General features: G+C 39.0%; 1 protein-coding gene and 2 pseudogenes across 1 annotated transcript; 2 read left to right on the forward strand and 1 right to left on the reverse strand.

Annotated features, from left to right (window-relative positions):
- Window positions 1–32510: 32510 nt before the first annotated feature.
- LOC118570230 lies at window positions 32511–32977 on the forward strand (annotated as a pseudogene).
- Window positions 32978–39393: 6416 nt separating this feature from the next.
- On the reverse strand, window positions 39394–40290 carry LOC118570328 (vomeronasal type-1 receptor 2-like). Its single transcript, XM_036168714.1, has one exon. It carries the CDS (start codon window positions 40288–40290, stop codon window positions 39394–39396), a length of 897 nt encoding a protein of 298 aa, XP_036024607.1.
- Window positions 40291–71571: 31281 nt separating this feature from the next.
- The window catches only part of LOC118570329, a 905-nt pseudogene continuing 387 nt past the window's right edge, over window positions 71572–72089 (forward strand).

A 72089-nucleotide genomic window follows, 5' to 3' on the forward strand; every position in this document is an offset into this window, starting at 1 on the left:
CCTTTTATATTCATAATAGTATTCCCCTATCACAAGTTTGATTTTGTTTCTAACTTAATAAGTAATAACCCTATGTGACCATCATCCAAGCCAGTATATCCTATGAACAAATACAAGAGGATGAGGAAAAAACTTCTTAGAAATGCATGAATCAAATAGCTAAATTGTAAACATATTTAATAATAAAACATTAGAAGAAACAGGACATGATAGGACACTCTTACACAAGCAGAGATATTTTGACAGCAAAGAGGTGAGTCCAATTTCTTTTTTTTATTATTATGTGTTTTAATTTTATACATCAGTTCCCCTGTCCTCCCCCCTCCCGCCCCTACCCCCACCTTCCCCCCAGCCCTTCCCCTCCATTCCCATGTCCTCCAGGACCAAGACACCCCTGGGGATTCATTTAAACCTGGTGGATTCAGTACAGGCAGGACCTGTCTCCTCCTTCCAGGCTGAGCATGTGTCCCTGTGTAAGCCCAGGGTTCCTAACAGCCAGCTCATATACTAAGGACAGGTCTAAATCTAATATATCTGATTCTGAATCAGTGCATCTAACACAGGCAGATCTTGACACTCTAGCATCACCTCCAGCACTCAAGAGACACAGTTTTCAGAGGCATCAACTTTTCTCATGGGAGTACATCTAGCCTTCTAGAATTCCCTTAAGTACTAGGTCAAACTTTGAGAAAACCATCCTTGCTGTGAAGACATAACATGGATAACATGCAAATCTTTGTGGCAGTAAACATATGGCAAAGTTACATTACAAGACCAAAAATATCAATTTTGAAAACAACAATAAAAATTTTCTTACACCTCATTTTTATCTTATGAAGAGAAAAAGAAGTAAACAAACACACAATAAAAAAGATTTGAGAATAGAAGACAGGTTGTCATGATGAAAAATATATGGAAAATGGCAGTTCGAATCTATATATCACCTTGCTCATAAGAAATATGAATTAAAAATGGATCTATGAATAATGGCACTTACTGTAGGTAGAAGTCTTTGAAATAGTTTGGTAGAGATTCATGTGGAATTTTGTTGATTGTGTACACAGTATGAATAGGGAAAAATACACCAATCACAACATCTCCTTTGATTTTGAAATAGCATTCAGAGCTGCTATAGGCACATACAAGATTGGGAATCAGGAGAAGCTTAAGGATAAAAGTCCATGAGGTCATTCTACTAACAAGTGTGTCTGCTGGTTTGTACATATGCTAGATGCAGATACTAAGGTGTCCAGAAGATATATAATCAACTCATATATTTTTGAGTATATGTACTTCTAACCTTGTTGATGAGTGAAGTTGTCATAGTAACCAATACAATATCTTTTTCCTTCTCCCCCACTGCCACTGAGATTCTGGAATCTTTTCTTCTTCCCTTAGGATCTGCTTCTGGGGCCCTGAATTCATGTGAAAAACAAGCTGGAAAATGTTTTCGTGGACCTTCTTCTCTATCCACAGGCATCAAGACTTCCTCCAAATTGATGGTCAGATCTCAGGGATGACCTCCACTTAGGGTGATTTGGTCACAAGAATGAAACAAGAAACTTTTCCTATGTGAATAACTGAGGCTGTGGCAAACATGCTATCAGAAGTTGCTGTGCTGGTGATAAATGGGAGAAAGGAGAAAGGGCCAAAATGAAGCCCATGCAGTGTGCAGCATGCAAAATAAAGATACCACCAAATCAAAGTTTACCAGCAGAAGTATTTCCTCTATAATGACTCTAGGAGTTTCAGGATTTCATTTCATAGTATGCTGACATTTGTAGAGCAATATGATTTCCAACACATGATGTTTAGTTTATTTCTCACATTTGAAAATCAATGGCCCTACTGAATTTCCCCAGTTCCAAATGTGCCACTTAATTTTAGTGCAGAAATCAAGATTTCTGTTTACATTATGAGCTTCTTCCCTGTGGAGGGCATAGAGTTTCTTGTGCTGACAGATAAACACTAGGGGAGCAAGGAATATTAAGCACACCAAGTTTTCCTTTCAAAAGGAGAGATGTATAATGTATTTTCTACCTAGAAGGCTGGTAATGGACTGTCTAGTAGCCTGGCGAACTTTTACAATTTATGTGGCAGGAACGACACCAAATTCTCCCCCGGACACTTGCCTTGAGCCTTTCATTCTATAAAATGAATCTTTATGGAAAAAGTTACATGTAGTCAGTCTCCACAACCCATCATTATAGAAGATGTGACCTGCAATTTACAAAGAATTTTGATATAGTCATGCCTTAAGATTCACTGTGCATATCAGATTGAGTTATTTATCACCAGGAAACTCTTTGCCAAATTACGCTATTTGGAAATATGTCTAAAACTTAGTAAATAAAGAGATGAGATTAATCTGGCACAGAGACTCAAATCCTGAGTATAATCTGAAACCTTCCAGTACTGACTTAACTCTTCAGCATGGAAACAGGGCAACTTATTTTTATAATAACTATCATATCTCTCAGTTCTTGACTTATTAGAGTAAACAAAAAGTTTTGCATGTAGGGTAAACACTCAGACACTACTGGGATGCAGACCTGACAACAATGTAGTATTTCTCACCAAAAGATTCTTAAAATTACACAAAAAAGTTTTTTTAATCTAACATTTATTCTCTTCTTCACAGAAATATTATATCAGAGGCCTGCTCCTTAAAGATGCTGGTCATTCTAAGAAACCACATTACCAGCCTAAAGTATTAGAATGCATTTACTGTAGATCTTTCTATGAAGCAGAGAAGACACCAGTGCTGTGGTTTTGCAACTCATAATTTATAGCCCTACATAGTATGTGCTCTTCCATTGCCCATGTCAAAACATAAACTGTAGAGAAAAGATTGTAGTGAGGAATTGATCCCATTAATGCTTAAAAGGATATCCAAGCCACTGTCTTCATTGTCCTTTCTAAGAGAGGACACTGATGAAATATTGTACTGCAATTTTTAACTTAGAAAACTATGACAATGGGTATACATAAATGAGTTAGATCAGCATGAAACATACAATACATTAATAGAAAATACAATATTTTAAAAGAAAATGTGCAGTGAAGTAATTTATTTTTCCCCATATGCAAACACCTATATAAACCTAAAAAATACCCATGTCATTTTGTCCATGAAAGGCTTTTCTCTAGTGCTTAATTTAATGTTTCTACTAAGGAAATTGATCTACAAGTATAGCTAGAAGGTTTTCTCCCATCCCACCCTGCCCTGTGGTCCTGCAGCCCCTTATAAAATAGTCACTCAGAGGCTTAACATTATTTACAAACTGTATGGCCTATGGCAGAACTCTTGCTAGCTGGCTCTTATATCTTAAATTAATGCATTTCTATTAATCTATGTTTTGCCACATGTTCTGTGGCTTTACCGGTCATCTGACATGTTCCTCTTTGGTAGGCAGGCTGGCATCTCCCCAGACTCTGCCTTTCTTTCCTGTCTCTCTCCATGGATTTCCACCTTGCTTCCAAGCTGCATTGCCATTGGCCAAAGCAGCTTATATATTAACCAATGAGAACAAAATATTTTCACAGTGTACAGAAAGACACCCACAGCATCCCAGTTTAATTTTTAATATTTATATTATATTGCCTTCATATTTGTCTTGCAGCACCCACATTCCAAAGCCATAGAGGATTTGGAGACCTGAAGGATGCCCTGAACCTCAAATTACACTGTGTTGTGAACTGCTATGTTGGTGCTGTTAATTAAACCATTGTCCTCTAAAATAGTAACATGTGCTCTTAATTATGGGATGATCTCTTCCACTAGTCTCCAAGTTATAATAGGAAGTCCTCCTGTCTCTGTAAGTATGTATGTAATGCACTATTGCTTTATAATGATTCTTCTCAAGGACTGATGATTATTCTTATGTTCCTGAACTTTTTCTTCCTGTAAAACTCAACCATGTTATACCACACAGAATATGAAAATTTCAGATTCTCTAAAAGCAGTCTTTAAAATGGAATTGTAGGTGAGAGGTATATGGAATGGAGGCTAACAAAAACTTTTTAAGTGGTACTATAATATCAGGGTTATGGGCTATCCAAGTACAACTTAGATTAATCTAATACAGGAACTATATGTTTTTGATAGGACAGGTGTGTTTATTTTTGCTATGATAGTTGTTGTATGGCCTAACTCAAGACCTCACAGTTCCCAATTTAAGGGAATGTCTTTAAAGATTTAGAACATTGAGAGTGGAATGTTGAAGGCTAAAGTTCCTGCATGAGAAGCCATATGGAGAAGACTTCCATGGAGACCATGGCATTCAACATGATACTGTGATAGTGTGGGTAGTCTCATACAGGTAGAAAGGTGATCCTGATATAGAAAAAAGCACCATTCTTAATGACAGGACTTATTTTCATTAAAATTATCAGACAGATTTCCAGACAAGGCCAAAAAAAGCTCCCAGGAGCCAATGAACAGAGGTATCCCAGGCCACAGTTGAAAACAACAGTAGAGCCCTTGTTGTACACAATGATGATGCCATCATGTTCACTGTGAGCATCTTTGTCAACAAAGGGAGGATATATTCCAAGGCAGACTGAACAGGGAACAATTTCAGTCAGAGTACAGATGTGAGTGATATGGTTTGGAATCCTAGATATCATTAACCATCTCAAAATCCTCACTGGAAAAGTGACCTTGAAGGCAATCACCCCCGTTATACCTTTGACAAACACAGTGTCAAGAGTCACAAAAAACAAATTTTCAAATTCAGTTTGCTGCTGAATGCAGGTTACTGTTTTTGGCTGGGAAAAAGAATAGCAAGAAAGAGAGGAAGCAGATAGTGATTGTATTGAGCAAGATGTAACTGAGAGTGTGATTATTATCATTGACAAAGAGTGTCTGTGATTCACAAAGATTCACAAAAATTCACAAAAGCCATAGATGTGGGTGCAGGAAAACATAGGGCTATGAAGGTGAGTAACATTCATAAGGTACTTTTATAGGCATGAAAACTCACAAATTTCTTGAGACAGTGATTCTTCTCTGTGTTCCCATAGTGTCTTTCTGGACACTTGACACAATGACCAATGTCTGGTAAAAAAAAAATGTGATCCCTTTTTTCCTAATCCATTTATTGTTGTTGACTGTTACCTAATCATTTTCCTGTGTTGTTTCAGGTACAAAAAATAAACACTGTATTACCTATTTTCTGATTAATCTTTTAAATTTAGATTTTATTTAATATTTATATGTACATAAAATGTGTGGATTCAAGCCACATCCTAATCCCTCTCTCTAATTTGTCCCCTGCTCTCACTTTTCCCTTGTGTTCTCAACCACATATTCTTAAAATTTGAAACCCATTGAGTAGATTTATTGCTGCTAGTACTCTTGTGGCAATGCACCCAGTTCTGAAGGATGGGCAGCCTCTTTAGCAACACACCCCTAAAGGATAGTGATTGCATTTCACAGTTGCCACCTACTGACAGTCTCCTCATACAGCCCATATTCTTCATAGTGATAGAACTAAAACAAGCCTAATACTTTTTTCTTTTTACTTCTACACTTTCTCCTCCATTCCTGATATTGTTTTCTATTTTGGAAGCCATTAGGTTACTAAATTACAGTGCATGAACGTCCTTGAGTTGAGATATGAATAACTTATAAAATATATCTACATATTCTATTGCTTACATGGATGTTACAAAACAGGCAGAGTTTTCTAAGAAATTCACTTCTTAAAATGTTGTTCTCAGATATTGGTTGTAATTTAGTTGTTTTTAACAAAAGAACCTGTGTTCTCCATTTTTGTTCATTCTTTAAAAGAGCTTAGATGAGTAAGAATTATTACATTTTGAAGATTTAGAAGAGTTTAATAGGTAAAAATATTAATAAAATGATCCATAATGACATTCTACTGTTGTCATAGATAGGTGTGTATCCCAATTGTCATCAGAGTCTTCTACCATCAGCTAGTGGATGTAGATGCATAGATACCAACCATTTATTAGACAAAGAAAGAACCCAAAGAAATTGAAGTTCTCAATCAGGTCCCTCCCCTTGGCACTCAGGGAACAACATTGAAGAAAGGGAGGAAGAATTGTGGGAGCCAGAGGGGTCATGGACACCAGTAGTACACAGCCCACATATACCAAATAAGCAGGATTCATAGGAGCTCATAGAGACTACATCAGCAATCTCAGAACGTGCATATCTCTGCAGTGGGTCTTCTGCATATATGCTATAGTTGTTATCTCTGTGTTCTCATGGAACTCTTAATGGTGCTGTTGCGGTGTCTGACCTTTCAACTTCCCTCCTCATCTAGCTTTATGTAACAATCCTAGATCCCTTGTATGCTGTATATACCAAATTTACAGCATGATTTCCATCTTCATGTGGATTATTTTTATATTACATGTAATGTCTCTTTAAAGACTATATTTTAAAAATTTTTTTCTTTATTATTATTTGTTTTAAATTTTATACATCAGCCATGGGTTCCCCTGTCCTCCCCCTCCCGCTCCCAGCCCCACCTTCCCCCCAGCCCCTCCCCTCCATTCCCATGTCCTCCAGGGTAAAGGCACCACTGGGGATTCATTTAAACCTGGTGGATTCAGTACAGGCAGGTCCTGTCACCTCCTTCCAGACTGAGCAAAGTGTCCCTGTGTAAGACCAAGGTTTCAAACAGCCAGCTCATGCACTAAGGACAGATCCTGGTCCCACAGCCTGGATGGCTCCCAAACAGATCAAGCTATTCAATTGTCTCACTTATCCAGAGGGCCTGATCCAGCTGGGGGCTACACAGCTTTTGGTTCATAATTCATGTGCTTCCATTTATTTGGCTATTTGTCCCTGTGCTTTTTGCACTCTTGGATTCAAAAATTCACGCTCTTGCAGACCTTCCTCTTTCTCAAAGTTTGGATACATGGAGCTCCATCTGGGGCCTGGCTGAGGATCTCTGCATCCACTTCCATCACTTATTGGATGAGAGTTCCAAGATGACTGTTAGGGTGTTTAGTCATCTGATAACCAGACTAGGTCAGATCAGGCTTTCTCTCGACCATTGCCAGCAGACTACAGAGGATATATCATTCTGGATTTCTGGGGACCTGTCGAGCACTCTGCCTATTCCTGTTCTCATGTGGTCTTCATTTATCATGGTCTGTTATTCCTCATTCTCCCTTTCTGTTCTTGATCCAGCTGGGATCGCCTGCTCCCCTAACCTTTCTTTCAGTCAAATCTTGCCCTTCATTATTCCCACTGTCGTCCAGGTTGTTCATGTAGATCTCATCCATTTCTCTGTCATTGGGTGATCCTTGGGTCTTTCCTAGGGTCCCGTTTTCTAGGTAGCCTCCCTGGAGATGTGTAGCAGTCTAGTCATCTTTGTTTTACATCTTGTATCCTCCTATGAGTGAGTACATACCATGTTTGTCCTTCTGAGTCTGGGTTACCTCACTCAGGATGATTTTTTTTCTAGATCCATCCGTATGCTTGCAAACCTCATGGTGTCATTGTTTTTCTCTGTAGAGTAGTACTCCATTGTGTATATGTACCACATTTTCTTTATCCATTCTTCAGTTGAAGGGCATCTTGGTTGTTTCCAGGTTCTGGCTATAACAAACAAAGCTGATACGAACATAGCTGAGCAAATGCCCTTGTGGTAAGATTGAGCATTCCTTGGATATATGCCCAAGAGAGCTATAGCTGGGTCTTGGGGGAGATGAATTCCCAATTTTCTAAGGAAGCAACCTATTGATTTCTAAAGTGGCTGAACAAGCTTGCATTCCCACCAGCAGTGGAAGAGAGTTCCCCTTGCTCCACATCCTCTCCAACAAAAACTGTCTTCTGTGCTTTTGATCTTAGCCATTCTGACAGGTGTAAGATGGTATCTCAGAGTCGTTTTGATTTCCATTTCCCGGATAATTAGGGATGTTGAGCAATTCCTTAAATGTCTTTCAGCCATTTGAACTTCCTCTGTGGAGAATTCTCTGTTGAGTTCTATAGCCCATTTCTTAATTGGACTGTTGGGCATTTTTATGTCTAATTTCTTGAGTTCTTTATATATTCTGGATATCAGCCCTCTGTCAGATGTGAGGTTGGTGAAGACCTTTTCCCATTCTGTAGGCGGTCGCTTTGTCTTGTTGACAGTGTCCTTTGCTCTACAAAATCTCAATTTCAACAAGTCCCATTGATTGATTGTTTCTCTGAGTGTCTGTGCTACTGGTGTTATATTTAGAAAGTGATGTCCAGTACCAATGCATTCAAGAGTACTTCCTACTTTCTCTTCAATCAGGTTCAGAGTAACTGGATTTAGGTTGAGGTCTTTGATCCACTTGGACTTAAGTTTTGTGCATGGTGACAGATATGGATCTATTTGTAGCCTTCTACACATTGACATCCAGTTATGCCAGCACCAATTGTTGAAGATGCTTTCTTTTTTCCATTGTACATTTTTGGCTTCTTTGTCAAAAATTATATGTTCATAGGTGTGCGGGTTAATGTAAGGGTCTTCAATTCGATTCCATTGGTCCACATGTCGGTTTTTATGCCTGTACCAAGATGTTTTTTATGACAGTAGCTCTATAGTAGAGCTTGAGGTCCAGGATTGTGATGCCTCCAGAGGTTGTTTTATTGTAAAGGATTCTTTTGGCTATCCTGGGTTTTTTGTTTTTCCATATGAAGGTGAGTATTATTCTTTCCATATCTGTGAAGAATTGTGTTGGTAATTTGATGGGAATTGCATTGAATCTGCAGATTGCTTTTGGTAAGATCGTCATTTTTATTATGTTAATCCTGCCTATCCATGAGCATGGGAGGCCTTTGCATTTTATGACATCTTCTTCAATTTCTTTTTTCAGGGACTTAAAGTTCTTGTCATATAGGTCTTCACATGCTTAGGTAGCATAACCCCAAGGTATTTTTATCATTTGTGGCTATTGTAAAGGGTGATGTATCTCTGATTTCCTTCTCAGCCTGTTTGTCTACTGTATATAGAAGGGGTACTGATTTTTTGAGGTGATCTTGTATCCTGCAATGTTGCTGAAGCTTTTTATTAGCTGTATCAGTTCCTTGGTTGAATTTTTGGGGTCACTCATTTATACTAACATGTCATCTGCAAATAGGGAGAGCTTGACTTCTTCCTTTCCAATTTGTATCCCCTTAATCTCTTTATGTTGTCTTAGAGCTCTGGCTAGAACTTCAAGTACTATATTGAAAAAGTAGGGGGAGAGGAGACAGCCTTGCCTTGTTCCTGATTTTAGTGGTATCGCTTTGAGTTTCTCTCCATTTAATTTGATGTTGGCTGTTGGCTTGCTGTAGATTGCCTTTACTATGTTTAGGTATGTTCCGTATATTCCTGATTGCTCCAAGACCATTATCATGAAGGGGTGTTGAATTTTTTCAAATGCCTTTTCTGCATCTAGTGAGATGATCATGTGGTTTTTTTCTTTGAGTTTGTTTATATAATTATATTACATTGACTGACTTCCATACGTTGAACCACCCTTGCATCCCTGGGATGAAGCCTACTTGATCATGGTGGATAATTGTTTTGATGTGTTCTTGGGTCTGTTTGCCAGTATTTTATTGAGTATTTTTGCATCAATGTTCATGAGAAAGATCGGTCTGTAGTTCTCTTTCTTTGTTGCATCTTTGTTTGGTTTAGGAATCAGGGTAATTGTAGCCTCCTAGAAGGAGTTTGGTAATATACCTTCTGCTTCTATTGTGTGGAACAATTTAAAGAGTATTGGTATTAAGTCTTCTTTGAAGATCTGGTAGAATTCTGCAGTGAAACCATCAGGTCCAGGGCTTTTTTTGGTTGGGAGACTTTTAATGACTGATTCTATTTCCTTAGGGGTTATTGGACTATTTAAATGGTTTATCCGGTCTTGATTTAACTTAGGTATATGGTACCTATCCAGAAAATTATCCATTTCTTTTAGATTTTCCAGTTTTGTGGAGTAGAGGTTTTTGAAGTATGACCTAATGATTCTCTGGATTTCCTCATCATCTGTTGTTATGTCCCCTGTTTCATTTCTGATTTTGTTAATTTGGATGCTCTCTCTCTGTCTTTTGGTTAGTTTGGATAAGGGCTTGTCTATCTTGTTGATCTTCTCAAAGAACCAACTCTTTGTCTCATTAATCCTTTGTATTGTTCTGTTTATTTCTATTTTATTGATTTCAGCTCTGAATTTGATAATTTCCTGGCCTCTGTTCCTCCTGGGAGACTTTGCTTCTTCCTGTTCAAGGGCTTTCAGGTGTGCTGTCAAGTCACTAGCATGAAATTTCTCCAGCTTCTTTATGTGGACATTCAGTGCTATGAATTTCCCTCTTAGCACTGCTTTCATAGTATCCCATATGTTTGGGTATGTGGTGTATGCATTTTCATTTATCTCTAGGAAGTCTTTAATTTCTTTCTTTCTTTCTTTCTTTCTTTCTTTCTTTCTTTCTTTCTTTCTTTCTTTCTTCCTTCCTTCCTTCCTTCCTTCCTTCCTTTCTTTCTTTCTTTCTTTCTTTCTTTCTTTCTTTCTTTCTTCCTTAACCCATTGGTTATTCAATTGAGCATTATTCAGTTTCCATGAGATTGTAGGATTTCTGTAGTTTTTTTCTGTTGTTGAAATCTAACTTTAAACCATGGTGGTCTGATAGAACACAGTGGGTTATTCCAATTGTTTTGTATCTTTTGAGATTTGCTTTGTGGCCAAGTATGTGGTCGATTTTAGAGAAGGTTCCATGGGGTGCTGAGAAGAAGGTATATTCTTTTTTTGGGGGGGGATGGAATGTTCTGTAGATATCGATTAAGTCCACTTGAGCCATAACATCAGTTAAGACCATTATGTCTCTGTTAAGTTTCAATTTGGCCGATCTGTCCAGAGGTGAAAGTGGGGTGTTGAAGTCTCCCACTATTAATGTGTATGGTTTTATATGTGATTTAAGCTTTAGTAATGTTTCTTTTACATATGTGGGTGCCCTTGTGTTTGAGGCATAAATGTTCAGAATTGAGACTTCATCTTGGTGGATCTTTCCTGGGATGATGTAATTTCCTTCATCATCTCTTTTGATTGATTTCAGTTTGAAGTCTATTTTGCTGGATATTAGGATGGCTACACCAGCTTGCTTCTTAAGACCATTTGATTGGAAAGTCTTTTCCCAGCATTTTATTGTTAGGAGGTGTCTGTCTTTGAAGTTGAGGTGTGTTTCTTGTATGCAGCAGAAATATGGGTCCTGTTTTCACATCCATTCTTGTTAGTCTCTGTCTTTTTATAGGTGAATTAAGCCCACTGATATTAAGGGATATTAATGACCAGTGATTATTCATTCCTGTTGTTATTTTTATTTTTTTGGTGGTAGGGTGTGTGTACTTCTCTTCTTTGGGGTTTACTGCTGTGGTGTTATCTATTGCCTGTGTTTTCATGGGTGTATTTGCCTTCCTTACATTGGAATTTTCCTTCTACTGCTTTCTGTAGGGCTGGGTTTGTGGATAAGTATTGTTTAAATCTGGTTTTGTCTTGGAAGGTCTTGTTCACTCCATCTATGATGACTGAAAGTTTTGCTGGGTATATTAGTCTAGGCTGGCATCCATGGTCTCTTAGTGTCTGCATTATATCTGTCCGGGTTCTTCTGGCTTTCAAAGTCTCAATTGAGGAATGTGGTGTTATTCTGATGGGTTTGCCTTTGTAAGTCACTTGGCCTTTTTCCTTTGCTGCCCTTAATATTCTTTCTTTATTCTGTAAGTTTAGTTGTTTAATTATTCTGTGGTGAGGGGACTTTTCTGGGGGGTCTAGTCTGTTTGGTGTTCTATAGGCTTCTTGTAGCTTCATAGGCATTTCCTTCTTTAAGTTGGGAAAGTTTTCTTCTATGATCTTGTTAAATATATTTTCTGTGCCTTTGAGTTGGTATTCTTCTCCTTCCTCTATCCCTATTATTCGTAGTTTTGGTCTTTTCATGGTGTCCTAAGTTTCTCAGACATTTTGGGTCATGAGTTTGTTGGTTTTAGTGTTTTCTTTGACTGATGAATCTATTTCTTCTACCATATCCTCAACACCAGAGATCCTCTCTTCCATCTCTTGCATTCTGTTGGTTATACTTACCTTGAAGTTCCTGTTTGTTTACTCAGATTTTCTATTTCCATCATTCCTTCTGCTAGTATCTTCTTCATTTTTTCTATTTCCCTCTTCAGGTCTTGGATTGTCTCCTTTGCTTTTTCATGATTTTCATTCATTGTTTTCTTCTGCATTAATTGTCCTTTCCTCTAGTTTTTTATAGTGTTCTCCCCATTCTTTGTCTGTCCGTTCCTCTACTTTATTTTTGATTTCTCTATATAAGGCTCTAGCCTCTTCATGATGTTACTTCTAAGGTTGTTTTCTTCTTACTCTTCCATTCTATGATGTTAAGGTCTAGCTGATGGAGAAGGGCTAGGTTCTGTTGATGCTGTATTGCTCTTTATTTTGTTGTATGTACTTCTGCCTTGATATCTGCCCTTTCTCCTCTTGTGTTCATTCTTGGTCTTAACAGTGTACTTGGTCCAGAGAAAGTTGACAGATTTAGGGAGCCTCTTTCTGGTCCAGATGGAAGTTCTGTGCCAGATGGGAGCACTGGTCCAGATGAGAGTGCTGGCCACATAGGAGCTGGGGGGCTGGACTCTGAGTATCGGTAAGTCTCTGGTTTCTCCTTATTTTGTCCAGATTGGAGCTCCTCTTGTCCAGATGGGAGTTCCTCTGGTCTCTAGTCCAGATGGGAGTTCAAGGGCAGAATGGAATCTTGGGGCTGGTCTCTGATTCTCAGGAAGTGGCTGTGTTCTCTCTTGTCCAGATGGGAGTTCCAGCTAAAGACTTTATTTTTAAAATTATAATTCCTTATATGACAGTCCACCCTCCTTTTCTGCTCTCTTCCAAGCCTATGCACATTTTTACATATAATGTAAACCATTTACAGGTTCATTCCTTCTAAATCTGTCTTTTGTGTATCCATAATCCTTTTTTGATCATTGTAAAGTGCAGCATGGCTAAGATTGAAACGGCAACATTGGCTGCTAACTCCACCCATTTTGGATGCCCAATGTGAAGTGAGAGTTTCCACCTAAAATCTCATCTGTCACAGGGGAGACCAGAGTTTATTTCCCTCAAGAGGAGCCAAGAGAGTACCACATACATGCATCCCAGGTCTTAAGGGTCCCCAGTTGCCATGCCTCAGGAGCAGGTACTTCAAGATCATAGGGAGGTGTAATAGCTATAGCTGCCTTACTATGGCCAATGCTTCAGGGCATTGCTCGAATGTCCTCCCACTACAGCAAATTAGTTTTGAGGTGGAGGAATATCTGAGATGATTTGGAGGGGTAGAAGTGACCAATATTCATAATATGAAATTCTGTGAGTATTAATAAAAATATTATTTTAAATATTTAAGAAATCATACAACTATAAAATAAATTTTAGTATTATTTATGAAAATAGTTCCTAAGAATTTTCTTCAAATTGGAAGATGTTCTGGATATATTCAGATGTTGTCTAGATGAAAATTATTTCAGCCATTATCCCACAATTTATGTCTTTGAATATCTCTACATTGCAGACTGCTCACATTATCTTTAGTTTATTGTTCAATAAGCCATCTATCTTATTCATATGAAGCAGGATAATAGCAAAAATAACCACCCATTCAGAAACCATTGAAATCCAATTATGTTTAAAAACAATACACAGACAAGGAGTAGAGATATGGAGACAGAGGCAGAGACAAACAGTCAGACATTTATTGAGGAAATTAAAAACAACTTCTCTGTCATATGTTATGTATAAAACAATATGATGGGAAGAAATATTAGAAGAATGCAAGAGATCCAAGCTTTAACTGATTCTAAATGTCACCACAATTTTTGAAGTGTGTAAATATTTGTTACTGGGTTAAATTACCTGGTTAAATAAATCCAGTTAGTGATAGGGATAGGTAGTTTACTGTAACATCAGTATTATTGATGGATAAACAATATCAGTCACTTACCAACATCAATGTCTACCATGAGTCATTTTGAAAGGAGTTATTAGTATGTCTATTATTAAAATGTCTCAATGAATGAAGGAAAAGTTTTACTTCTGTGCTCCTATAAATTTTTTCCAGTAGCTTAGATATTGCAGAATCCTGTGAAGAGGAGGGAGAATTTTCTGTAAGACCTGCATTTTATTTACCTGTTTCATTAGAAAATGCATTTTTAAGATAAGGAGTATCATAGAAGGAGACATTCTTACCATCCTGAATAAATTTCTTGATCCAGGCACATAGGTCTTCTCATACATAGATTAAGGGATTTGAAAGAAAGAAACAGAAAAAAAGAAGAAAGAAAGATGTGCTAGCAAATATACAGGACTTTGTGGAAAGTCAGAGCAGACTGATTTTTTTTATAGCCATTAATTTACAATCTTTATAACTATGGATTTTACAGGGTATGTCCTTAACCAGCCCATGGGTTTAAAGATTGGTCAGAAGAATATCACACAGTTGAAGAGTTTGTTAATTTTATGAGAAGGGTCAAGTTTTAGGAATAGAGTTAGTGTGTGTGAATGTTCTAGATGGTCATTAGAATCTTAGGTTGACCATGTCTCTGTATTCATTGAATAATGTTATAAAAATTTGCGCTTCTGTTATGACTGTGAATCTGGATTGTAAATGGATTAAGATTCACCATGGAAAGTAATCTTGGGGCATATGTTTGGGAGACTCTATAGACAGAAAAGATGGTATAAGTAGGACTGAGCCCTTTGATATATGACTCCTGATTTTTAATTATAAGTTTAATTGGATTAATGGTTCATCTGGCATCCAACTTTTGGGCTGTGAATTCACAAAACAGTCACTTGCCCATGGCTTTGCAGCCACTGGCACTGCCAGAGTTTAATGCATGTCCTGCACTGCTGGAGTCATCATACCACTGGCTTTTCCTTTTTCTGCCCAAGCCCTCTGAGCAAGTCTGGGATTTTCCTGTTGCAGCCTTTGTATAGAAATATCCACAAACTCCAAACTATACAGGTGCCTGAGCTCCAAACACTGTTGGAGTTGGACCATCACTACTGGAAAGCTGTACCTTCAGGCAGCTCTGTGATTTCACTTCCTGCTGGTAATACCTGATGCTTTGTCATGTTCCCCTGTGTCTGACTCTCAGATGTATGGCTCTTTGGCTCCTTTTCCCTGTGACTTGTGGACTGACCCTGGATTCCATCCTCTGATTGCTGACACACAATCAATGGCAGTTGCCCTCAGCTAAGCTGTGCACTGCTTGTGCTCTCTGCCTTCTCCAACAAGGGGATCCTGGAAGATTGGTATACCTCTATCCCTACATTGTTTTGCTGTTTTTAGCTTCCTCTTTGAACCACATTTGCCACTGGAGCTGCTGTCCGGGTTCCAGAACAGCCTGTGCCAGCTCCTGCCAGTCCTGTGGTATAATCCTATTATAAGTTGACCAGGAGTTTAACATTTGCTTTACATATGGAGAATGCATGCCATAAGATACTATTGCTTCCTTAAACCTTTGTAAGTCTAACATTTCAACTGGGGTCCAAATATTTTGTGTATTCACTTGACCAGGTTGCTGTTGTATGGTTACCGGATAAATTAAGGGTGATTGTGTGAAAACAGGCTTTCTTTCTGTAACCTTATAATCCAATCCTGAAACAACTTCACTGTTAATTTCTTCTGTCTGAATCTGAACTTCTCTATAATTCATTTTAACAGGTTTAACAGGTTTTTCTAAAATTTTTATCCTGCCACTCAAATTGACTATCTTTTCAAATAGTAAAATAAGGATAAGAAGATTAATAATGCACATAATTTGATCAACATTAATCTCATATAATTGTTCCATTATCAGACTGCCTAAAATTTCAAACAAAGCCCAATTTTTTTCCAATGTACACATAAAACCCATTTTTTTTTAATGTGGAAAAAAACTCTTTTAAATAGTTTCCTTTAAAATATCTGATATAAATGACTTACCAATTCTGCATAGAACAGTAGAAATCTGAGGGAATATCAAAACAGCTACCTAGCGTCCGAGGTGAGAATCCAGAGAGAGAGAGAGAGAGAGAGAGAGAGAGAGAGAGAGAGAGAGAGCAAGAAAGCAAGAAAGTGTAGCCACATTCTGGCTAAAAGCTTGAATCCAACTGCTTCAATGTTCGCGTTTTAGCGGAGTTGAGCCTAGGCTCTGGCTTCCTTAAGCTCCAACTGACCAAGTGAGCTGGCATTTCATCCAAAAGCAGCCTATCTGCAGTTGCGTGTAGCTACTGCAATTAGCGGAAGCTCCCGCAGGCCTGAGTTGTTCGTAGCACCGGCTTTTTTAAACAAGTAACTCCAGCTGCAGTGGTAACTGCTTGTAGCTAAGGTAGGTTGGGCCTGAGTCCTAAACTGAGCTAGACCCGGGTTAGGCCCAAGCTAGGGAGCCGGGCCCACCCAGGCAGGAAGCCAGACCCATTGCCAAGGCAAGCGGTTTTTTAATGAATTCTTGCCACATTGGGCACCAAATGTAGATGTAACTGTCTTGTTAAATAAGAAACACAGAGCCAATTGCAGAGTTAAAAACCACGAGGTCAGAGCAAGAGCAGAAAACCTTACCTTTCACTGCTTCTGCTGTCCTTCCTCTCTGCAAGAGAGCTACTTCTTTGTGTCATGTCTTTTTCATAGACTTTCTGTTCTGTTTTCTCATTGGTTATAAACCCAACCACATGACCTCCTCATCACTTCCTATTTGTACAGACTTCCAGGTCTTCTATGGTTGATATTGAGATTAAGGTGTGTGTCTGCCATGCTGGTTGTGTCCTTGAACACACAGAGATCTACCTAGCTCTGCCTCCCAATTGCTGGGATTAAAGGCATGCACCACTACCACCCAGCTTTTGCTCTGGCTTGCTCTGACCTCAAGGCAACTTTATTAACATACAAATAAAATCACATTTCAATACAAATAAAATATCACTATACTATCCAGTATCATCCATAGGACAGCTTCAGAAGATAAAACACAGATTTCAGGATAATCCATTATGCAAATATTTTGGCAAATTTGTATAAATGATCAAAGACCAATGTTAAAAATATAAATAAATGACATCATAATTGAGGACCTTATAGACACAGGGGCAGAAGTAACAATAACTATATGAGAATCTTGGCATCCAAATTGGCCTTTCCAGGAAGTAAATATCATCTTTTAGTGACTGGAAATTTTTCACAGGCAAAACAAAGCAGAAGATGAGTCAAATGTTTAGAACCATAAGGACAGAGAATAGAAGCCTTATGTGGCTAGAACATCAGTGAATTTATGAGGAGATTATTTGTTACAACAATAGAATATCCAGATCAACATTCTTCCAATCTCAGAAAAAAACAAACAAACCATAAACTAATGTATGGTTGCTGGCCACAATGTCTTATCATAGGTTCAGCAGATGACAATTGAAATTCAGGTGTCAGTCCACCAGAGAAATATCTCTTTGATCGACATGTGTCATTTAAGCAAGGCTTATGAGAATAATGGCTCCAGAATGTGTTTTGCATCTGTTGTCTCCCTGCATGCTGCTACTGCTATGTATATGGTATGGAAACTCATCCACTCTGTGTGTGTTTATCTCATGTATACACTCCATCTACTGGGCACATGTATATCTGTGAATGATCTGGAAGATTATTTCTTCTTCTTTTTTTCATGACAGGGTTTCTCTGTGTAGTTTTGGTTCCTGTCCTGGATCTTGCTCTGTAGACCAGGCTGGCCTGGAACTCACAAGAAATCTGCCTGGCTCTGCCTCATGAGTGCTGTGATTAGAGGCATTTGTCACTACCATCCATCAAGTATTTCTTCTTAAGCTATATAATTTAGATGAATAGAAATAATACTAGGATTTTTTTTCATAGATAGGTCTGTTGTTACGCACAAAGCCTACAAATTACACCTAAAAGCTGTTTTATATCATAGCTCAGGCTGACCTACAAAAATAGTTGTATCTATCCAGTTCTAAGACAACTTATTTCAGGCTTCAAAGCAACTTTAGAATAAAATTGTATGCCTTGGGTGTGAAGATATACATTCCCAGAAATAGCAGTCTAGTTCATAAAGACATTCTGAGCTGTCTGGCTAGGGTGTAAATACAAAGACAGCCCAATTATTGTTATCTGGCAAGTGATGAAGTCCTTGCACCCATTCCTAACCACAAATTGTGAAAATATATTCTGACTAGCCAAGGCTATGAAAAAACTTGAATTTGTAGCCCATAATGAAGACAGCAGGTGTGTAGATGTAACCATCTTGTTAAATAAGAAACACAGAGCCAATTGCAGAGTTAAAAGCCAAGAGGTCAGAGCAATAGCTGAGAGCTGAAAACCTTATCCTTCACTGCTTCTGCTGTCGTTCCTATCCACAATAGAGCTACTTCCTGTGTCCTATCTTTTATATAGACTTTCTGTTCTGCCTTCTCATTGGTTGTAAACCCAGCCACATGACCTCCTAATCACTGCCTGTCTGTACAGAACTCCAGTTCTTCTATAGCTGGTATTGAGATTAAAGGTGTGTGTTGCCATGCTGGATGTATCTTTGAACACACAGAGATCCTGCCTAGCTCTGCTTCCAAAGTGCTGGGATTAAAGGTATGCACTACCACCACCCAGCTTCTGCTATGGCTTGCCCTGACCCCAAGGCAACTTTATTAATATACAAATAAAATCACATTTCAGTACAAATAAAATATCACTATACAGATGTTCCTGGATAATTAGAAGCTATACACAAGACAAAATGTACATTTTAAGATTTAGGTCTTATTATGCCATAGTATCTTGCAAAGTACAGATTTGAGTTTAAGCTAAAAGAATAAGGCTTATCTCAGAGGATTTATGGTTTGCATGGAGTATCAGCACTTTACAGCTACCCTCTAATTGCAGGGAGTTAACTCAAAATGTTTACATAAGTCATGGTTTCTCTAATTTTACATTTAATTTGAATGTGGTGTTTATGTGATTTTGGGATTTGCTGAATGTTTTTGTTGAAATATATATATATATTTCAAAGTAACTTTAAAATAAAATTGTATGCCTTGCTAATGAGGGTGAAGATATGCACTCCCAGAAATAGCAGTCAAGTTCATAAAAACATACTGAGCTATCTAGCTAGGTTGAAAATATAAAGACAGACCAATTGTTGTTAGATGGCAAGTGATGAAGTCCTTGCACCCATTCCTGACCTCAAATTGTGAAAATATATTCTGACTAGCCAAGGCTATAGAAAAAACTTGAATTTGTAGCCCCTAATGAAGACTCATGAATAATAGCTGTGGAAGTTCCATCTGTAATCTATCCATAAATATGCTCTGTGCAGCAAATTTGCTCTATCAGTGAGGCTAAAGACAGAGAACAAAAGACTGAAGTGTCTACAGTTCACATGGAACAACAGATCTAGGTTTGAAGCATATTTTATATATGCAAAAAAGGACTTGAGAGGGGGTCAATGAGAGAAGCCAAGACGAGAAAATAGAGAGGAAATTCAGTAGCATGAGAAAATAAATAGATATAATTCTCAGCCCATTAAATGGTATCAGTTGAAAATTTTCCCATAAGGGAAGTTAAACAGCCTCACGCTTTGCCAAATTTTGTTCAGCAGCTTTTGGAAATAATTTGTAATAAATTTCCACAATCTATAATTTACCAATATATGGATGATGTCTTATGAGCTGATTGAAATGTAGGTAACTTAGTGAGAATGATTAAAGAAGGAAAGTTTTGCCATCTTTGCAATTACAAATTACCCCTGAAAAAATACAAAGAGTTGAGTCTATTAATTACCTAGGATATAAAATAGGTTTACAAAAAATTCAACTCCCAAAGATACAAATCAGGAGAGATCAATTGCTGACTCTTAATGACTTTCAAAAATTACTGGGAGACATCAACTAGATATAGCCCCCAATTGGATTAACAACACGAGAACATGAGCTATTGTAGGCCACAACAAAGTTGCAACAGCTAGCCAAACCTCCAGATGAGTGGTTCTCTGATGGAGGAACCCTGTCAAGCAGGGCTCACAGGGCCAAAGACTCTGAAAACAAAGCAAAACAAAACAACAACAACAACTGTTGCTCCTGTCTGTAATTTCACTTGTGCAAAAGCAGGTATGATATCTATCCATCACAATACATTTTTATGTAATGTGTATAAGTAGTCCCATGATTACAACTCAATCTTATGGCAGCACATATTTGTGGATGATCAGGACTATGACGTCTCATTTAATTTTGATGAAAAGAAACATATTAAAATATGCTTCATAACTAGATCTGTTGTTCCATGTGAACTGTAGACACTTCAGACTTTTGTTCTCTGTCCTTAGCCTCACTGATAGAGCAAATTTGTTGTACAGAGCATATTTATGGATAGATTACAGATGGAACTTCCACAGCTATTATTCATGAGTGGAACTGAAGATATCTGACCTTTTTTTGATCAAATCCCTTCAAAAGATTTATAGCAAACTAAGGCGATATTACAGGTATCTGGCCTTATTTAACCAAAGTCTCTCAGAGATTAATAGTGGCTTATGTTGCCCTAAGCTTCCTCTTCCAGCCCTGCCATTATAGAGACTGCAGCAACTCCTCTGCTCTGACTCAGATAGCAATTAACACTTTGTTTACAACTTAAATACCAGCTTTTGATGCAAGATCTAAGCACAGTTTACTGGCAGTTTACCTTCAGTCCTAGATTTTCTGTAACTAACAGGTAATTAACTATCTAATTGATCTAACCCAATCCAGAAGGGATGCAGCATTACACTGAGAAGATGTTCCCCAGCTGCCAGAGTTACAAGATAATTTCCTTGAACAGAAAAAAAGTTACTGGGTCTCCTCCTGAGCTTCTGAGACTACTCTTGTAAGGCAGAAAATGTATTCTTTGATCTGAAATGTTCGCTTTTTCATTCAGCCTGCTTTAAGTGAAACTGCTGCTATGAATCAGTGCTGTTTGCTTTCTTTTCCTTTATGCAGGTTGCCATGGATACTCACTATTTTTCCAGGAAGCTGTATTCCCTAGCCTGAGAGAAAGTGTCTCTGAGTCTTTGTCTTTTTGCATCTTACTAATTAAAAAATACTAGTCTACCTTATAAGTTACACTCAGAAATATAAATAGCACACATATTTCTTGCCTTTTCTTTAGATTTCTCAATGGTTTGGTTTCCTCCCTTTATAATCCCTGAAGCAGCCCCTTTAAGAGATAAACTGGAACTTTTACAACCCCCAGCTTATATCAGCCACCAATTAAACTGACCAAAAATTTGCTATGTGAGACTTTTATTGTATCTACCATGAATGCTTGTGACACTGAGAATTTTGCCTTTTAACATTTTGTATTAGTGACAAGTTGCTAATGAATATCTATCTATCTATCTATCTATCTATCTATCTATCTGTCTGTCTGTCTATCTATCTATCTATTTATCTATCTATCTATCTATCTATCTCTCTCTATATATACATATATGCTGGGCAATTTTTAACAGTAGAAGAAGAAAGAGTATGGAAGAATGAAGAACATGGATCAATAAAGAGCATAATACAGTAAAGAGCAGTTGGCTGGTGTGTGAAATTAGTATAGAAATCTATCATTTCTTTGCTCCTAGGAAACATTTTTCTGAGGAACCCTCAGCACTACAGGTGGTACCAACACCAGGGAAGGAGAATAATTTAGGAGTTACCCATGAGGAAGAGGTAGCACAATAAGGGGGAAACAAAAGACAGTCCTTCCTGGAAGTGTTCAAGAGAGACTCATTAGAATAGTGGCTTCTCAGGACACCTCAGAGGTAGGAAAACTTAGAGAAACATAAGTTGCTATTATTCTCTAAAGGATTTTGATAAAACAAGGCCAGACAACTGCAATATCACCGTAGTTTGCCATAAATATTCTGAAAGGCTTTGATCCAAACAATGTCAGAAATCTCCAATTCCGTTCATAAATAATATGTATGGAAGTTCCATCTGGAATTGATTCATAAGTATGCTTTTCCAGCCAAAGTGCTCTGTCAGGGAGGGTAAAAATAGAAAAAAAAAGGCTCTACATGTCTACAGTCCAAATGGAACAATAGATCTATTTATGAAGCATATTTTAATATGTTTCTATACATCAAAATTATACAGCTAGATGAGAATCATCTTCCGACCATTCACAAATATATGTGTCCATAAAACTGAGATGTAATCATGGGATTACAAATACTATTACACAAAAAATGTATTGTAAAGTGGAGATATCATACCTGTTTTTGCACAAGTGAAATTATAGAATGGACCAACAGTCTTTTTTTCAGAGTCCATGGCCCTGTGAGTCCTGTGTGACAGGGTTTTTTCATCAGATAACCACTCATTTGCTGGTTTGACATATGATTTATCTATTGATAACTACTGTAATTGCATCATGGCCCACAATGACCTGTGACACAGCTCCTGAGAATATATCGTGATCTGACTGTGTCAGGAACAAAACCTTTTTAGTGTATCACTAGTGTCACTGATCTCATATCTCAAGCACCATGTAGAAGAAAAACTATGATAAAGTTTGCTGCAAACCACAGGAAAATGCAATGGAACCCAGCTACTACCACAACAGCTACTACTTGGAGACTTTTCTGAAGGTCAAGCCATGGATTAAGAAGTCTTGGTGATATCTTAGCTTTTGTATGTATACTCGCTGGTTTATACAGTGATTTTCTTATAATGCTATGCATGCTTCACAGAACTCCTAACAGTGTATTTATCTAAAATATGTATCAAGCATCCAAGGCCAAATGAAACAACTGTTTCCTAGGTCAGAAGAATAGCTTTATTTCTTATGCAATTTAGGGTGAGACCCTCCTTCCTTACAACCTTGATAATTGACTCCTAATTTCTTGCCTAACCACTTCTACGAATGTAGATTGAGCACATAAATTTTCTTCCTGACTAACTGATCCTTAGCACTCATTTTGGTTGTAAAATAAAGGCTTGTGGCCACTGTCTGAGGAGAATTCTTACCTGCCTTTATGACCCCATAGGAATTCAAACCTGGTGACCTTGCTCTGCCAAAGGATAGCTATGGCTTGGGTTTATAATAGAACACCTCAGAGACTGAGAGGAACTGAGGTATAAGGAGAACAAAGAGAGGCTATTGAGAATTTTGGCTAGAGGGGATTTTTGACTTGATAACTGGAGGTCAGGATGGAAGATGAGGAAGAGCCAGACATGAAAGTACTAGATGAGTAAAAAGGAGATAAGGACATAGATGAGGCAGAATTAAGATGAGAGACTTAAGATAGAACTTAGAAGGGACAATCAATAAAGGTAGAGACAAATTAGGCACAAAAGTAACTAGGCTTGAGTATAGAACTAAAAGCTATGTAGATAGGATTTTATCCCAGAGGAATAAAGCAGACAAAGAGCTAGGTGTATTTAGATTCATTTCCTGAAAATAAATCTTGCTGTTCACAGTTTCTCTTCTGAGACCCTGGGAAGTATATTATTAAGGTGTGTCCTTTAGTAATATACAAGAAAAGTTTGAAGATCCTGAGGCAGAGTGAACAAACAAAGTTGCAGGCAGGGTCCTGTTAGGGTATGGCTGAAGGGCCCTTTCTCACTTGTCCCAGGCTGGGGATTTGGAGCAATGTCTCATGAAGGGAAATTATGTGGATTCACCAGCAGCCAAACTGTCCTTGTCATTGGCATCAGGAGTGAAGTTTCTCAAGGTTTTGTGAAATTGCTGAAGCATGGAGGATCCACAAGGACAGTACATGCTGTAGACAAGGAATCTGTTGGACAGCAGCTCCTCAGGACTGTGTGGAACAAGGCAATTGTCTGACAGCTGTCAATCCATGGGTCATATTACCAAGCCGCTTAGGTTAGTGAAAGATAAGATAGACAAATATTTGCTTACCATAAAGATATCTTTATAACATTAACCTCAGATACCTGTTAATGAAAGTCCTTGAGGTCTAGCTTCAAAAGCTTTCTCCCAGTGTTCAAAAGAGACTCTACTGCCACAGAGAAAACTAATCTGGGGATAAGGAATGAGTCTACTCACACAGTGCTCTGTCAGTCCAAGAGTCTTTATTGTTCTAAATAAGCTCTAAATCTTCAGCTTCTTTTTAGCTCTTATTCTTTGCTCCAATCTTAATTGACTATCCATATGTTTCTTACAGGAGACTCTTTGCAATCCTAACACATAAAATTTGCCTGGGAAACAGAGGACAAAACCAGCCACTATATTAAACAAAGAGGTAATAATCCTACTATTTTAGAAGCAAATATTCATCTAGGTCTTTGTGAGTTCAAGGGCACACTGCAAAGAGAGCCAGGCATAGTGGCACATGCCTTTAATCCCAGCACTAGTTAACCCTTGATGTCTGGAGGTCTGTATGGACAGACAGACAGGAAACAACAGAGCTGAGTGGAAAGAAGAATTGATGTAACTGGGCACAGAGAGGAAGTAAGATGGCAGGGAAAAGAAAGGTATATAAGGTATAGAATGCAAGAAGTAGCCGTCTTGGGATGAGGATTTGCTAATGGTAAGAACTTGTAGCAGGCTTTTCTATTCCTCTGATTTTTCAGCTTTCATCCTAATATCTGGTTCCAGGTTTTTTTTATTAATAAGACCATTTAGCAATTTCTGTTACATCTGGAGACCCTACGTTTGTTGCAGGAATTCACTAAAAAGCCATTTGCCTGGGCTCAGGCCTTAGCTACATGCAGCTGGAGTCTGCACCCCATATGAGCCAGAGTCTCTTTGGCTTCTTCTCTACAGGTGGGTTGTGGGGTCTCTCTGTATTCCCATCTTAGACTAATACAATACTAGGTAGCTACCTTGAAACCCCCTCAGGCTTCTACTGTTCTATATAGTGAGCAGACTTAGTGAGTCAAGTATTTTTTAAATATATTTAATTTTTCTTCATACAGATATTTGTGTTTTAACTTTACATATCAGCCATGGGTTCCCCTATCCTCGCCCCTCCCGCCCCTGCCCCTTCCTTCTCCCCAGCCCCTCCTCCCCATTCTCATCTCCTCCAAGGCAAAGAATCCCCAGGGGATTCAGCTCAACCTGGTAGATTCAGTCCAGGGAGGTCCAGTCCCCTCCTTCCAAGCTGAGCAAAGTGTCCCCACATAAGCCCCAGGTTCCAAACAGCCAGCTCATGCACTAAGGACAGGTCTGGGTCCCACTGCCTGGGTGCCTCCCAAACAGTTCAAGCTATTCAACTGTCTCACTTATCTAGATGGCCTGATCCAGTTGGGGGCTCTAAGGCTTTTGGTTCATAATTCCTGTGTTTCCATTAGTTTGGTTATTTGTCCCTGTGATTTTTCCAATCTTGGTCTCAGCAACTCACGCTCTTACAATCCTTCCTCTATCTTGACAATTGGAGTCCTGGAGCTCCACCTGGGGACTGGCTGAGGATCTCTGCATCCACTTCTTTCAGTCATTGGATGAGAGTTCTAGCACAACAGTTAGGGTGTTCGGCCATCCTATCACCAGACTAGGTCAGTTTGGGCTTTCTTTTGACCATTTCCAGTAGTCTACAGTGGAGGTATATCATTGTTGATTTCTGGGGACCTCTCTAGCACTTTGCTTCTTCCTGTTCTCATATGGTCTTCATTTATCATGGTCCGTTATTCCTTGTTCTTCCTTTCTGTTCTTGATACAGCTGGGATCTCCTGCTCCTCTAAGCTCTCTTTCCCTCAAACCTTGCCCTTCATTACCCCCACTCATGTCCAGGCTGTTCATATAGATCTCATTCATTTCTCTGTCATTGGGCAATCCTTGTGTCTTTCTTAGGGTCCTGTTTTCTAGATAGCCTCCCTGGAATTGTGAGCAGCAGTCTAGTCATCTTTGTTATTTTCATATCAGCATTGTTTGTAATAGCCAGAACCTTGAAACATCCTAGATGCCCATCAACTGAAGAATGGATAAAGAAAATGTGGTACATATATACAATGGAGTACTACTCAGCAGAGAAAAACAATGATATCATGAGGTTTGTGGGCAAATGGATGAATCTAGAAAAAAATCATCCTGAGTGAGATAACCTAGACTCAGAAAGACAAACATGGTATGTACTCACTCATAGGAATATTTCTTAGAGAGAGAAATTATTTCAAAGAGAATTTTATTGCCACATTAAAAAATGGGGAACATTTTTACAATGGAGCAAATTTTGTCTCTGTTTGATAATATATTAAGCAGTTAAAAATTGCACAATTAAATGAGAGGATAATATTGATGGGATTTACATAATGTCAATCATGAATATTATTTGATCATTTTCACTTTTATCTTTAAAAATGTTGGTTAATATGAGTGGCAAGATAAAAATTTTAGGAAAAACTTGTTAAACATGTTAAACAGATCATACATGTATTCAGACCCAGAAAGAAGAATTTAAATGTGAACTTATCTCAGCATTGTATTGTATGGTTACAGAGAAATAGCCTAAGGCTTTCAAACAGTCAAACTTAATCTATCCAGTGACCTTACAGAAACTGCCAAATGCTCAAGGCACTGTATAATCTGATTGGAATCCTGTGCAAATGTTAGATTTGAGGAGAGTGAAGGAAGCTATAGTCTCATATGGTGTGCATTCTCCATTTATAAAATAGAGGTTAAACTCATGATCAAATTATAAGAGAATTATCCTTCAAGCCTCCAAACTTTTGGTTACAGCTGTTTTAGAGGCTGAAAGCAAGTTACAGTGTAGGACCTGGTAGAAAGGGGAGGCTAAGACTACAGAACAATTGTGCAGGGCTGGAGGTATGGAAATTTCCCAAGATCAACTTCTTGGAGAAGGTAATTATGCTGATATACAAAGACAATTTTTATAATATGGTCCCTCCCTAATTTTTATGCTGAATTGCAGCCTTGAATGCTCGGGGTAGTGTTGAAAAAGTAGGAGAATTATTTACAAAAGTAATAAAGGCTCCCAAAGAAACCTTAATCAATTTCTTTCTTTCTTTCTTGTTTTTTTTTTGTTTTTTTTTTGTTTTGGCTTTTTGAGACAGGTTTTTACTGTGTATCTTTGTGCCTTTCTTGGATCTTGCATTGTAGACCAGGCTGTGCTTGAACTCACAAAGATCTGCCTGCCTCTGCCTCCCAAGTGCTGGGATTAAAGGTGGGCACCACCACCACCTGGCATGAATTTCTTACAAAGGCTGTCTTCAGCAGTAAATAGAATGATACTAAATTTAGAAGTCAGGCAGATAATAATCTGGCTTTTAAAGAATGTTAATGCACAATACAAAAGGGTAATTAGACTTTTAAAGGCAAGATCAGATGTCAGATGTTTCAAATGTGGTAAATAAGATCAATAAAAATGGAATGTAAACAGGACATTCCTAAAAGCAATGTTCTTTCAAGGAATAATCCCAACAGGACACCCCCTCCTTTCTCAAATATTCAGAAGATGTAGTAAAGGCAAACATTGGACTAACAAATGTAGATCTCCAAGGAACAAGGTAATTCTTTGCCTTTGCCATCAGGAAACTCCTTGAGGGGCCTCATACAGGCCACCATAGAAAATTCAGTTCAGTCCTTTCCTGCCATCATAGAAGGAACTCCTTCCTAGAGGAATTAAATAACCAAATATCTACTGTAAAAAAAATACTGCTCAGGGTGATAGAACAGCTATAGTGGAGAGAACGAAAGAATTGGGAGAAATGATAAAGCAATTTTTTTTGGCAAACTTCTATAAATGAACAAAAATAAAAATTAAAAATACAAATAAATGAAGTTCACAATCAAGGTCTGTAGACACACGTGTGGAAATAACAATAATTGCACCAGAATCTTGACATGCAAATTGTCCTCTTCAGGAGATAAATGTTCAGCTGTTAGGGACTGGAACATTTCTCAAGAGAAATGAGTCAAATGTATAGGGCAACAAGGACAGAAATAAAAATTAAAGCTATATGTTGCTAATATACCCATGAATATAAGGGGCTGTGATTTATTACAATTGAAAACTGAGATTAACATTCCTCCAATATCAGAAACAGACCATAAACAAACATATGTTTCTGAAAAAAATATTAGAAGTGCTGTGGATATCACTCTGTGTAAATAAAGTTCTGATTGGCCAGTGGCCAGGCAGGAAGTATAGGTGGGACAAGAGAAAAGAGAATTCTGGGAAGTAGAAGGCTGGGGAGACACCGCCAGCCGCTGCCATGAGAAGCAACATGTAAAGACACTGGTAAGCCACAAGCCACATGGCAAAGTATAAAATAACAGAAATGGGTTAATTTAAGATAGAAGTAGATAACAAGAAGCCTGCCATGGCCATTCAGTTTCTAAACAATGTAAGTTTCTGTGTGCTTTCTTGGTTGGGTCTGAGCGACTGTGGGACTGGCGGGTAAGAGAGATTTGTCCTGACTGGGCCTGGCAGGAAAACTCCAACTACAAATGGCGCCCAACGTATTGGCAAGAGTTTCCACCTAAAACCTGACAAAAAAGATTCTAAAACGGAGCTAAAAACAGCTTCCTAGTTGTCTCAAGTTAGCGGCAGCCTGCCAGTTTGAGCTACTATGGCGGGTTCCTGGTGTGTGCGTCTGACCTGCCCTGTGGCAGGAATGAGGAATCTACAAGCAGCACTTTACTCTGCTGCATGGTGGATTTAGCCTTTGCCAGTTAAAAAAAAAGATTTCTAGGCTATTCACTGCTTTGATAGAACTGTTTCTGATAGTTGATGGTTCACATGGCTCCAGACCCAGTGCTGGTGGTAAACTGTACCACCTCCATGTTGGGAAGCTGAGGTGGGCAGAGCCAGCAGCCACAGCAGCGTTTCAGTCTTACGAAGATGGATATTACACAGAGAATCTGGTTTATGTTGTCTTTGGGATTTTTAACTGCAGAGAAAGATTTGATCATAAAAGCTGTTGAGTTAAACAAATATGTAAATTGTAAAGGTAACTTGACTTCAAAATTTGGATATAAGGATATGTTGCTTTGGAAAGGAGTCTCTGCTTTTGTTTCCACAGAAAGCCAGAGGCTATGGATTTGTCCCAGATTAAGATACATCAGGTTTGATCAGCCAAGACCACCTGAAAGGTCTCCAATGACACCATGGCCCAGATGATCTGACATCCAGAATGGTTTCAAGGCAACTGGCTCAGAGGTTCACCCTAATGGACTACTCCATAATCCTAAAATTTTCTTTGTGTCCCCATAAGATACAGCGCCCCCCTCCAGCAGGAAGTAGTAAGAGAAACTACGCCCACATTCCCAAAATTATCAAGCTGGCTTTGGCGATGGAATTGGCTCACTCCTTCTCTAAACCCAGACGTATTTTTAAAAGAAAAAGGTAAGAGATTCTTGTGTCCCAAATCAGAAGATCCCTCTGGTGTGGGACAGAGAAAAACCACTATTTTATTTTAAACAGATTGATTATAAATGCAATCTCTTTCTAAAGAAGAAAAGGGGATATGATATAGATATAATAGGATAAAAGGTAGATTAAGGAACTTCTAAAGAGCAACAACTTATTTAAAATGTTTTACATTAGTATAGATTTTAGTCTATTGATACAAACTTAAAGTTAATTTTGTTATACTGTATATATATTTCTACTCATATTTAAGGTATTATGTTTGTATAGCTCATTTAAAATTGAAATGGACAATTAAAATTAGATTAATAATTAACCATCTGTGATAATCATACTCATAGCCATTGTTAGTTAAGTCTTCTAGGTATACATAGAGATATTTCAGATAGATAGGTAATCTTCAAATACTTCAAAGACCTTCAGAATACGGCATTTAAAATATTTTTAAAATTTAGACTTTCTGGACAGTGAGACATGTCTGCTCCTGACAACACCGTTTTACTTCAGAGAGGAAGATGGGCATTGAAGACACTTCATATCTTATCTTCACCTTGGCAAAAATAGCCATTTGGACAAGAAACTGTTCTTGCCTGGACTGCTTGATCAACTGGACATGCAGGACCCATAGAAAGGTGACCACTGAACTTTGTTTAACAAAATGGTCCTTCAGGTTCCTGCTTCGCAAAGGAAACTGCCAGACATTCTACAGGACACTGAGAGAAGTGACCAAGAGACTCTAGCCCTGTGGGCTAAAAACAGATGCCCCAACTTTACAAAGGAACATCAGGTGACTGTCCAGAATGCCAGCTGTCTATGTCTACTCTTGCAAGACTCCTAAAAAATGCTTACATCCTTCTCCCGGTTCTCAGGTAATATTATATCCTTCTGAGGTCTTTGATATGGTTAAAGAATAGATAATTATAATTTCCTCAGTTATGATAAAAGATAAGTTAGATATAAAACCTTAGACTCACAAATATAAGATAGATAGGATATCTTAATATTGTACCTGTAATTCTTGCTTGATAATTGTTTTGTTATATGTAATTTTACTATGTAAAAGTTAAAACCATCCTAAAAAAAGAAAAAGAAAAAGAAAAGGGGAAGTGCTGTGGATATCGCTCTGTGTAAATAAAGTTCTGATTGGCCAGTGGCCAGGCAGGAAGTATAGGCGGGACAAGAGAGAAGAGAATTCTGGGAAGTAGAAGGCTGGGGGAGACACCGCCAGCAGCCGCCATGAAAAGCAACATGTAAAGACACCGGTAAGCCACAAGCCATGTGGCAAAGTATAGACTAACAGAAATGGATTAATTTAAGAGAGAAGAAGTAGATAACAAGCAGCCTGCCACAGCCATACAGTTTCTAAACAATGTAAGTTTCTGTGTGCTTTCTTGGTTGGGTCTGAGCGACTGTGGGACTGGCGGGTAAGAGAGATTTGTCCTGACTGGGCCAGGCAGGAAAACTCTAACTACAAGAAGGTGTTATAAAAAACAGTCTCTGACCAACCAGATTGTACAAGAACAGGTTTTAACAGCTACTGATCTTTCAAAGATACCAACAGCCCTATCTTTAAAATGGTTACCAGACAAGCTTGAATGGGTTCAGCAATGAATTTTAACAATAGAGAAATTACAGGCCTTAGAACAGCAGGTACAAAAGCAGTTAAATGCTCAGCATATTGAAGAATCGACCAGCCATTGGAATTGTCCTGTATTTTTTATTAAAAAGAAATTTGAGTAAGTGGAGAATGGTAACATATCTAAACACTTAACAATGTAATTCAGCCAATGGCCTCTTTACAATCTGGAATTCCTTTGCCTACTCTGTTACCTAAAGGATAGACTCTTGTAGTTATTGATTTAAAAGACTGTTTCAGTCCAGGCTTTCTCTCAACCATTGTCAGTAGTCTACAGTGGAGGTATCTTTGTGGACTTCTGGGGACCTCTCTAGCACTTTGCTTCTTTCTATTCACATAGGGTCTTCATTTATCATGGTCTCTTTTTCCTTGTTCTCCCTCTCTAATCTTGATACAGCTGGGATCTCCCACTCCTCTAAGCTCTTTTTCCCTCAACTCTTGCCCTTCATTAACGCCCCCCCCCCACACACACATACAGTTTGCCCATGTAGATCTCATACATTTCTCTGTCATTAGGGAATCCTTGTGTCTTTCTTAGGGTCCTCTTTTCTAGGTAACCTCTCTGGAGTTGTGAGTAGCAGTCTAGTTATCCTTTGTTTTACATCCATTATCCACCTATGAGTGAGTACATACCGTGTTTGTCTTTCTGAGTCTGGGTTACCTCACTCAGGATGATTTTTTTCTAGATCTATCTTCAAACCTCATGATGCCATTGTTTTTCTCTGCTGAGTAGTACTCCATTGTGTATACGTACAACACATTCTATTTATCCACTCTTCAGTTGAGGGGCATCTAGGTTGATTGGATGGCCAAACACCCTAACTGTCATACTAGGATTCTTATCCAATGACTGATGGAAGCAGATGCAGAGATAAATGGAAAGGCCATAGGTGGAGCTCCTAGAGTCCAATCAGTGAGAAAAAAGAGGGATTATCTGAGTGAGAATTGTTGATACCATGATTGGAAAAATCATAGGGACAAATAGCCAAAGTAGTGGAAACACATGAACTATGAACCAATAGCTGAGGAGCCCCCAACTGGATCAGGACCTCTGGATAAGTGAAACAGTTGATTAGCTTGAACTGTTTGGGTGACCCCCAGGCAGTGAGACCCAGACCCGTCCTTAGTGCATGAGCTGGATGTTTGGAGCCTGGGGCCTGTGCAGGGAGACTTTGCTCAGCTGTGTGGAAGGAGGAGGGGACTGGACCTACCTAGTCGACTGAATCTACCAGGCTGAGCTGAATCCCCAGGGGAGTCCTTGCTCTGGAGGAGATGGGAATGGGGGGTAGGCTGAGGGGAGAGCAGGGGGGCAGGAGGATGGAGGACAGTGGAATTTGTGGTTGATATGTAAAATTAAATTAAATTATAAAATAAAAAAATAAATAAAATAAAGATGAAGCAAGAAATTTTATGATTGAAGGCAAGTTTACTATCGAATTAATGTCTTCAACAAATTGTTTCCAAAAATTGGGGCTTTCTCTTGTATGATTAAAAAAGAAAAAGACTGTTTCTTCTCCATAGCCTTACAAGAAAAAGACAGAGGCCTTTTCACCAAGATGGTGCCCAAAGTGAAGAAGGAAGCTCCTGCCCCTCCCAAAGCCAAAGCCAAAGTGAAGCCATTGAAAGCCAAGAAGGCATTGCTGAAAGGTGTCCACATCCAAATAAAGAAGATCTTCACATCACCCATGTTCTAGTGGCCCAACACCTTGCAGTCTGGAGGCAGCCCAAATATCCTTGAAAGAGCCCACCCAGGAGAAACAAGCTTGACCACTATGCCATCATCAAATCCCCCCTGACCATTGAGTCAACCATGAAGAAGATACAAGACAACAACACACTTGTGTTCATTTGGGTTGTCAAGGCCAACAAGCACCACATCAAACAGGCTGTCAAGAAACTCTATGACATTGATGTGGCCAAAGTCAACACCCTCATAAGTCCTGATAGGGAGAAGAAGGTGTATGTTCAGTTGGCTCCTGACTATGATACTCTGGATGTTGCCAATAAAATTGGAATCATCTAAACTGAGTCCAGCTGGATAATTCTAAATATGTTTTTTCACCATAAAAAAGAAAGAAAAGAAAAAGACAGAGAAAATTTTGTCTTCACAGTTTCTACTTATAATAATTCCCAGCCAGTCAAGAGATATCAACGGATAATCCTCCCATAGGGAATGTTAAATAGCCCAATCCTGTGCCAATATTTTGTATTAAAGTCTATGGAAGTAATATGTAAACAATTTCCTAAATCTATAATTTATCATTACATGGAAGATATTTTACTAGGTGATTCAAATGTACATAGTTTAGAAAGAATGCTTCAGGAAATAAAGAAAATTTTGCCTTTTTGTGGATTAGAAATTGCTCCTGAAAAGGTACAAAGAGAATATTATATTAATTATTTAGGATATAAAATAGGTGTACAAAAAATTTGACCCCCAAAAGTGTAAATTGGGAGAAATTGATTACAGCCTCTTAATTACTTTCAAAGATTATTTGGAGACATTTCCTATCTACATACTGTTGTTGAGGTAAAAAATGATGACCTGAGTAATTTGTTCAAAACCTTAGAGGGTGACAAGGACTTAAATAGTCCAAGAGAACTATCAGGTGAAGCTGAGAATGAATTGGATTTGGAGGAAAAGAAAATACAGCATGCACATGTGGATTGTGTGGATTCAAAACTTGATTACATTTTGGTTACTTTAGCATCTAAGTATCCCCCTAAAAGAATTTCAATGCAGAGGGAAGATATTATATTGGAATGGATATTTCTACCAAATAAATAGAGTAAAAAATTAAAAACTTATGTGGAAAAGCTGAGTTGATTTTAAAATAAAATTGAGACTTCATCAATTATCAGGAATAGACCCAGCAGAAATTTTAATATCTTTAACTAATGATGAGGTTGACAAATTAATGGCAGAAAGTGAACTTTGACAAAGACCTTGAAGTAATTTTGGGGGAGAGATTAACCAAAAATATCCCAAAAGCAATAGAATTAAGCTTATAAAGAGAGCTAACTAGATCCTGCATCACATTGTAAGGGAAACAACAATGGCTTAAGTCCCTACATTTTATAAACATTCAAGCATACAAGAAAAGGCTGCATACAAATCAGAAAATTTAAATAAAGTGGTACAAAGTCCTTATGATTTGGTTCAAAAATGCAATTCTGGTAGTATTAATCAATTTTCAAAACATCTCAATATAGTTACTGACTCTAAGTATGCTGAAAGAATCATCTTACATATTGAAAGAGCAGAATTAATACCTGATGAGTCAGAATTAACACCTGTAAATCTGATTCTGTGCACTACTGTAAAGTTTTAAACTTACAATTTATTTACAAAGGCCTTTTGTGTGGTTTGAACTTCCTCTGAGGTAAAATGAGGAAAATAAATGTAGTTTGTGTTAGACTGAGGAGAGATTTTTATTTTCTGTGGTAGTCTAAGCCAAAGGAACAAAGCAAGTCTTAAATGTTTACAGTCTTGTAGGACAATGGATCTTGCTATGAAGGATAATATCCTAGTATATTTTATACATATCAAAATTATACAGCTAAATTAAAACTCATCTTCCTGATCATCCACATATATATGTATCCATAAGACTGAGATTTAACCATGAGATTACAGATATACATTACAAGAAGATGCATACTAAAGGGGAGATAACATATATATAACTGCACAAAAAACATCTACAACAAGATACAGACAATTCATTCAATGTCAATAATTCCAAAGTATCCTGTATTTTGGTTTAGTCCCCCATCAAAATCATTGACTCTTGTGGGTTGACCTTTTGAACACTAATAGTCACCTGCTATATACTCCCATGGCCTTTTGCTACTGGCACCTCTCAATAACCTGTGTTCAAATATTCATCAAATTCTGAGAGAGTTTACTCCTTTGATATCTCTTTGCAATTCTAGATTCTTTTCTCTGGCACATGAGGGATGGGGCTAGGTTTCCCATGCTCCTGTCCTCAGAGATGGCTCACCTGTTCTCTCAAAAACATATTATCTCTCCAGAGCTTCCAGAAAAAATGCAGAGCTTGCTTTCCTGTATGTTGCTGCTGGTCAAGAGGTCAGTTCCCTCACCATCTTATTCCAATCCCTCCCTCTCTCATCTGTGTAGATATGCCTCTGTCCACAGGACATGAACACTCCCCCAACCACCGTCTCTCTCTTTGTGCCATAAGACACCATATCATACCTCTACTCACTCTAATAGTGCCCATCAGGTTGGTGCTGAAAAGTACCAGGTGGGCTCCTGCTTTCTCCTCTGAGGCTGGTGTGGACAGTCCCAGGACTGGGTGAGGGTCTTTTTGTCACACTCAGCTCATCATGAAGCTGGGCTGGGCCATGCTTCCTCATATCAAAAAGAGATCATTATAGTGCCCAGTTGCCCTGTGCCATAGGCAGACTTCTGGTTGGTGTGTTTTGCTGTGTTCTGCCTACCCTGCCTACATGGTGTGGGGTGCGGGCTTTACTGAAACTGGTGGTGGGCCAGGGTTAGAACCCCTGGTCCTTGCCTGGCTGAGTTCTGCCTGCCCCAGCCGCATGCTGTGGGGTGGTAGCTTAGCTGTAGTCTAGCTGCTGTGGGCCAGGTTTAAAATCATGTGATAAATTTTTAAATGTATTGATCTTGTATACTTATTACTTTCCCACAATTTTTCTAATTACTGTCTTGTGGTGGTATTGTTTTCCCCCAAATATTGTGCACCCTAATAAATTTATCTGGGGTCAGAGTATAGAACAGCCACTAGACAGACATAAAGGCCAGAAAATGGTGGCACTTACACTTTTAATCCTAGCATTCCAGAGGCAGAAATCTCTCTGGATCTCTATGAGTTCAAGGCTGGCCTGGGCTACCAAGTGAGTTCCAGGAAAGGTGCAAAGCTACACAGAGATCCTCCTGGCTCTGCCTCCTGAGTGCTGGGATTAAAGACATGCGCCACCACCATCTGGCTTCTGCTATGGCTTGCTCTGACCCCAAGGCAACTTCATTAACATACAAATAAAATCACATTTCAGTACAAATAAATTATCACCATACTATCTGTTAGAAGCCATAATGTCACCCCTAGGAATAGTGCATAAATGTTTTATGAATGGAGCTCCTTAAGGCAAGTTCCTTTGTGGAATCCCATCTACTTGGCAGGGACCTGTGGAAGTGCTGCTGCAGACCCCTGCACTGATTCTAGAGAGCTCATGGGCTTCAGGCCTTGCTAATTTTCACTGTGCTTATTCTCATGGCAATGCTTAGCCTTGTTTTGTCAGTTGTCATTGTAACTGAGTTTATTGGGAACACAAATTGATAATTTTTCTAAAGGTTTCTAAAAGGAAATCAAGCATCTCTGATGTCTTTCAAGGAAATCAGTTTCTCTGGTCATCCTGGCTGCCGTCACAGTTATCCTGAGAAAGCAGGAGGTTAATGATTCTTTTTTACTTAACTATTCTAAAAAGACATAACTATATTCCAAAGAACTTGGGAGATAATTTCTTAAAAGATGACATTAAAATCTTATAGGAACACATCAGTAAAAGGTAAAGAATATGAAAGGTCAGACATCTCTCTGGTTTTAGCATATGAATGATTAGAATTTTTTTCAGCTAAAACTCCCAGTCCCTTTTGGAAGTAAAAGTACATGAAAAATGGCAGGACAATATAAACTTGGTCCCAGCAGTTAGAGTTAAATCATTACCATTTTGAGAATGTATGAAGAATAGTATTAAAACTGTTGTTCACAAAAAAGTGATATATGGATTATTTAGAAATTGACTTATACTTGAAAACAATATCCTACATATGGCATCATACATTCAGCTGATCACAAAAATACAAAACTATCACATTGTTAAGGACATAGGGTATAGTTCGTAGAACATGAATATCGTTTTTGGTAACTGCATGTTTGCTGCCACCTAGGACACAGTAAAAATAAGATGTGCCTGACTAGATATAATCGTTTGGCTTGCAATATAAAAATTAATTATGTCAAGGAAGTGGGGAAGAGGAAAAGAAACTAAATGGAGTAAACGAGAGTGACTTTTAGAAAATGATTAAGGAGAAATGTATTGCTCATGATTAAATGCATTAGAACATGTATAAATAAAAATACCTTGAGTTATTTGACTTCATCTGTTTGAAAGAGAAAGGTAGTCAGACTCTTTATTTTTTCCTCAACTTCATACCTTTGTCTTGTGGTTGAGAAACCTGCTAGAGCTGGACTCTGGCAACTATCTTTATGAGATTTATAAACAAATTTATGACAGCATTGGTTCAATGTGAATTTCTGCATTAGGGATGAAAATTCTTCTGGAGTTAAATTTTAAAAAAAGCTCATATTTCACTCTATATCAATAGTAAGAGATATTATTGCATAAAGGCCCATAAGAAATCTCTAGAAAGCTATAAAGTTGGAGTTAATACTCTCTATGTCCCAATCAGCATAGTGTGTAGGCTGTGCTGTCATCTTGAAAGAACTAGAAAAACTGTATCACCTGGTGATATTTTATTTGTGCTGAAATGTGATTTTACTTGTATGTTGCCTGGGGGTCAGAGCTAATAGCAAGCCATAGCATAAGCTGGGCAATGGTAGCACATGCTCTTAATCCTGATCACATGACAGGCAGACTCTGTGTGTTCAAGGATATAGCCAACATGGAGACACATGCCTTTAATCTTAATACCAACCATAGAGACCTGGAGGTCTGCATAGACAGGCAGTGACAAGGAGGTCATGTGATTGGGTTTACAACCATTGAGAAGCAGCAGAACAGAAAGTCAATAAAAAGACAGACACACAGGAAGTAGGTCTCTTTCTGAGGGGAAGGATGGCAGCGGCTGGTAAGCCAAGGACTATTCACTAGTGCTCTGACCTTTTGGGCTTTTCACTCTGCATTTGGCTTTGTGTTTCTTATTTAACAAAACCATTCATAATTACATATACATCACAGTGCAGAATGTTTCAGTATTTTGGAGATCAGGAATTCTGACAGGATAAATGATTTGGTTATTCACATAAAATTCTGTGAAACTTGTCATGTAAAGTATCTATAGTTGGAGCCAACCCTCTTAGTGAATGTGTGGGTGAGCCAGCCCTGAAATAGTATGGGAGAGCAGCCCACATTTGTCCCATGGCATTATGGGTGGAGAAAAGATGACCACCCCTCAACACCTGAGGCAAGTGTTGCAGCTGGCTATGAGGTCACAAGAGCGAGATAGCAGGCCCCGCCACTTACAGAGGCAACACATAAACAAAGCCCTATTGGAGGAGATGTGGATGAGCCAGCCTGAAGTAGTGAACAAGGGTGAGTTCTCCCCATTAAGCATCTGGCAGACTAACCCTACAATTGCCTGGGTTCAGACCAAGGGTTTTGACTTGGCCCAACCAAACATCTACCACATTTATTATCACCATATCACATATATGAATCTGAACTGTAGACCCAAACATGCAGGACCTCTACAACACAGGGCAACAACAAGAAACCCACAAAGAGTCCTACTACAGGCTAGAACTGATAGTGTAGTAGAAACCAGAGGGCTTGACGAAGAAGAATGACAAGACGAGTGACATTGAATACTTGCAAATAAAGGCATATGGACAAAGTATTTTACACTATGACTCATTGTATCACACTGGAACTTCCTCAACAAGATTTTTAATTTTTTCCTCTATAATTCTTTACTTTTTCCTCTAAAATTTCATTTTTTTTGGAGTAGGGGTGCAGAGGTAGAGAGTGGATGCAAAGGGAGAGAGAGAAGAATTGGATCAAGATATATAATGTAAAAGATTCATAGTATAAATAAATAAATAAATAAAATTTGAAAAGTTATTATACAACAACATGCACAATTATTATTTTTAATATGTTTATTTTATAATTAATTTAATTTTACATATCAGTCACAGATTCCCCTGTCCTCCTTCCACCCACCCCCAGCATTCCTCCCCAATTCAACCCCCATTCCCTCTCCTCCAGGGCAAGGTCTGCCCTGTGGAGTCAGCCAGTCCTGGTAGATTCATTTGAGGTAGGTCCAGCACAATTATTCTTTACTGTGTTTTTTTCTGGAAAAGTTCTTCATTGAGTACATTACTTGGCCACACTAGTCTCCAGAACTAAATTGAGGTCTAACATATTCAATTTCCCACAAAGAAATGGATTTATGATTTATAAAAACAGAGTACACTTTTCTCACAAAAGAACAGTCTATTTTATTCATGTCTGTTGTGACATTATAGATAGTAGTTTCAACAACTTAAAACCCAAACACATGGTACAATTTTCCTTAAGAAGACTAATGGCTGTGGCATTAGCTGTATGCTGATGTTTTATATAAGAAGAGAAATTAAAAATTTAGATGATATGGGAATGAGACCATGCAATAATTATACCTGTAATAACATTGTGAGAGTTTTGGATTTCTTACTCCTGAAAAGAACATTGGCACTGTGAATCATGGCTCACAACAAAGGGCCCCAAAGTAGGAAAACACATTGAAATGATTGCAGTAATGTTTATCAGCCACCAATTAGGGTTATATGTGAGAGCAATGAAACCTTGTAAGATGGAAGAAAGGGCATAAAATCCTATAAATGTGCACAACAGGGCCATTATGCGGTGGGTGGCTTTGGACTCAGTAGATGTACTGGAGAAAACACTGGTGCTGCGGATATGCTGAACCCGTTGTTTGTGCCTATACAGAATAGTAATCATGGAGCTGCTGGACCAAACAATGATGACAGAAAACAAAATTTCAGGAATAACAAAACATGCTGTATATACTGAGCTTGTGAGATCATCATGACTCAATGTGGGGCAGTATTTAACGCCACATTTATGTGTCTGATTATTGCTGTTCCTCTTGGTATACCCATACAATGGGAAAATCATATTTATTGACATGTAATGAATCCAACAGAGGGAAGTGAAGAGACCAATGTGCTTTGAAGCTTTGACTTTAAGACACAACCAAAAAGAGTTCCCAGGGCTGATGGTTATGACCTGGAAAACACTCAAGAAGCAAGTGGTGCCTATGGACATGTTTCTGCCCAGTCTTTGAATATACAAAAGAAATTTGCAGCCAAAATCACTGATGAACCTTTCCACCCCAAAAGCTCGTGTTGTGTGAAGTAATCCTTTAGAAAAAATGATCAAGGAGTTGGCTGTGAACATGTGTGTAAGAATCAAATCTGTGGTCTTTAATGCATGTTCAGTGTAGTAATGGATGAGGTATTGGGAAAGAAGAGAGAAATTCCCAACAATTCCAACTGTACTCTGAAGTAAGAACACTATTCCTGTTGACAATTCCTTGTGGTCCATTCTGTCACTTAATGCTTCTTCCTTAAACAGTTCCAAAAATCACTTCTTTGTTCAAAATGGTGACTTAAAATTTTGAGACTTGGATGTTGGTGTGGGAAAATTGCACGTTCTCAAGACTGCAAAGATATTGTGGGCAACAAAACATAACTCAGACTAATGAAATTATTTTGTCAATAATATTTATAGAAGACCCACCTTTTCCAAATCCTACCCAACCTCCAAGTCAGCAACTGTTCCCTGAGACAGAGCCTGCCAGCACACAATAGGACTAAGAGATGAGTCTTTATCATCATACCTGAACATTCCAGCCTCTAGGCTTTGGGCCCAGGGGCACAACCCTGTACCCCTATACCACCACCCTTTGTAGTCAGTTTCACACCAGTCTTCAGAGGCAGACCTCCTGCAGACAGGACAGACTAACAATACCTCCCCTCAGACCCTGTAACCCAATATCCACCTCCCCCAAATCCCACCCACTCTCCGAGACTGACCCCTGAGACAGAGCCGAATGGTACCCAATTGGACCAAGAAGTGCCACGATTCCAGCTACTCCCTGAAACAGAGACCATGAGAACCAATTGGACTAAGTACTGCTTCCTGAGACAAAGAGTCCATCAGGACTGACTAGATCAAAAGCTGCCACTGGATCAAGAGTATCGATTAGACCAAGAGAACCTCCTTCAGACACAGACACCACTTGCACCAAATGGAGAAAGAAATGGGTAGATGCCAGTGCAAAAATACAGTCAACAACAACATCAGAACCTACATCAGCAAGAACTGAATATCCTAACAGAGAAAAACAGAAGAAATCGACCTTAAAATGACCTTAAGAATATGTTAGATATTTTAAAAGAGGAAATGAAAAATTCCCTTAAAGAAATCTTGGAAAAGTCAAATAAATAATGGGAAGGATTCAATATATCCCTTAAAGAAAGCCAAGAGAATGGAATTAGGCAAGGGAGGGAAACAGCTCAAGATTTGAAACCTGAAATTGGGATGATAAAGAAAACACAAACTGAAAATACTGGAAGTGGAAAAACTGAATAAACAAACAGGAACTACAGATGCAAGCATAAACAACAGAATGCAAGAGATGGAAGAGAGGATCTCTGGTGTTGAAGATACATTAGAAGAAATAGATTCATCAGTCAAAGAAAACACTAAAACCAACAAAGTTATGACCCAAAATGTCCAAGAAATTTGGGACACAATGAAAAAACCCAACCTAAGAATAATAGGGATAGAAGAAGGAGAAGAATACCAACTCAAAAGCACAGAAAATATATTCAACAAAACCATAGAACAATAATTTCCAACATAAAGAAGGAAATGTCTATAAAGATACAAGAAGCTTAAAGAACACCAAATAGACTGGATCAATAAAAAGTCCCCTTGCCACATAATAATCAAAGAACTAAACATACAGAATAAAAAAATTCTAAGAGCTTCAAAGGAAAAGGCTAAGTCACATATAAAGGCAGACCCACAAGAATAACACCTGACTTCTCAATGGAGACTCTAAAAGCCATAGGGTCCTGGACACATGTTATGCAGACACTAAGAGACCTTGGATGCCACCCCCAGACAATTATGCCTAGCAAAACTCTCAATCAACATAGATGGAGTAAACAAAATATTCCATGATAAAACCAGATTTAAACAATAACTTTCTACAAATCCAGCTGTACAGAAAGCACTCGAAGGAACAATCCAATCTGAGGAAGTTAGATAGTCCCATGCCAACAAATACCAAAGAAGGGAAACATACAACATTACCAACACAAAATAACAGGAATTAACAATCACTGGTCATTAATATCCATCAATATCAATGGTCTCAATTCACCTATAAAAAGACACAGGCTAACAGAATAGATATGAAAACAAGATCCATCCTCCTGCTGCATACAAGAAACACACCTCAACTTAAAAGACAGACACTACCTCAGAATAAAAGGCAGTGAAAAGTCTTTCTAATCAAATGGATTTAAGAAGCAAGCTTGTGTAGCTATCCTAACATCTAATAAAATAGACTTTAGACTAAAATCAATTGAAAGAGATCTGGAAGGACATTACATTACATACATCCACAAGGAAAATCCGACAATATGAAGTCTCAATTCTAAATATTTATGCCCCAAATGCAATGGCAAAGAAACATTATTAAAGCTTAAATCCCACATCAAATCCCATACTATAGTAGTGAGAGATGTCAATACCTCACTCTCACCAATGGGTAGGTTTGCCAGACAGAAACTTAACAGGGAAATAAGGGAAGTAACAGATATTATGACTCAAATGGACTTAATAGATATATACAGAATATTATACCCAAACACAAGAGAATATACCTTCTTCTCAGCACCCCATGGAACCTGTAAAACCGATCACATGCTTGATCACAAAGCAAATATCAAAAGGTACAAAAGAATTGAAATAACCTCTTGTATCTTATCATATACTACCATGGCATAAAGTTAGATTTCAACAAGAACAAAAAAATACAAAAGGCCTACAATCTCATGGAAACTGAATAATACCCAGTTGAATCACCAATGGGTCAAGAAAGAAATAAAGAAGGAAATTAAAGATTTCCTAGAATTCAATAAAAACGAATGCACAACATACCCAAATTTATAGAACACTAAGAAAGCATTGCTAAGAGGAAATTTTATAGCACTAAATGCCCACATAAAGAAGATAGAGAAATTGCACACAAGTGACTTAACAGCACACCTTAAAGCTCTAGAACAAAAAGAAGCAAACTCACCCAGGAGAAACAGATGCCAGGAAATAATCAAATTGAGAGCTGAAATCAATAAAATGGACACAAAGAGAACAATACAAAGAATCAATGAAACAAAGAGTTGGGTCTTTGAGGAAATCAATAAGATAAGCATGCCCTTATATATATTAACCAAAAAGCAGAGAGAGCATCTAAATTAAGAAAATCAGAAATGAAAAGGGAGTTATAACAACAGACAATGAGGAAATTCATAGAATCAACAGGTCATACTTCAAAAATCTGTACACCACAAAATTGGAAAATCTCAAAGAAATGGATGATTTTCTGGATAGGTATCACATACCTAAGTTAAATCAAGACCAGATAAACTATTTATATAATACAATCATCCCTACAAAATTAGAAATGTTCATTAAAAGTCTCCCAACCAAAAAAAGCCCAAGACCAGATGGTTTCAGCACAGAATTCTACCAGATTTTCAAAGAAGAACTAATACCAATGCTCTTCAAATTCTTCCACACAATAGAAACATAGGAAACATTACCAAATTCTTTTGTATGAAGCTCCAGTTACCCTGATACCCAAACAACACAAAGATGCAACAAAGAAAGAGAATTACAGACCAATCTCCTTCGTGAACATTGATGCAAAAATACTTAATAAAATACTAGCTAACAAAATCAAGGAACACATCAAAAAAGTTATCTACCATGATCAAGTAGGCTTCATCCCAGAGATGCAAGGGTGGTTTAACATACAAAAATCTGTCAATACAATACACCGTATAAACAAACTGAAAGATAAAAACCACATGATCAGCTCATTGGATACTGAAAAGGCATTTGTCAAAATTCACCACCCCTTCATGATAAGGGTTTTAGAGAGATCAAGAATACAGGGAACATACCTAAACATAATAAAGGCATTTTACAGCAAGCCAACAGCCAACATCAAGTTAAACTGAAAGAAATTCAAAGTGATTCCTCTAAAATCAGGAACAAGACAAGGCTGTCCACTCTCCTAATACTTATTCAATGTAATGCTTGAAGTTCTAGCTAGAGTAATAAGATAACAAAAAAAGATCAAGGGGATACAAATTGGAAAAGAAGAAGTCAAACTTTCATTATTTACAGATGATATGATAGTATACATAAGTGACCCTAAAAATTCAACCAGGGAACTCCTACAGCTGATAAAGTCCTTCAGTAAGGTGGCAGGAAACACGATTAACTAAAAAATCAGTAGCCCTCCTATGTACAAATGATAAATGTACTGAGAAAGAAATCAGAGAAACATTACCTTTTACAATAACCACAAATACTATGAAATACCTTGGAGTAACTCTAAGCAAGTGAATGATGTGTATGATAAGAACTTTAAGTCTCTGAAAAAAGAAATCAAAGAAGATATCAGAAAATGGAAAGATCTCCCACATTCATGGATAGGAAGGATTAACATAGTAAAAATGGCAATCTTACCTAAAGCAGTCTACAGATTCACTGCAATCCCCATCAAAATCCCAGCAAAATTCATCATAGACTTGGAAAGAACAATGCTTATCTTTATAAGGAAGAACAAAAAACCCAGGATAGCTAAAAGGATCCTGTATAATAAAGCAACATCTGGAGGTATCATGATACCTGACCTCATGCTCTACTATAGAGCTATAATAATAAAAAACTGCTTGGTACTGACATAAAAACCAACATATGGACTAATGGAATCAAATTTAAGACCCTGACATTAATCCACATACCTATGAACCTACAATTTTTGACAAAGAAGCCAAAACAGTACAATGGAAAAAAGAAAGCATCTTCAACAAATGTTGCTGGCATGACTGGATGTCAACATGCAGAAGACTGCAGATAGATCAATATCTTACACCATGCACAAATCCAAAGTCCAAGTGGACCAAAGACCTTTACATAAATCCAGTTACACTCCCATTGGCACAGGAGACCACTTCCTAGATATAACACCCAGTAGCACAGACACTGAGAGTGACAATTAATAAATGGAATATCCTGAAACTGAGAAGCTTTTGTAGAGCAAAGGACACAGTCAATAAGACAAAACAATAGCCTACAGAATGGGAAAAAATCTTCTCTAACCCCACATGTGATAGAGGGATGATCTCCAAAATATATAAAGAACTCAAAAAGCTAGGCTTCAAAATACTGAACAATGCAATTTAAAAAAATGGGCTACAGAGCTAAATAGAGAATTCTCAATGAAGGAATCTCAAATGGCACCTGGCTGTGGATCTCTGTATCTGCCTCCATCAGTCACTGGTCAAAGGCTGTATGATGACAGCTAGGTTATTTGCTAGGCTGGTCACCAGAGTACCAGCAGACCAAGGTGGTGTCAAACTTGTGAATTCCCCAGCAGCCTGCCTCTTCCTTTTCCCATGATGTCCTCATCTATCATGGTATCTTCCTCCCTGCCCTCCCACTCTATCACTGTTCCAGCTTGACCCTCCCATTTCCCTATGTTCTCATCCCCCACTCCTCGCCCTCCGCCCACACGCACCCAGTCCATCATGTAGATCTCTCCTCCATGTGTCCCTCCTAGCATCTTTTCCTGTTAGATAGCCCCTCTGGAGTTGTGGGTTGTAGTCTGCCCATCCCTTCCTTCACATTTAGTATCCACCTATGAGTGAGTACATACTATGTTTGTCCTTCTGAGTCTGGGTTACTAGGCTGAGCTCCGGGAATCCAGTTAATGAGAGAGAGGAGAGATACTGCAGGTGAGGGACGTTGAGATCATGATGGGAGGATGTGAAGAGATGACTGGCCACACTAGTGGAGGCCCATGAACTGTGGACTGGTGGCTGTGGAGCCCCCATGGGGCTCTACTAGGCCCATTGGATATAGAAGACATTTGTTTGGCTCAAACTGTTTGGGGGGCATCCAGGCAGGAGGATTGTGATGTGTCCCTGGTCTGTGAGCAGGCTTCTGGAATCCGGTGCCTGTGGTGTGACACCTTGCACAACCTTGGCACAGTGGGAACGGGCTTAGATCTGCCTAGGCTCAGTATGCTTGGCTCTGCTGACTCCCTATGGGAGACCTCAAATTGGGGCATGTGGGAATGCGGGGTGACTTGGGAGAGAGGGATAAGGGTGGATAGTATGTGGAGTGAGTAGAAAATTACTTAGCAAAGAAAAATGGGAAAAAAATGAGACAAAGAAAAGAAAGAATCTCAAATGGCTGAAAGCCATTTAAGGAATTGCTCAACATCCTTAATCCTCAGGGAAATGCAAATAAAAACAGCTCTAAGATACCATCTTACACCTGTCAGAATTGCTAAGATCAAAAACACCAAAGATAGCCTATGTTGAAGAGGATGTAGAGCAAGGGAACACTTTTCCACTGTTGGTGGATATGCAAATGTGTACAGCCACTCTGGAAATCAGTATGGCAGTTTCTCAGAAAATTGGAATAAGTCTTCCTCAAGACCCAGCTATACCACTCTTGGGCATATACTCAAGGAATGCTCAATCTTACCACAAGGACACATGCTCAACTTTGTTCATATCAGCATTACTCATAATAGCAAGAACCTGGAAATAACCTAGATGCCCCTTAACTAAGAGAATGTGGCACATATATACAATGGAGTACTACTTAGCAGCAAAGAACAATGACATCATGAAATTTACAGGCAAATGGATGGAATTAGAGAATATCATCCTGAGTAAGGTAACCCAGACTCAGAAGGACAAACATAGAATTTACTCACTAATAAGTGGCTACTAGATGTGAGGGAAGGGATGGCCAGACTGCAACCCACAGCTCCAGGGAGGCTAGCTAACAGAGAAAGACTCTAGGAGGGACACATGGATGACCTAGCGAAGGAGAAGTGGATGAGATCTAAATGAGCAGACTGGGTGTGAGAGGGCGGCAGAGGGTGAGTAGGGGATGAGAACATAGGGAAATGGGAGGGTTGAGCTGGAATAGGGACAGAGTCAGAGGAAAGGGAGGGAGATACCATGATAGATGAGGCTATCATGGGAATAGGAAGAGGCAGGGTGCTGGGGAGGCTCTCAGGAATCCACAAGTTTGATACCACCTTGGTCTGCTGGCATTGGTCCAGAGGGTGGATGCCTGGACTGGTCTACTCTGGTGACCAGCCTAGCAAATAACCTAACTGTCATCATAGAGCCTTTGTACAGTGACAGATGGAGGCAGATACAGAGATACACTGGTGGGACATAGGATTCCTGAGGGGTCCTGAACAGTCCAGTTTCTGAATTTTTCAATTTGTGTTAGGTTTTCACCCCCAAATTTTAATCTCAAGGATAGAAGAAGGACCACTAACCCAAAAAATAAGTGACAAATTAATGAAAGCAAGCATTTTTTATTCATGCAAACAAGCTACCTCCCTCTAAGTCAGAGTTCCACTAGCCAGTCTTAGACATGAGTAACATGAGGTTTTTACAGCTCAGGATTTGAGGGTTTCTAAAAGGGCAATTTGGAAGGCAAAATAGGTGGGGTTACAGGAGCAAAACATAAGCATAAATGAAGCATAAGTCAAAATGGCCTTAAGAAACAAAGACATGATTGCAAACTGGTCACAAGATAGGCATAACAACAGATAGTCTTAAAAATATTTTGCCACAAATGTAGGCTTTGGAGATAGTTATAACTTTTCAAAACAAATACAAGATTTCCATTTCCTGAAAAAAGCAACACATGACTATGTGTAGTTATGATTGTAGGTGGAGTGTAGCACAATCTTTGAGGAACAGAAGATTAATCATAAACAGGAATGAATGTAGTTTGACTGAATCATAATATGGCTTTTAAGCATAAGGTGGAGGCAGGCTGGTTAATCAGCTAACTTGTTATGGGTATGTTCTGCTCCTGTAACCTCAACTATTTTGCCCACCAAACCTCTATCAGAAACCTCACTCTGAGATATGAAAACTTGTCTTTCTCACATTAAAGCTGAACTCTCAAAGAAAAACTAATGGTGAGGAAGCCTGTGTACAGGAAACAAAAAGCTTGGTTTATTGAATTGCTTAATTTCACTACTTTGGCTATAATGATTTGGATTAGTGGTCCTTTGCTTTTCATCTTTGAGATTAGATGTATATCAAAGCATAGGGAGAGCTGGTGCTTCCTATACATCTGTTACCTCACAATGACACCAGTCATTGGATTTTATTAACAAAATTGGACATTCTTTGTTTGTTAATTCCTTACTAAGTGTGAATATTTTCTCCCTGATTTCCATTAAAGTGATTCAATTACTTTCATTCTGTTGTCCATTTGAATATTTGCCACACAATGTCTCTTAACTCCACAATTCTTTATGTTTGAAAAAATATGCCTGCCAATGTCTTTCTTTTTATAAAGCTTGATGATACATAGCTCTTTGCATAATTGTGTTTTCACTATATAATAAACCTCTTATCATGTAAGAACAGAAATATCCTCATTGTTGTGGAGATACATATTCATTTTATGCTTAAAATTCAGATTAGATATGCATGGGTTTCCTTCATGTTGTTGCAAGAGTAGTTAAAGTCATTTTATCTTCCATATGACTAGAAATTAGAAGTTCATTTTAAAATTTAAAACACAACATCTTTTCCATTTGAACTTACTGGTCATTGTTTCTGCAACAGTACCTTGGACTTACTGCTAATATTGACATTTTAAAGCAAAGTTTTGCAACTTCTTTCAATAAATATATATAATTAAATACATCAGCAGTTTCACTGAAAAATATTTTTTATAAATAGTTTTTTCATTTTTCTTTATTAAGAAATTTTCTACTCACTCTATATACCATCCATAGATCCCACCTCTTCTCTCGTCCCACTTCCCAGCCCTCCCTCCCAAGCCAGCTCACATCCCCACATCTCTCAAATCAAGGTCTCCCATGGGTAGTCAACAGATCTATGCACACTGAGCCTAGGCAGGTCCAAGCCCCTTCCCACTGCACCAAGGCAGCAAAAGGCGTCACACCACAGGCACTGCATTCCCAAAAGCTTGCACCTATCCCCCTGCCTGTACGCCCCCCCAAACAATTTGAGACAACCATCTTCCTTATCCAGAGGGTATAGTCCAATCCCATGGGGGCTCCACAGACACTAGTCTACAGTTCATGAGCTTCCACCAGTGTGGACCATCATCTCTGTATGTCTTGCCATCATGATCTCAATGTCCCCTGTCTGCAGAATCTCTCCTCTCTCTCATTGATTGGATTCCCAGACACATTTCAAAGTTCCTAATGCATGCCTTCAGTGTGTTGGACTGTCTGAACAAAGGGCAGTTTCATAAAAAAGGAAAACAGCAAGCACCTTCTTTTCTTTTTCATGGAGGCCTGCTCTGGTATGTCTTAGGAACTTCTAATTATTTTTTGTGATGCCTGCTTCTGTCTCTGTTCTAGTTTGTGGCATCCTGATCTGGTGAAAGGGGGAGGCATATCTGATGAGGTCCAACATCCACTCATCAAGGGCAAGAAGGGAGAGATTTCACAGCCCATATTGTAATTTCTGTTTACTTGGGAGTTGGTTCAGAACCATTTGTTCTTTTTCTGAACTGAATTGGGATGCTGGAGATGCCCTTATGAGAATGGGGGGGGGCAATAAGTCATGGATGTCTGGCACCTGAGTAAACGTTGTCAGCGTTACTATATAAAGGCCATACTCTGAGGAACACCGAGGACCTTCTGGAGTTCAAGGAAGCAAGTGACTGGATAGGCACAACATAGAATGCTAGGCATCACCCAGAGCTGAGACAGAAATCAGAGAGGCCTTGAACCAGGAAAGTAAAAACCTAAGAAGCCTCTGGTGGGTTCCTAATGTGTGGCTTGTGAATGGAATCAACTGAGAAAAATCCTCTTATTTCTTAAAAAGCTTCTTTTTTGAATGATTAAACCCTGGAAAACCCCAATGGTTGCTGTCATGGTCCCTGCTGATGTGTTCAATTGTTCTCACTGACTCCATGTCTTGTACATTTTGTGTGTTGGTTTACGTTTTTCTGTCTCTTTCCCTTGTATGTGTTCCTGTGCTGCACACACACATGGGAGCCAGGCCAAGCTCGAGCTGCCATCACTCCCACACTACTGGGCTGGAGTACTTCAGACACCCTCCTCCACAGCATGCCACTCTAGGCAGTTTTATGGATCCCCTGCCCCAGGACCAACTCCTCTGCTGCATATTCCCATGGCTACTTCAATTATCAAGACATAACATTTTTATGGTCACTGGGTTCAGTTTAACAATGATTCAAATGTCTCCTGAGATGGGTATGTGAAAATATTGTTCTATGTTGTTCTGATGTATTGAACATGTAGTACTAGAGTTGAATAGTTTCTGTCCTATGTCAGAGAAGCCACCTAACTTTGTGGGAGAAAACGAGGAAAGCAAAGCAGCTGAAAAATTAGAATGATGGTTTTGTTTAGCTGTCAAAATTTGCTAAGATGTAAACCTCATCCCAAAATGTATAAGACTATGATATGAGCTTTTTTGTACCTCAGAATTTAAGTTTATCATATATAGTTTAATATATGTATATCTGTAAAATAATTTTACTTTAATTCTAACACAGGGCTAATATTTAGAAAGTTACATAGGTAAGTTTAAAATAATGATGTGGCCCATCAAGGTGTTGTTTCAAATATTGCCTATTCCTGAGCAGGAAAATCCAAATGTGAAAGTTTTCCTTAAGTTCTTTAACTTTACTTTCTGTCCCTTATCTATATCTATCTTGGTCAACACTATCTAGCAATCAACTAAAGTCTACAAATTGCTTCAAAGATGATCTACATGGTGGAAGCCCTCAGAAGTTCTACAAAAAATCAGAAAGCTCCATTGTCCTAAACTCCTCCCCATGTTGGATGAATTGTTCAGTCTTTCTGGGCCCAGTAATAGAACTCTAATTTCAGACAGAGGAAAATAGGTCACCCCTTATTCTCAACAATGGGCTGGAATATTAGATATAAAGGAAATTTCTGGAAAAGGGGGCAAAACGATTACTTACATTATTTTTGTTGTTTCAGTGCTAACTAAACAGACATAATTTATAAACAGGCCATACATCTGATGCTGCATTACAAATTTTATCCCCCCCCCACAAATAAATAATGCTAAGTGCCTATCAAATATTTGAGAGGGATATATAAAACAAGTAGAGAACAATGAACAAGCTTGCCTACATATTAGGCTAAAAAGCCATCTTATAATAAAAGCAAATTGGGTTCATTCCTGTTTATGATTAAGCATCTATTGCTCAACGATAAGCTCTCTATTTAATCTTAATGAAAAATAGTTTTGTTCTGCTTGAGAAACAATAACCACATCCCCTTTTAAAAAGTTATAACCATCTTGCAACACTAACTTTGTTTCAAAGATTTTTATGAATACCTGTTGTTATGACTACATTATAATCACCATGCAATCATACTTTGTTTCATGAGGTTATTATGACTAACTTGGAATTAATATGTTTTCCTCTTGTAAGGCCAACTCTTTTGGCTGTCAAAACCCCATTTGGAATCTCACTGCTCCTGTGCTATAAAATCCTTGTCCCTTTGCTTCCTTGTTTCCAATACAGGATTCATGAATCCCGTCTCAGGAGGAGGTAGTCTGAATACACAAATAAAAATGGGTTACTTTAATTAAAGGCTTGCTTTAATTAATTGAGCCATGATGATTAGGTTGGTTATCATCCTCCTTCCTTCTTTGGGATACATAGCACAGCATTCATCTTCCACACAGAAAATGGTGATCACATTGAAGGAAGCATTATGAAATTTGAGAAGTTGGGTATAATAGAAGGAATACAAAACTACACACCAGTCATCCTATTCTTGTGATTTTGCCAAAGTCACAATTATGATGTAAATTTATCTTTGAATGTTAGACCTACCCACATGTCCTCTAATAGTACACAGTCTTAACTGATATTCAGATGATTCTGTGCTCTGAAGCAGTGTAAATAAAAGAGGAAGAAATTTAAAACAAACAAATACTAAGAAAGTGCAAATATCCATAAATTATGATTGTATTTAGGAAAAGCAAAGCACACATCAAGATTGATCCTGCCTCTTATAGGTTAATATAGATATATAATACAATGTGAAAAACAACATAGCTGGACAACATTATCAGTGATATGATGTAGGGTTGTGACAAAGTCAACTGGAAATGATATATTTCTATGTCTTTGGTAACTGACTTCTCAAAGACTCTCATTTTGTAATGTGGGTTGACTATTACCTTCTGTAGTCTCTTGCCTCAGACTCTGGATACCTGGCATTAACTCTTAGATAATACATTGATTCTTAGATATTACACTGGAAAACTAATATTTAATGGAATAGTGTAGCCTAAAGTTTAAGTTATTTCTAGATTAGGGAGAAGGTTCAGTAGGAGTAGTGTTGCTTTGGATATGTGTAGGCATGAGTTGAGACTCCTCAGGTCAATAAAAATCTAGGTGTTAATACATATCTGTCAATCACACACTGGAATGGAAAATAATGAAGATCTATGGGGCTCCCTTTCTACCCAGTCTAAAACATTCAGAGTGTTCCATTCCACTTAAAAACATTGATTAAAAATATTATAACAATATTTTTAAAGTGCAAAATGTGTCAGAAGAAGAAACCTGAGATTATTCTCCGAACACACACACACACACACACACACACAGAGTATACTCCTGAACTTACGTGTCCCTGCCCACATGTTCATAAACATGCACACACATAGAGAGAAGAAATTAAATTATAATTAATGCATATTTGAATGTTTATATTTACTAATCCCTTGATCAACTCCAATGTGGAAATAAATGAATATTGTAGAAAGATATTAAACTGCAAGATAACCATAGAAACTGAAGTCTAAGTTTGCACTGCATATATTTCCCACTTTTGAATCAACTTTCCAGATATAATCACTTCCCAAGATTTCTCTTAGTAGCTGGATTTGCTTCCCAGACCAAACACAAACTACTCACCTGATTAATTCTCTGAGCAGAGGTTTTTCATCAGTGTACTCTACACAACATACTGAAATTTCTGAAATTCTGCATCAAGGAGAGGGAAGCATCTTAACTGTGAAATAAAGGTCTGTGGCTGTGACCTCATGTCCCTTCTGAACTGCAGTTTTCATTTTACCTACAGAGGCAATGACAGCTCTTGCTTTGGGAGTCAACAACTTTTCACAAACATTATTTGATAGGCAATTACCTATCTAAAAGCTGATCATGAAATTCATGTCAGTGTCCCCAAAGAGACAGTGTTTGGAGAGGCTTTTAAAATTCTTATGATCCCTGAAGGACAATAGCACCATAGGACCCATAGAAGTGAAGGTCTCATGTGTTGCAATACTGAAAAGAAATATGTGTGTCCTATTCCTCTTCAGACTTCTCTGTATTCTTCTCCACAAGGTATAGTTGATTATAAGTGATCAGATTCCAATGTCGCCTAGTGTAGACACACTTGTTCAATCATAGTCAGAAATCCAGGATGTCTAGCCAAGTGTCTGTATTAGGAAAAACACGATGTCATAATCAGCACTAGAAATGATTACAATCTTTATAAAACTGCTTACAAATTAAATGGCATTATGATAAGGAATATGCTAGGAGAAGTTATAAATATCACCATGGAAGCAACAGAAACTCAGAACACAGCCCACTTATCAAAGTATTTATGTGCAACCATCTATCACAAATGAAATCAACTATGTTTTTTAAGTAGTACATAATGTAAGGCTACATATTTATTATAATGCAAGGCTACATATTCATTAGTCCATCATAAATTTTGGTGAAAACATTGGAACATTATTTTTTTGCAATTAGTGAAGAAAAAGAAAAGTTAGAGGCTTAACATTTGCTTTCTGGTTAGGATAAATTCTTCTTTGAGTGTTTAAGAACAACAGAGATATGTGATCTGTAAAGTCCACACAAGACAACTACCCTTCTGATTCACCTGTGGGCCTTCAGTTGCCACAACTCTCTGAATTTATATAATTCACTTCAGTAATTTACAGATGTAGAAAACTGTTCTGTGCATGGTCACTGTTACATGGAAGATGTATTGATTTGAATGAGAAATATTCCTCATTGCCTCAGGAATTTGAACACTTGTTGCTCACTTGTTCCTGCTGTTTGTGGGGAGATTGGAATGAGATGGTGAGGCAACTGAGCTCTTGTCCAGTAGCAACACACAGGAAAGCAAGCTCTGCACTTTGTTGGGGCAACACTGCAGAGATGGCATGTTTATGAGAGTACAGATGAGCCAACTCTGAGGACATGAGCATGGGAGACCTAGCCCCATCCCCCATGGGCCAGAGAAAAGAATCCATAATTGCAAAGAGATATCAAAGGAGACAATTATCTCTCAGAATTTGATGAATATTTAAACACAGGTTATTGAGAGCTGCTGCTGCTAGCAAAAGGCCATGGGAGTATACAGCAGCTAACAACTAGTGTTCAAAAGGTCAACCCACCAGAGTCAATGACATCTGATGATGGACTAAGCCAAAATGCAGGGTATTTTGGAATTATTGCCCTTTGAATTATTTGGCTGTTTCTTGTTGTAGATGATTTTGTGCAGTTACATGTATGTTATCTCCCCTTTACCATGCATCTTCTTGTAATGTTTATCTGTAATCTCATGATTATATCTCAGTCTTATGGACACATATGTATATACATATATGAGCGATCAGGAAGATGAATTTTCATTTAGCTGTATAATTTTGATATGTATAAAATATACTAGAATATCATTCTTAGCAAGATCCATTGTCCTACAAGACTGTAGACATTTAAAACCTACTTTGTTCCTTTGGCTCAGACTACCACAGAAAATAACCATCTTTCCTTAGTCTAACACATACTACATGCATTTAGCTCATTTTTACCTCAGAGCAAGTTCAAACCAGAGTAAAGGCCTTTGTAAATAGATCACAAGTTTAAAACTTTGCAGTTGTGCACAAAGTCAGAATTACAGGTGTCAATTCTGACTCATCAGGGATGAATTCTGTGGTTTCAATATGCAAGGTTATTCTTTCAGCACACTTAGAGTCAGTAACTATGTTGAGATGTCCCAAAAAATCAATTAATACTACCAGAATTGCATATAATTCCAATATTTTGAACCAAATCATAAGGCCTTTGTACCACTGTATTTAAATTTTCTGATTTGTAACCTACCTTTCTTTGTTTGCTTATATATTTATAAAATGTAGAGGCTCCACATATTGGTGTTTCCCTTACAATGTGAGGCAGGATCTAGTTAGCTCTCTTTATAAGCTTAATTCTATCACTTTTAGAATATTTGTGGTTAATCTCTCCCAAAAACTTACTGCAAAGTCTTTGCCAAGGTTCAGTTTCTGCCCATAATTTATTAATTTCATCATTATTTAAAGCTTCATGTCCTGGTAGACATGTGATACACCAATGAGCTAACTCTTAGAAAGCAATTTGAATGGGAGGGAGAAACACCACACAGCAATAGGATGGTAGAATAAATGAAGAAATCTTCAGCATTTAAAATTCCAAGAACAAAAGTGTGTCAGCAGAGGGGCCTGTTTGGGTGTCCACCTATCAGGGGTCACACTAGTAAACAAGACTGACTCCCCAACAGCTCTGAAATTCTCATAGCTCCTTAGCTAGATTTGCAAATTCATGCCCACCTGTCCCATCCTATTTTGGGATTGATTCAAGATTGAGCTGTATTTCACATATTTGTATGACAAGTTATATCTATAAAACATTGTTCCTTTTGTTTTATCAACCATCTGTTTCTGATAGTCTATTCACTCACACGTCAGAGAAAATTAAAAAGTCTTAGTGGGGGAATTTGATATGTATGTCCCAATTATGGTTCAGTACTCTGATGTTCTTATTCTTTTTTCATTGATCACTTGGTGGGAGTCCCTAGGTTAATTGCCATGTACTTCAAGAATCTCATGTAGGAAAGATCAAGAAAGGCTGTGAACTGTGTTTTTTGTTTGTTTGTTTTCAATAAATCACTAGAAATCACTGAAATATTTCCATTTAAGGGAATGTTAGCATTAGTTTCTCTCTATGACCTATGACTTATCTATCCACTTGATGAGATGGGTTCTGGTGATGCATCTGTCCTTTAAACATTATTTCTTCCTGTAAATAAGCACTCACCAATATTCATTTAAGTGATCCCAATAAAACTCCTTGGCTCGCTAAGTTGGCTTTGGGTGGCACCCTTTGTTGATCTGTCTTTAATTATTTTACAGATGAAAATTGTGGGCAATTAGCCATTTTATGATGTGAGTGATAAGATGTTTTCTCCAGTCCCACCTGGTCCATGTTTCTCTGTCCACCATACTGTTCTCATGCTGTGGTGTCTCTGTACCATGGTGTCTTCTGTATAATGGCCTGCAGAGACATCAGGTAGGAAGTTGTTTTTTCTCCATTTTATAATCTCTTTTTATTTTCTCTCAGGTTTTAAGTGGAAACTCACACCAACATGTTGGGCAGCCAAATGTAGCTGGAGGTTTTGCAGTCCCACCTGGACCCCACTATCCCATGTTTCTCTGCCCCATCCAGCTCCACAGTAACACAGATGCTTGTAAAATAATCATTCAGAGTGTTAATATTAATGGTCAACTGTATGGCCAATGGCAGGCCTCTTGCTAGCTAGCTCTTATAGTTTAACTCAACCCATAACTATTTATCTATCACCATGTGTTCCATGGCTTTATCTGTGTCCCATTATATGCTGGTCCTAGGATGGCAGTCTGGTATCTCCTTCCCTCTACCTTTTTCTTTCCTGTCTCTCTCTTTGGATTTCCCTCCTCCCTCTAAGCTGCTTTGCCATAGGCCAAAGCAGCTTATTTATTAACCAATGGGAACAACATATATTCACAGCATACAGAAAGACATACCTCAGCAAGTGTGTGGACAGGAACAGAAGTTTAGGGTTCAGTCCTGGGAAGTTCCACATTCACAAAGCCCAGCAGAGTTCATGGCATGTTTAACTTTGACTGCTTTGTAAGTTTTCATCCACTAAAGTTTTCCCAACTGCACTGTTCTCCACAATCAAAGAAAGAAAAGCAGTAAGTTGTACTTCAGATAAAACACTGTGTTTCAGTAAAGATACAAGAAGGAAAAAGACAAATAACAGACAAGGGTAAGATAAAGCATATTTTTCCATATCTAATTACAAAGACTCCTTGAAGATAAATTTTAACCTATTTCAAATCTGACAAAATAACAATGGTCTCTAGGGTGAAAAGCAGTGAATGGAAAGTGGCCCTATTCAATAAGAAATCTCCTTCTGGAAAGATGTAGTCACAGGAAAGTTGACCAATGGTCTTGGCAGCTGCAATAGGCAAGCAGTTTTTCATGAATTTGTGCCCAACATTTGGACACCAGATGTAGTGTCAACTTTAATTGGTCTTAATAATAAAAACCCAGAGTCAGATATCAATATGAAAGCTGAAAGATCAGAGAAGCAGAGAATCACTTGAAAGACTTTTCATCTCTAAGAATCCACAGACTGAAAGGACCTAGTTTATGTCTCCACCTCAACTTATCACTTCCTCTCTCTGCCCAGCCATATCACATATTGTTTCTTCCTCCAAAGTGCTATGATTAAAGGCATGTGCTTCCCTAGAACTGGAATCAAAGTTATGAGATCTCAATTGCTGGGATTAAAAGTGTGTCCCACCACTGCCTGGCCTCTTGTACCTTGGCACTCTGATTGCCTGACAAGGCAATCTATTTGTTATAGCACAAATAAAATATCACCACAGGAACTCAAAAACAATCCCACTAAAATGAGAAAAAAGGCAAAGTTGTTCATTCTCTCCATACCTATTAAATATAGTACTTATAGTTTTACCTAGGGCAATAAGACAACTGACGGAGATCAAGCTAATACAAAGTGGAAAGAGAAGAGATCAAATTATTTCTATTTGCAGACATTAAAGAAAAAAATCAAAGATGATACCAGAAGATGAAAGATCTTCCATGATCAAGGATTGATAGGGTTAATATAATAAAAATGGTCACTCTACCAAAATGAATCTATATATTAAATGTCATCCTATTTAAAATTCTAGCACAAGTCTTCACTGGTCCTGAAAGGAAAATTTTCCGTTTCATATCGAAAGAGATCCATGCATATCATCTTGTACAATACTCAACACCAAATGAATCAAATATCTCAACATTGAGCAGATACACTGAACCCAATCAAAGAAAACTTGGGGAATAGTCTTAAAAACATTCATATGGGAAAAGACTTTCTGAATAAAACATTGTTAGCACAGTCACTAAGATCAACAATTAATAAATAGACTGAACATTTCTTTAAGGGTTTTGAATTCATTGCAGTTCCTCTTTTGAGATTTCTGCTTATATCTCTACCCCATCATTAAAATTGGGTTGCTTCTTGATATACTATTTTTAAATTCTTTTAATGTTTTGGATATTATCTCTCTATCAAAGGAGTAATTGGTAAAAAAATAAAATTAAATTAAAAAATATTCCCATACTATCTACCAGGTTGAGATAAATCCCCAGGGGAGTCTTTGCCCTGGAGGAGATGGGAATGGGGGTTGGGTTGGGGGGAAGGTGGGGGTGAGGGCAGGAGGGGTGAGGACAGGGGAACCCATGGCTGATATGTAAAATTAAATTAAATTATAAAATTAAAAAAGAAATGTTCAGTAAAATTTAGCCATTAGGGAAATACGAATCAAAACTACTTTGAAATTTTATCTCAACCTACCAGAATTGCTAAGAATAATGAAATGAATGTCAGATCATGCTTCCAATGATATGGAGAAAAGAGAATACTGAAACATTGCTGGTGAAAATGCAAACATTACAGCCACTATGGAAATCAGTGTGATGGTTACTGAGGAAGATAGGAATTGACATACTTCAAAATCCAGCTATACTCTCTTTAACATATATCCAAATGATTCTTCATCATACCACAAAGAGACTTGCTAACCCATGTTCATTGCTGCTCTATGCATATTAGCCATAACCTAGGAAGAACTTAGGTGTTTCTCAATAGAAGAGTGGATAAAGGAAATGCTGCATATTTTCACAAAGCAATATTATCATATGTTAACAAATGAAATCATGAAGTTCTAAGGAAAAGGGATGGTACATGAAACAAAAGAGAAAAAAAAACTCCTCAGTGAGGTAGCCCTGATCCAGAATGACAAATTTGGCATTTATTTTGTTTATATGTGGATATTACCTCTTAGTTCAATGATAATCAAGCAACAATACATAGAAAAAAAGAGGATAAGTAGAGAGAAAGTGACTTAGAGTGGGCAGATAAATTTTTCTGTGAAAGGAATTCAGAATAGCCATGGATGAACAAGCAGGAAGTGAGAGCTTGAATATTAGGGTCAAATGATGAGGAGGATAGAAGAGTGGGACAAGAGAGGAAATACAAGGTGAGATAGATAATATTAAGGGACATTTGAGGGGTAGTATGGAAACTTATTGTAGTAAAATCTTTCTAAGATACATACATGTATGAAGGTCACATAACAGTGGAGACATAGATCCAACTGGACATCCCTTGTCAACAAATGAAGCTTCTGATGCATGTAATGTGCTATATCTAACTGAGTTGTTAGCTAATGAGTTGCCATAGAAATCCACACACAAACCAAGCTGTTGCCAAGGCTTGTTAGACTGCTCTCTACAAACTGTCAGAGGTCCTAAAGCTGAAGACAGCATGTAAACAACTCACTGATCATGGAGAAGTCCAGCTTGTTCATACCTAGAGCCTTTACACCTATGAGTTAGTGTTTTTGAATAGGATGATGCTCTACATGCTACCAAAGTATAAATGTTAATATCAGGCCTTCTACAAAACCTTCAAAATTTACAATGGTGTCCTGCCTTCAAGTTATGCTAATGCAATCGTGGCACAAAGCTTGTGTGAGTGACTACACAATATCTGACTTGGCTTAAGGTATAGCCCATGATATGGAATCCATACACAACACTGGTTGGGTTACTAAGAACCTGAGACTAGAACTAATCCCATGGATCTAGGAGGAAACCAAAACATGGTTTTACTAAAGGAATGTAACAATAAAATAACTTCTAATGACATTCTGGTCTATTCAGAGAACAGTGCCTTGCTTAACCATCATCAAAGAAACTTGCTGTTGGAGCAGTTGATAGTAAATCCAGACAGACAACAGACAAAATTCAGAGTGAGAAGTTTTGGAATGTTCATTCCGAAATAGGGATGTCTTCATCAGATTCCTCCCCCAGGGCTCAGGAAAACCTGCATAAAAAGTGGGACAAAGAGCATAAGAGCCAGAGGGAACATATTACAATAGACAACAAGGCCTTCTAATCACAACAGGAGAGATATACATGAAAACACAAAGATTATTATGGTACACACAGGTCCCATATGGGTCTGGACCAGATGAAGACCTAGAATTGAAAGATGTGGACACACCCTCCTAGTGCTCTCTCAGTACCTATCTCCAATTGATTGCCACTTTCAAATAAAAATTTAGTTTTCTATAATGGGGCCACAATGGGAAACAAACTACTCTTAAGAGTAGCACCCATGTGCACCAGGAAATATGCCAACAGAACGTGAAATCAGCCTTTGGTGATTTCTTGTCTTATAATATCTTCTTAGGTTATTTTCATTTTTAATTTTATTATTTAAAATTTTTTTCATTAATTTTTTTTGTCTTTTTACCCTACATGATCTTTGAGTACATATTATGGCTTTCAGATTTGTGTTTACATGGCAACAAGTGGATCTCAGCCTCTGTATCTCCTCCTTGACCTTTTCTTGGGTTATTTTCTTCTGTTTTATTGTATTCTGAAGTGTTTTTGTTTATTAAATTAATTTTATATATTAACTATATTATATTATAATTAGCCTTTAAAGCCTGTTTATTTTTCGTCAGAGACAGAATGTGAGTGCTCCAGTTTGGAGGGGAGGTGGGAATGAAGTGGAAGTGGTAGAAAAAATGGAAACTATTATCAGCATATATTAAATGAAAATGCATTCTTCAATAAAGGAGGAAAAACCTACATATTTTAGGTTTCCACTCACTGCTTGTAGGGTCAAAAGACGGCTCTTGATTATATCTTTTTAATGTACATAGATGCCTTCATTTCTGAGAAATGTTTTATATATAATTTCTTCAAGGATAAGGCTCGGACTTCTTGGCAATGCCAGGTGATATTTGTAACTTTTCCTGGCATATCCATACCATCATTTCCAGTTAATTTGCATCCTCTTGTACCAAGACTGCAGTGATTTCTAGTGCCAATTTTGGCATCATGTATTTCTCTTACTATTACTTCATTAGATATACCCAAATTCCTGTCTGACTCTACCCTGCTGAGTATTGGAAATGGGTTATCACTGGGAACTGAAAACTAACAAGTTGCATTTCTTTGTGTAAAAGAATCCAGAGAAAACAAGTCTATGGAGACAAAATACAGGAGGGCTTGATGTCCTTCCCACATAGTCTTGAGGGAACATGAAAAAGTAAAAGACTCCCCAAACACATTTTCCCTTTGGAGAAATGGACATTCATGGATGTTAATTTGCAAATGGAAAAGAAATGTTTGAGCAAACTCCTTGGCTCTCAAAGACAGTCAGTTCATTGCAACAGATTGCTGAGAAGTCTGTAGTTCTGAAGGGAGAAGAGGTTATAGAGCTATGATCTTTTACCTCAGAGTTGAACTGCCTCCTATTGCCACAGAGCTGACTGTTATATCAGGAGCTGTACCTGAAATTGATGGTTTGCAGAGAGAATGTGTCAAGTAATCATTGTGTGCTTCAGTCTATCAGGCAGAGCAAGCATAGAAGGGAGGTCTGGTAAGTACTCATATCTGGAAAAAATATTCTGGATAGAAATAGCACAGTGTGAATTTGAACAAAGTAAGTGGAAGGCTTTTGCTGGGTGGCAGTGGTGGGTGGTGTACTCCTTTAACCCCAGCACTTGAGAGGCAGAGCCAGGTATATCTCTGTGTGTTCAAGGATAAACTGGTATACAGAGCAATATCCAGGACAAGCTCCAAAGCTCCAAAGCTACACAGAGAAATCCTGTCTCAAAGAAAATGAGGAAAGCTTACTGGGCTATAAACACAATTACTGAGGTCAATAGCTTCCCTGAGTTTGTGCTAATCCCTGATGTGTAAAAATAATGTAAGAAAATCCCAGGCAGACTAGTGATAGCCTAGTGATAATGAACCTGACTTCAAAAGCAATGAAGATGGCATTAATTATGTTTTTCCCAGTTCCAACTCTTAATATTTTACATGAACCAGATGGTAAATTCTCAAGATGACAAACATAGATCCTGGTATAAAAGCTTAAAGTGTATGATGAAGATTATCGAAGTCATTTCCTTTTCAGAAGGAGCTGGGATCTGGACCTGCCTCTGGGTGAGATATATTTGTAGGCAGCATTCCATCTATGAGTGCCACAGGAGCTGGGTCTGTCCTGAGACTCAGTGCTGTTTATCACTGAGGCTGCTTTATTTGAATTTGGGAACTTGGTGCTAAAGGAAAAATGACATTGTAATTGTGAATCTTGCAAGATGCTCATCTGGAACAAATCCATTTTCTGTCATTACTTTTGGTTTAGTGATACTCAAATGGTATGCCATGTTGAGACTTAATTTCAATTTTGATAGCTGAAGTTGTTGAAACCCATACTTTGGGCACAGGAGGCAAAGAATTGACCATGGGAACATCTCCAAAGCTCACATTTTCTTGTGTGTTCAAAGTTACAAAATTCATATTTCACATTCTTATATTCAGTCTACCTATATATAGTACTTAAATGCAATTCCTAAATTGGATTTAACACTACCAGTTTGGTAAATTTAGAAACTGTTGAATGTAAGACACAATTTGAAATTTGTAAGAATTTAATGTTCTTTTCTCTTTATGTGTACATCTCTATGTATGCATCTCTGTCTTTCTCTGTCTCCCTGTTGCTGTCTCTGTCTCTATGTATGTTGGTGTGTGTGTCTGTGCATGTGTGTGTGTGTGTGTGTGTGTGTGTGTGTGTGTGTGCGCGTGCGCACATGCACATAAACTGTAACTTCAGGAAAACTGTCACTTGACTGTGCTGTTCGATTACCTTAGATAGTTCCACCTAGTTTCTTCTTGAAATAGGGTCTCTCAACTGTGTGGAACTCTCTAAGCAGACTAGAACGGCTAATAAGTGATCCCTAGCAAATCTCTCATCTTTGCTTCTCTGGAGCTTGCATTACAAGTATACTACAATACAGCTATTTTGGTTTTATGTGAGATGTGGATATTGAATACAGGTCCTTCTAACTACACTTCAAGCAGTTTACCACCTGAGCTCTCTGCTCAGCATAGTAGTAACTTGATTTGAGTAAAAAATTAGATGACTGTGTGTGGAAGCAACAAGGTCATGTTCTAATTTTTTTTAAAGTGTCCAAACTCTTCAAAATGACATTTTTGCTTTAGGCAATCTTCTAAAATGTTTATTCTCGGGTTTTATCTTGGCAGTGAATAGAAATACATTGTCCACATCAAACTTCTATGCAAATAACAGGAGGTGTCATAGGAAAAGTATTATAACAGTGTTTCATAGATTGCCATCAGTGTTTGCCATTTTCAGTCTAACTCTAGGAAGACCTAATGCAATTAAATTTTCAATAAGTACTTCTCTATGAGAAAAAAATGATTTTAGTTGATGTAATAAAAGTGATTACTTATCCAGAGGGCCTGACCCAGCTGGGGGCTCCACAGCCTTTGGTTCATAATTCATGTGCTTCCATTCATTTGGCTATTTGTTCCTGTGCTTTTTGCAATGCACGAGCTGGCTGTTTGGAACCTTGGGCTTAAACAGGGACACTTTGCTCATTCTGGAAGGAGGTGACAGGACCTGCCTGTACTGAATCTACCAGGTTTAAATGAATCCCCAGGGGCACCTTGATCCTGGAGGACTGGGGGGAAGGTGGGGGTGGGGGTGGGAGGGGGGAGGACAGGGGAACCCATGGCTGAAGTATAAAATTTAAAACACATAATAATAAAGAAAAAATTATTTATTAAAAAAAGTGATTACACAGTATACACAGGAAATATTTCATGGGACTGAATTCAAGTGGTAACCACTAGAAACTGGCAGGGTACTTGCAGGAATTGAAAAATAATGATGCTTCACACCTGTCTGTGTGAAGATTGTTTCCTGTGTGTTCACTCTTCCCCTCTATTTGTTCTAAACACTGAGTGAGCCCTTGAAGTCTTATACCTGATTCTTAAACCTGGTACATTCTCGGTCATCATCTTTCAAGGCCTTGGAATCTCAGTTTAGAGAATTTTCTGTGACTGAATATTTTCTTTTTTCCTGACAGATCTGCTAAATTAAAAGACTATCATCAGCCATTATGCCAGGCATCTCAGCAAACAAAGTCCTGCAAGTAGGTGGAACTGAAGATTTTGCACAGTGTACTGTTATTTAAACTGATCTCTGAAGGGCTCTGCATAGTGTTGAAAATGGCCTTCCTGGTATGATTTCCATAACTTAAATACCAACTAAAATATCATAAAATTTAGCAAGGATAGTTTTTCAATGTGTGTCATGACAAAGTTGCCATGTTTATTGTGTTAATATTCATGAGTGGTTTGGCTTGGGCCGGTAGCTCTATGACTAGAGAAGACACTTCATATTAATCATATTCTAGCAGTCCTTAGAACAAACTCATTTTCTGTTTCTGTATAAAGTGATTAGATTTCTTTTTTTCTCCAAAAGAAAGAAAGAGAACACACAATACTCAGGGCACTGGAACTCATAAGTGAAAATCACCTTAATGTGTCACACATCTATCAGAAACTAAGTTAGGCTGAATATGGCAATCCCAGGAATGCACAGGCTAAGAAAGGAACTGCATGAATTTCCAGGTCAGCCTAGATAAGAGAGTGAAACCCTGTATTAACTTTTACACTTTATGAGATAGAAATAACACAGGCATAGTAACAACTGTATTTGTTACACTTCTAAGTTATTACATCAGTTATAGGATCCTTTTGGGTTCTTTCTAGGATAGGACTGTGGGAACATGGGTTCGTATCTGTGTAAACTTGTAAGAAACTGGATCCCTGCTGACTACTTTGTGATTTGGCTCAAGTAATATGTGTCATATTTTTATATATTTGGTTTTTGTCAATGTATTTCTTATTTATTTATACTGCCACAGAAGATAGTACTGCGTGCCCCGGCCAGCGGGGTGTCAACGGGGCCACCAATCCTGTGGGAGAGAATGGAAGGACAGGGCGACACAAAGAGACAGCAGCAAGACAGTATTCTGATCAAGCTGCCAATCTTTATTGTTCTCCACATGGTTTATATAGCATAAAAGGGGAAGGGGCAGGAAGGAGGGAAAGGGAAAAGGGGCGTGTAGAACATGGAAGGGGTGCAAGACGTGTGAGGCAGATAGTGCACCTGCGAGATATTGGCTAAGGTCACTGGTCAGGGGCAGTATATTCTGTTGCTAGGCTGCCTGACCCTGGAATGCTCTTTATCTTCGGTTGTCATGGCACCTGACTGTGGGATGTTCTCTTACCTTGGGAGGCCTCTGGTTACTGCTCTGGGAAGGGGCTTATGAGTAGTTCTTTGGCCTAGCTAGTATTTTCTATGGTTCATGTTTGGTTCCTGACATCTTGGTCCCTAACATCTCCCCCTTCTATACATATAGCAAAACAAAGAAAGGAGGCCCAAATCTTTTGCCATGATGGGGGAGGGGTGACAGAGGCTCCATCCCTGTTGAGTTTGAGTTCTTTTGTTAATCAATCAGTTCATGTAGGCGTCCCCACATGTCCTGAAGGAAGCTGGAACAATGCAGTTTTTTACAGGGGGCGGGTTTTAATCCGGGAGGGAAGAGTATAGGGTCTGCATAACCGCCATGCAATAGAGCATGTCATCCAAGGCACCCAGGATGGTGGAGCACTTTAGTCTCCCTGCCTTCTGCAGTCCCAGCTGCACCCTCAATCCCCTAAGCAGTGGGCTCCAGCTCCCAGGCACAGGTGCATCCTCCCCTGGGCAGAGGGGTCTGTGCTGATATGGAGTCTGTATCTGGTTCATTGAGACCTCGTTCACGGAGGTCAAGGTGATGGTAATGAACCTGAATTTGTTTTGCCTGAAGTTCAGCCAGCTGACTGTGCACAAATTGAGTTAGTCGAGACAAAGCCCAAGGGCCGAATGTCAAGACAAGAATGAGGCCAACCAAGGGTCCCAGGAGGGATGGCAGGAGGGTGCTTAGCCAGGGAGATGCAGAGAACCAATTTTGGAACCAGCCTAACTCTTGGTCCCTTTCTTTTTTGCGCTTCTCTAAGCCTTCACGGACCTTAGCCATGCTATCTCTTGCTACTCCTGTGTGATCAGTATAGAAGCAACACTCTTCCTTAAGAGCAGCACAGAGGCCTCCTTGCTGTAAAAAGAGGAGGTCAAGCCCTCGGCGGTTTTGAAGGACCACCTCTGAAAGGGATGTGAGGGAGGATTTAAGGGCAGAAATGCCTCGCTCAAGCTGTGCTATATCTTCATCTATGGAAATTCTAAGCTCTGAATAATGTTGATTAGATAAGACCAGGGAGGCTATGCCCGTACCGGCCCCTGCAGTCCCCACCCCCAGGAGCACGGCTAAAGTGACTGCAGTCACAGGCTCCCTTTTCAAGCGATGGGGGGGTGCGAGGGCAGCTGTCTCTGCCAGAGTCTTCTCTTCCCATCTTCTGGAGAATTGATCTGGAGAATAATAGGTTAGCCTAGGGATAAGCTGAACCAATATGCAAAATAAGGGGGCAGAGGGATTATTTAAATGAAGAGAAATGCATGGTGTTAGGCCATCAGTACAGGCCCACCAAGTATCATTGGCAGGGAGAAGATATCCAGACTTAAGGGAAGTACTTAGGTTGTCTGTGACATTGCAAAGTGGTTGATAAACAGGGGGAATGATAGCGCCTTGGGTGACAAGGCAGCGGCCTGAGCCCATAACTTGGGAGAGTGTAAGGCGAGATGTGGGTGGCTGTTGCCAGCGACAATCATGTGGGTCAGTGGTTAGGGAGAAATCTAAATCAACAGCCACTCCTTCATAAAATGGTGGGGCAGAATGATAGCAAAGCCAGCAGGAGTCAACCAAATCAGGCTTGGAGGTATTAAGTACCTGGTAGGTTTTTGTGATAAGGGTGGTAATCATATCTTTGGTAGTTGGTGGGGGAGGTGGGAACATGGGAGAAAAACCCATGGATATCTGAGATATATTGGTTGTAGGAAAATCATTGTTGCCAAGAAAAGATTTGGGACCTATAGCAACAGCATTAGGGGAATTAACAGGCTGTTTTAAAAGTTTGATGAAGAAGATGACACCTGAATTATGGCCATCTTGGTAGAGTAAGAGGCCCCATTCATAGCCCCGCTCCCAATTGGTAGCCTTCTTTCCGGGGTCAGTAAATCGGATCCTAAGAGGATGACACCATGAATTAACGCACTCAGGTCTAATAGTCCAGGGATTCTTAGGGCGGGAGTAATTGGCCCTAACAGTTATAAAGTCCCAGGACGTGGAAGGGCTCCAGTATGTATCACCGGTGGTTTCATAGCCCCAGGCCTTGCAATGGCGCTCAGGGCGACCACCACAAGTGTAATGACTTGAGCAGGGACGATGGTAACCAGGGCAGACATAGAGGGTGGGCCTAGTGAGGCGGGAGCCACAGAAGGCGTTGCTACATCCAAGCGGGGCACGGGCCTGTAGGGAGCGGTTAGGTGGTGTGTGGGGAGGCGGGGAGTCGCTTTCTAGACCCCAAGGGGCCGTAGAGCCTGATGCGAGCTTACAGAGGTCTGGAAACAGGTCTGACTACCAAGGGCCAGGGGTGACTAGGGAGGTTTGTCAGATGACATCTTGTCGCTCAGGAGGAGAAGTATGAGACCCCAGGCAGCCAGCTGACTCACAATGGGCAGCTTTGTGGGTGATCTCCATCTCTTTGAGGTCTCAGTCTCTGATGGTAGCTTTAGCATCTGAAAGAGAAGAAGGAGAGTCCTCAGGGGGAACAGCCTGTCCCCTGGGAATGTTAGGTAAATTTACAGATCTGACCAGGCGCTCAGGGAGCCAGCGTGGGGCATCATGTGCCTGATTAAGGATGCAAGCAGAGCCATGGCCCCAGATAAGTACAGGATCTGGACCATTCCAAATGCCTGTAAGGGGGTCTCGCCACATGGCCAAAGGGTGACTGGCGTCTGCTGAGGGGTGTCAATGACAGTCAGCCGCTGATCGACCTTCACCATCCAGGGTGAGGAAGTTAAGGACAAAGAGAGCATGGCTCAGGCGGTCTCGGGGGGAGACAAAGGAAAGCTCGGACATCTTTTTTACCGTCTAGTTTAAGGGTAAGTGTGGGTTGAGAGTGAGAAATAGGCTGAACCCAATAAGCCTCTGATGAGCCAATCTGAGCAGCTCCTCGGGGCTGGGCGGACTGAATGGGGTTGTCAGAGGAAAGTGCAGGGAAAGTAACCAGGCAAGCAAGGCAGGTGCCACGGGAGACGGCAACAAGACCCTGGAGTGCTGAGGCCAAAATCTTAATCTCTCCTGTATAGTCATTATCAATAATTTCGGGGTATATCTGGACACCTTTTAAGGTGGACAAGGCACGGCCAAAGATAAGGGCTTGAGTGTCTGGGGCCAGGGGGCCCCAAATCCCAGTAGGGATGACCTGGGGGCCCTGTAATGGATCTAGTATTGTGTCGGTGGCGGCACAGAGATCCAGTCCTGCATTGCCTGGGGTTGCCCCTTGGAGGGAGCAGACAGTTGGGGAGTGGCCTGTGAAGCCCCATGGAGCACTCCCCGGAGTGGAGGGAAAGTTTCCCGACAGGAGGAGAGGGAGTGGGCGGGGAGGGAGCGGGCGACCATGAACATCGGTTTTAGATTTACATTCCCTCGCCCAATGAAAACCTTGGCCACATCTAGGACATGGGGTGGTTGGTAGTGGCCAAGTAGTGACGCCAAGCAGGGGCACTTCGGCCGTGCTGCACTAATAGCCAGACCGATGGCGTGGGTGGAGCCAACTCCCGAACAAAGGCAGACGTACTCAGAAACCAAGCCTCGCTCTAGTTTTCAAGAAATGCAAGGGTAAAAGGAGTGGTGGGGAAAGAAGCAGCAAGGTCATTTCACCACCGACCAGACACTGTGGACCTGGCCGCCGCCGCTGCCACTGAGCCGTTTTAACGGAGTGCTCGGGCTGGCTCTGCTCTTTCCGCCAAGGCGAAGGAGCCGCTGAGAGGCGCCGCGCGCTCTCATTCCTCTGTCCTCCCAGCTCCCTTCCTCCTCTGCCTTTCACCATGCGCGCATACAGACACACACAAACAGCACACAGCACATATATACATATATATATACATATACAAACAAACAAACATCCCGCACAGTGCACAACTCACACCCTGCCAGAGCTGCTGGCTGCCTTTTCTCTCTCTCTCTTTTTTAGCATTTTTCATTAATCGTCCCTTCTTGGGGAAAACAGTTACAACAATCCTCTAAAGTGACTAAAGAATTTTATGAGGTCTTTTTATTACGAACCCTTATCCCTTGTGTCTGGAGGGCATCTTTAATGCCCTTTACGAACAAGTCCTGAGAAGTTCCCTGTCCCATGGTGAAGTCTATAGCTCAGACTCACCTCGTCCTTCCCGCTTTCCCCCGGATCACCAGAACGCCGAGTCGGGTGGTCTCGACGGGTGATCGCTTTAAATCTCCACCAGACGTCTGGACTTTCCTGGAGAAGGACGTTCAACTCCCGACGAGGCAAAGGTTGAGCCGCACGTTGGGCGCCAGATGCCCCGGCCAGCGGGGTGTCAACGGGGCCACCAATCCTGTGGGAGAGAATGGAAGGACAGGGCGACACAAAGAGACAGCAGCAAGACAGTATTCTGATCAAGCCGCCAATCTTTATTGTTCTCCACATGGTTTATATAGCATAAGAGGGGAAGGGGCAGGAAGGAGGGAAAGGGAAAAGGGGCGTGTAGAACATGGAAGGGGTGCAAGACGTGTGAGGCAGATAGTGCACCTGCGAGATATCGGCTAAGGTCACTGGTCAGGGGCAGTATATTCTGTTGCTAGGCTGCCTGACCCTGGAATGCTCTTTATCTTCGGTTGTCATGGCACCTGACTGTGGGATGTTCTCTTACCTTGGGAGGCCTCTGGTTACTGCTCTGGGAAGGGGCTTATGAGTAGTTCTTTGGCCTAGCTAGTATTTTCTATGGTTCATGTTTGGTTCCTGACATCTTGGTCCCTAACAACTGCGAATATCAGCCAAGGCAGTATATTCCCTTTTGTTTGTTTGTTTGTTTGGATTTGGAGTCTCATTATGTAGTTCTAGCTGTTCTGGCATTCACTATGTAGATTAGGCTAGTGTTGAATTCACAGAGTCTTGCCTATCTCTACCTCCTTGGTACAAGGATTAAACAAATTTGCCATTATGTGTAACTGAGGCAGTATGCTCTTTAAGAATACATTGGGAGGGACTTGGTTTGAAGCTATTTCTTGCACATATATTTTAAGATTTGTCTTGGAAGACATTACCACAGGAGTGAAATTGTGAACAAGAAGGTATGCATCTAGTCCAATGAAACATTTGAATCAATGGGAATACTATTGACAGTGTGTCACATACCTAACTTACCCATATTTTTGCCAGGAACTGGTGTATTTTATGCTAGTTTCACTTCACATTTCTGTTACTGCATTCAGACATCTGGCAGTGGATCTAGCTAGAATACCGGACATCACTCCCCTTTTCTTTAACATTGAATGTGTTTGGTTGTACATTTTGTATGAGTTAACAAAACAGAATACTTATGTTTCTTTCTCCCTTCCTCACTCTAGCACCTAGTGAATAATTTTGTGTGTGTGTGTGTGTGTGTGTGTGTGTAATTTGATGTGCTGAGTCTCTTAATTTTACCTAGGTCATCATTTGTACCTCACGTTTGGAGTGTTTTATGCTATATTATACACATTTTTCTCATATGAGAATATAGAAATATTCACTTTATTGTGGTATAATTTACATTGTTTAAGCTTAAATTTTGGATATAGACAGGATGCAAGTCTTTCCATTTGAAGCTGCAGATTGAATTCTCTTTTCCAGCAACATGATGTATAAGGAACAGTTCATTCTAGAACATGGAACTGAGTGTTCTTTCCATTAGAATTCAACTACTGATTGCATATTCCTTGAAATATGGTCTTATTTTTAATGCTGAAAATTTTTAGAAGCATAGAAATGTACTAGAAATTCATTACATAATATGAGCAGTTATAGACCTCAATAATGTCACTGAAAGTTATTACTTATAGCGAAGTATTTGTTATGTACCAGTCCTGTACAGTTATACCTCTGCCTTTGCAATCTTGAAATCTTGAACTTGTGTGTGTTTGACCTCCACAGGCATAACAGGCCAGAAAATTTCATGTTTTGTATGATTTGCATGATTTGGCACAGAGACATAATTGTTGTTATAATTTAAAAGAAAAAGTACCAAATCACAGAATGGACTCCAGGAACTTGGCAACAGGAATAATGCTTTCAGTTCATAGTGCAATTGAAATGCTGGGAAATGTATCTTTTCTTATCTACTATCTACTCATTTACTATAATGATCACACATTAAAGACTCAAAAATTAATTATTACACATGTCTTCACAGCCAATTCCTTGATCATTCTCTCTAAAGCAGTACCCAGATAATGAGAGCTTTTGGGTAGAAACAGTTCTTCAAGGATGTTGGATGCCAACTTATTTTATATATTCTCAGACTTGGCAGGAGCATGTCCATCAGCACCATCTGCCTCTTGAGTGTCTTCCAGGCCATCATCATCAGCTCTAGGGATTTCTATTTTAAAGATCTTAAAATCAAAGTAAAAAAAAAGTTCACCATTCCATTTCACTCTTCTCAATTCTATACACATGTTTTTACCCATGATGATGTATACTAAAAGGAATAGTAAAAATAAGACACAAAAGAGATATTTTGAATTCTTCTGCTCTCTAGGTTGTGAAAAAATAGT

Source organism: Onychomys torridus, chromosome 19 (assembly GCF_903995425.1).
Source record: "Onychomys torridus chromosome 19, mOncTor1.1, whole genome shotgun sequence".
In the NCBI taxonomy this organism is placed as follows: domain Eukaryota; kingdom Metazoa; phylum Chordata; class Mammalia; order Rodentia; family Cricetidae; genus Onychomys; species Onychomys torridus.

Coding starts and splice junctions, on each gene's coding strand:
- LOC118570328 (XM_036168714.1), bottom strand. CDS start 40,290: ATGGACCACAAGGAATTGTCAACAGGAATAGTGTTCTTACTTCAGAGT.